A 70,645-nucleotide genomic window follows, 5' to 3' on the forward strand; every position below is an offset into this window, starting at 1 on the left:
ATATTCGACAAGCTCCAACACTTTTGGGCTTCAGAAGAGCCCTAAAAACATGGTTATGTGCTCAGGCTTTTAATGAATAATGGCAAAGATGACACAGACTGCCTTATGGCTAAAGCACGAGGTTTTTGTGGACGAATGGATCTGACTATTTGTTTTAACATTGTTTTGAAATTTTAATACAGTAGAGTATCACTTATCCAACATAAACAGGCCGGCAGAACGTTGGATAAGCAAATATGTTGGATAATAAGGAGAGATTAAGGAAAAGCCTATTAAACATTAAATTAGGTTATGATTTTACAAATTAAGCACCAAAACATCATGTTAGACAACAAATTTGACAGAACAAGTAGTTCAATAGGCAGTAATGCTATGTAGTAATTACTGTATTTACGAATTTAGCACCAAAATATCACGATGTATTGAAAACATTGACTACAAAAATGCGTGGGATAATCCAGAACGTTGGATAAGCGAGTGTTGGATAGGTGAGACTCTACTGTATTTGTATTTAACTAGCTGTGCCCGTCCATGCGTTGCTGTGGCGAAGTCTGGTGGTATGGGAAATTAAGTATTGAGGAATTGGTGGTAGTTAAGGTAAAGGGTAAAGGTTTTCTCCTGACATTAAGTCCATTCTAAATGGGTTATATAGCTGTGTGGAAGGGCCTTGAGTCTACACTACCATATAATCCAGTGCAAATTAGATAATCTGTGGAAGAGACCTAAGTGAGGCCTAAGTCTGCCTGTCCCTGGGCTGAGTTGGTTGCTAGAAGCCCAAGTGGGCAGAGATTAGCCCTCTAAACTGGCAGTAATTGGATAAAAACAATTATTCCTTTCCCTCTAGTTAGGACTTTATTTTTCTTTTCTTTTTGTTGTATCAACCTAGAGGCATGGATGATGGGTTGTGTTGTCAAATTTCGAGGTTGGGGGGCCTGTAGTTTTGTTGTTTTGTGGGTCGCCGTGATGCCATCACTCATCTATCTATATATATATAAAAGAGTGATGGCATCACGGCAGCGGACAAAACAACAAAAGTAAACACCCCACAACCTCGAAAATGGACAGCACAACCCCTCATCCATGCCTCTAGGTTGATACAACAAAAAGAAAAGAAAAATAAGTCCTAATTAGAGGGAGAGGAATAATTGTTTTTATCCAATTGCTGCCAGTTAGAAGGCTAAGCTCCGTTCACTTGGTCCCCTAGCAACGCACTCAGCCCAGGGGACCCTTTACCTTAACTACCACCAATTCCTCAATACTTTATTTCCCATACCACCAGACTTCGCCACAGCAACGCGTGGCCGGGCACACCTAGTTTATATACAGTATAAACTCGCTTATCCAACGTTCTGGATTATCCAACACATTTTTGTAGTCAATGTTTTCAATACATTGTGATATTTTGGTGCTAAATTTGTAAATACAGTAATTACTACATAACATTACTGCGTATTGAACTACTTTTTCTGTCAAATTTGTTGCATAACATGATGTTTTTGGTGCTTCATTTGTAAAATCATAACCTAATTTGATGTTTAATAGGCTTTTCCTTAATGCTTCCTTATTATCCAACATATCTGCTTATCCAACATTCTGCCGGCCCGTTTATGTTGGATAAGTGAGACTCTACTGTATATTGAAAACATTGACTACAAAAATTCATTGGATAATCCAGAACGTTGGATAAGCGAGTGTTGGATATGTGAGACTCTACTGTATTTGTATTTAACAGTTTTAATTGATTTTATGTACTGTGTAATTTTGGTATCGTGTAGGCATCGAATTACTGCCATTGTTGTAAGCCGCCCTGAGAAGGGCGGGATATAAATGTTGTTAATAAATAAGTAAATAAAATCAGTTATCTTCACATGATTACAGTAGAGTCTCACTTACCCAACACTCGCTTATCCAACGTTCTGGATTATCCAACACATTTTTGTAGTCAATGTTTTCAATACATTGTGATATTTTGGTGCTAAATTCGTAAATACAGTAATTACCACGTATCATTACTGCATATTGAACTACCTTTTTTGTCAAATTTGTTGTATAACATGATGTTTTTGGTGCTTCATTTGTAAAATCATAACCTAAATTGATGTTTAATAGGCTTTTCCTTAATCTCTCCTTATTATCCAACATATTCGCTTATCCAACATTCTGATGGCCCGTTTATGTTGGATAAGTGAGACTCTACTGTATATTGAAAACATTGACTACAAAAATGCATTGGATAATCCAGAACGTTGGATAAGCGAGTGTTGGATAAGTGAGACTCTACTGTATTTGTATTTAATAGTTTTAATTGATTTTATGTACTAATTTACGACCTGGAATGAGGAAGTGCCGTCAGAGTGGATGAAGCAGCTGCTCCCCCCTGTGGCCAGAATCGAACATCCCCTCAGAAGAAGGTTAAATTGCCTCTGCGTCTGTCTGTCTCAGTCTCTGTTCGATGTGTTTATGGGCATTGAACGTTTGCCCTATGTGTGTATAATGTGATCCGCCCTGAGTCCCCTTCGGGGTGAGAAAGAAGGGCGGAATAGAAATACTGCAAATAAATAAATAAATAAAATACTGTGTAATTTTGGTATCGTGTAGGCATCGAATTACTGCCATTGTTGTAAGCCACCCTGAGAAGGGCGGGATATAAATGTTGTTAATAAATAAGTAAATAAAATCAGTTATCTTCACATGATTATTTAAAACCAGGACAGTAACACAATAAAAACACAGTATAATAACACATCTTAAGAGTTGAAATAACTTATAATATCATAATAATCAGTATTCAAGCAGCATGGGATATGGGCAAACTTGGGCTAGGCCTCCAGGGGTTTTGGACTACAACTCCCAGCATGCCTAGCAGCCTCAGGCCCTTTCCTTTTCCCCCTCAGCCGCGTAAGCGGCTGAGGGGGAAAAGGAAAGGGCCTGAGGCTGCTAGGCATGCTGGGAGTTGTAGTCCAAACCCCCTGAAGGGAGAGAATGCGGTCCCAAGGTGTCCCAGGCCCGGCCTACCCACCTCCATGGAGACCCTCCATCCTTGCATGGCGCTGTATCCGAAGTGGAGCGGGCGCACCCCGGCGCCTTCCCCGGCCCCGTCCCCGGAGCTCTTGGCGGTGCTGGGCTGCGAGAGGTAGGCGCCCATGGCCCGGAGGAGCCGCTCAAGGAGCAGCGGCGATGGCGACGGCAACAACGAGGCTGAAGCTGAGGCGGGAGAGAGGCGGCAATGATGGAGGAGCAGAGAGACCGGGAGGCGGAAGCGGAAGCAGGCACCATAGAGCCCCGCCGGCAGGGACAGCGCGGCCCTCACTGCGCCGGGCGGAAGGAGAGGCCGCCTGGTTGCCCGGCAACGGCGCCCCGCAAAGCCCGCCTCCGCTCAGGGCCTAGACCTGGAAGAGTCATCCTCTGGGCTCACAAATTCATCGAAATCCTATGAATTGCCCCATGGGTGGCTGTGAGTTTTCCAGGCTGCCTGGCCATGTTCCGGAAGCATTCTCTCCTGACGTTTCGCCCACATCTGTGGCAGGCACCCTCAGAGGTGGTGAGGTGTGTTGGAAACTAGGCAAGTGGGGCTTATTTATAACCCTGTGGAATAAATAATTTATTGGGTTGTTGTATGTCTTTCGGGCTGTGTGGCCATGTTCCAGAAGCATTCTCTCCTGACGTTTCGCCCACATCTGTGGCAGGCACCCTCAGAGGTGGTGAGGTGTGTTGGAAACTAGGCAAGTGGGGCTTATTTATATCCCTGTGGAATAAATAATTTATTGGGTTGTTGTATGTCTTTCGGGCTGTGTGGCCATGTTCCAGAAGCATTCTCTCCTGACGTTTCGCCTACATCTGTGGCAGGCACCCTCAGAGGTTGTGAGGTGTGTTGGAAACTAGGCAAGTGGGGCTTATTTATATCCCTGTGGAATAAATAATTTATTGGGTTGTTGTATGTCTTTCGGGCTGTGTGGCCATGTTCCAGAAGCATTCTCTCCTGACGTTTCGCCTACATCTGTGGCAGGCACCCTCAGAGGTGGTGAGGTGTGTTGGAAACTAGGCAAGTGGGGCTTATTTATAACCCTGTGGAATAAATAATTTATTGGGTTGTTGTATGTCTTTCGGGCTGTGTGGCCATGTTCCAGAAGCATTCTCTCCTGACGTTTCGCCCACATCTGTGGCAGGCACCCTCAGAGGTGGTGAGGTGTGTTGGAAACTAGGCAAGTGGGGCTTATTTATATCCCTGTGGAATAAATAATTTATTGGGTTGTTGTATGTCTTTCGGGCTGTGTGGCCATGTTCCAGAAGCATTCTCTCCTGACGTTTCGCCCACATCTGTGGCAGGCACCCTCAGAGGTGGTGAGGTGTGTTGGAAACTAGGCAAGTGGGGCTTATTTATATCCCTGTGGAATAAATAATTTATTGGGTTGTTGTATGTCTTTCGGGCTGTGTGGCCATGTTCCAGAAGCATTCTCTCCTGACGTTTCGCCCACTTCTGTGGCAGGCATCCTCAGAGGTTGTGAGGTATATGGGTATAAATAAATAATTTATTTATTTACAGTAGAGTCTCACTTATCCAACATAAACGGGCCGGCAGAATGTTGGATAAGCGAATATCTTGGATAATAAGGAGGTATTAAGGAAAAGCCTATTAAACATCCAATTAGGTTATGATTTTACAAATGAAGCACCAAAACATCATGTTATACAACAAATTTGACAGAAAAAGTAGTTCAATACGCAGTAATGTTATGTTGTAATTGCTGTATTTACGACTTTAGCACCAAAATATCACGATATATTGAAAACATTGACTACAAAAATGGTCTTGGATTACCCAGAAGCTTGGATAAGTGAGACTCTACTGTATTTATTTACTACATTTATATCCCGCTCTTCCCACCCCTAAGGGGACTCAGAGCGGCTTATAAATCAAATGTACATACAATATATTATTAGCATAGCGAAATATAAGCATTAAATTACTATATTGTACTATATCATTATATGGTAATGTTATTAGTAATATTACATTTAATATATAATATATAATTAATATTATTATATTGTATTATTCGTATAATATTGTATTACGTTATAATATTATCAATATTATATGTATATACAATATATTAATATAATAATAATATCCAGGGTGGGAGAAAGAAAGAACTCTGTCTGTTGGAGTCAAGTGGGAATGTTGCAATTGATTAGCATTGAATGGCCTTGCCTCATCAAAGCCTGGCTGCCTCGGAGGTCGTGAAGCCTGTTGGAAAACTAGGCCAGTGGGGTTTATGTACCTGTGGAATGATGTCTAGGGTGGGAGAAAGAAAGAACTCCTGTCTATTAGAGGAAGGTTTGTCGTAAGTCTTTCGGGCTGTCTGGCCATGTTCTAGAAGTATTCTCTCCTGACGTTTCGCCCACATCTATGGCAGGCACCCAGACACCATCCTGCCCCCCAACCAAGGGAAGGTTTCCATGTGGGGACAATTTCATCCTAGATGTTTTGTTTTTCCTCCAGAATGGACATCCCATGGTTCCTTAATTTGCATGACCCCGCCTACTGCCTCTCCCTTAACCCTTTCCTACCCTTTCCTATGGCACACAGTTAACAGAGGAATTGATCAGCAACTGAACAAGAGGTTTGTGGAGAATTCGCCATGATTTACAGGAGTTGTACTTGACCTACTTCCAGAGAGCACTGGTCACCCAACCAACGATGGATCTGGAACAAACTTGCCACGGATAATGGGACTTGCAGTACCTTCACTGATACTGTGATGCCCACCAACAATGGGGCAGGACCAAACTTGGCACAGAGAAGCCCCATGACCAACTGAACATATTTATTTGTTTACAGTATTTATATTCCGCCCTTCTCACCCCGAAGGGGACTCAGGGCGGATTACAATGAACACATATATGGCAAACATTCAATGCCAACAGACAAACAACATATATTAGACAGACTCAGAGGCATTTTTAACATTTTTCCAGCTTCACAATTCCGGCCACAGGGGGAGCTGTTGCTTCACCGTCCAGTAGTGGCTGTACTTCCTCATTCCTTTCCTCGTGTTTTGCTGGCAGTTTTATGGTGTTGTAAATTAGCCTCCCGCATAAAGCGTCCCTAAATTTCCCTAATTGACAGGTGCAACTGTCTTTCGGGGCTGCATAGGTCAACAGCAAGCCGGGGCTATTAATGGTCGGAGGCTTAACCCGACCCGGGCTTCGAACTCATGACCTCTCGGTCAGTAGTGATTTATAGCAGCTGGTTACTAGCCAGCTGCGCCACAGCCCGGCCCATACCGCAGGGGTTTTGGGAGTTGTAGTTCACCTGCATCCAGAAAGCACTGAACCCAGCTGATGTCAGATCTGGACCATACTTGACGCACAGACCCAACAAAGATCCACCCAGAGGAAAAGGGTTCTTACCATACATCAAGGGAACCACTGACTGCAGAGGGAAGCTGAGGAAGAAATACAACCTACAAACTATCTAGAGACCACCAAGAAAATCCAACAGATGCTACGGTCAGCGAAGGACAAGAGGGATCCTCTCTCCTCTGCAGGAGTCTACCGGATCCCATGCAGCTGTGGACAAGTCTACAGAGGGACCACCAAACGCAGCGTTGCCCAAGCACGAGTCAAAGAACATGAAAGGCACGGCAGACTCACTCAACCAGAGAAATCAGCCAGAGCAGAGCACCTGATGAACCAACCTGGACACAGGATATTATTTGAGAACACAGAAATGCTTGACCACCCCAACAACTATCATGTCAGACTACACAGAGAAGCCAATGAAATCCACAAGCATGTGGACAATTTCAACAGAAAGGAGGAAACCAAGAAAAGGGACAAATTCTGGCTAACAGTATTAAAAAAGTCCAAAATCAGAACAGTTAAAAAGGAGCAGCACTCTGAAAACAGAAGAATTCCAGTCAGGAATCAATCAGGGGCAGCTAACAACTCTGATCAAAGGATTTCCCCAGGCCAGGATGTGAGGCTGGGAAGGCCATTTAATGCTAACAAAGGTGATTAATTACAATATTCACACTGGCCTCCAACAAACAAGAGTTCTTCCCCCCCCCCCCCCCCACTCAGGAACTTCCACAGATATATAAACCTTCCTTGCTTAGTTTCTCCATACCTCAAAACCTCTGAGGATGCCTGCCATAGATGTGAGTGAAACGTCAGGAGAGAATACTTCTGGAACATGGCCACACAGCCTGGGAAATACACAACAACCCCATATAAACCTCACTTACTTGGTTTCCAACAGACCCCTCAACCGCTGAGGATTCCTGCCACAGATGTGGGTGAAATGTTAGGAGATAATGCTTCTGGAACATGGCCATATAGCCTGGAAAATTCACAACAACCCATCTCTCTTTCACATACAGTGACAAAGTTCTTCCTGATGTTCAGGTGGAATCTCCTTTCCTGTTGTATGAAGCCATTGTTCCAATGTGTCTTAGTCTCCAGGGCAGCCGAAAACAAGCTTGCTCCCTCCTCCCTAGGACTTTCCCTCCTTCACATCTTGATCCCTGGCCCTCCTCATGTCTCCTCTCTCTCAGCCTTCTCTTCTGCAGGCTAAACATGCCCAGCTCTTTAAGCCGCTCCTCATAGGGCTTGTTCTCCAGACCCTGGATCCCTTGAGTCTCCCTCTTCCTCTGGACACATTCCAGCTTAGAGTCAACATCTTTCAATTGCGGTGCCCAGCATTGGACACAGTGTGATTCCAGGTAACGTGGTCTAACCAAGGCAGAAACTGCATTAAATGTTCAGCATCGATGGAGGCTCGAATGTTCTGTCTGTTGTCTGGGTGCTGCTGGGAACGTTGTGGATGGCATTTTAAAGGTGATTATGTGTTTTTAAATGCATTTTAATTGTATTTATTACGTTTTAATTGCATTTTAAGGAGCCCCGGTGGCGAAGTGCGTTAAAGCACTAAGCTGGAGACTGAAAGGTCTCAGGTTCAAACCCCAGCAGCGGCGGGAGCGCCCGCTGTTAGCCCCAGCTCCTGCCAACCTAGCAGTTCGAAAACATGCCAATGTGAGTAGATCAATAGGTACCGCTCCGGCGGGAAGGTAACGGCGCTCCATGCAGTCATGCCAGTGGCCACATGACCTTGGAGGTGTCTATGGACAATGCCGGCTCTTGGGCTTAGAAATGGAGATGAGCACCAACCCCCAGAGTCGGTCACGACTGGACTTAACATCAGGGGAAACCTTTACATTTACTTTTACCTTTAATTTGATGTTTAATAGGCTTTTCCTTAATCCCTCCTTATTATCCAAGATACTCACTTATCCAAGGTTCTGCCGGCCTGTTTAGCTTGGATAAATGAGACTCTAACCCCTAAACCGCCCCGTCAGGGGAAACCTTTACCTTTACCTTTAATTGCATTTTAAGCAGACACACAATATTTGTTCGTTTGTTTAATTTTTGTATTTGCTTTGTTTTAAATTCATCAAAGTGTGAGATTGTTACCATGTTTCCCCGAAAATAAGACAGTGTCTTATATTAATTTTTGATCCCAAAGATGCTCTAGGTCTTATTTTCAGGGGATGTCTTATTTTTTCCATGAAGAAGAATTCACATTTATTGTTGAACAAAAAAATGAACATTTATTATATACTGTACATTGGTTGTCATCACAAACCAGCATAACCAGACAAACTGTGAATCCTATTAAGAATTTCTTGTTATTACCATTATTTCCATGTACAACACTCTATGGTACATACATTTACTGATCCTGCATGCTCTGGTGTTCTGTTCGAAACTGTTCATGCTTGTGTTCATGCTTCCAAACAAAATCTTTGCTAGGTCTTACTTTCAGGGGAGGCCTTATATTTAGCAACTCAGCAAAACCTCTACTAGGTCTTATTTTCTGGGGATGTCTTATTTTAGGGGAAACAGGGTAGCCGCCTTGAGGTGGGAATATAATATAGTAAATAAATATTCATCATTATCATCATCATCATCTGGAGGAGCTCCCGATGGCGCAATGGGTTAAACCCTTGTGGCGGTAGGACTGCTGACTTGAAGATTGGTGTTGTAGTTCAGCATGTGATACCTGTGATAGTGTCTAATGTCAATGGGGATGCTGCGGTTTCTGGGCCTGGCTGTGAAGGTAATGGGAATGATGGTTTTCCTAACAGGCTCTGAGAGGCCTGAGGTTGCTCTCGATAAGAGTGTGGATGTTCAAGTCCAGATTCCTGAGAGTGGCCCTCAGCAGGCTTTCCCTGAGAATCAGTCTTCTGGGGATGATTTGTCAGGTGCAGAATGTAATGAGCTTGAAGATAGAAGGCAAGACTTTTATAAACAACTAGCTATGCCCGGCCACGCGTTGCTGTGGCGAAGTATAGAGGTATGGGAAATAAAGTATTGAGGAATTGGTGGTAGTTAAGGTAAACGGTTAGGGTTTTCCCCTGACATTAAGTCTGACTCCGGGTGGTTGGTGCTTATCTTGAGTCTACACTGCCATATAATCCAGTTGAAATCAGATAATCTGTATTTTATAGGCAGTGTGGAAGAGGCCTGATTGAAGTGGCCCTGGGCTGAGTGGGTTGCTAGGAGACCAAGTGGGTGGAGCTTAGCCTTCTAACTGGCAGCAATTGGATAAAAACAATTATTCCTCACCCTCTAATTAGGACTTTATTTTTCTTTTCTTTTTGTTGTATGAACGTAGAGGCATGGATGAGGGGTTGTGCTGCCAAGTTTAGTGTTACTGGGATGTGTAGTTTTGTTGTTTTGTCCTAGGCCGAAATTTCATTACCCTTTTATATATATAGAAGGGAGAGTTCACAGTCTGTCGAAAGTCAGCCCGTCTCTGGGGAAAAGGGGGAAAATAAACCTTTATCTGGTGGGAAAGTGAAACGGAATGTGTTCTTTTAATGTAATGGAACTCTCTGCCCCGGACTGTGGTGGAGGCTCCTTCTTTGGAGGCTTTTAAGTAGAGGCTGGATGGCCATCTGTCGGGGGTGCTTTGAATGCGATTTCCTGCTTCTTGGCAGGGGGTTGGACTGGGTGGCCCGCCAGGTCTCTTCCAAGTCTAGGATTCTATGATTCTAATTGCATGAGACGGGAAAGGCTTTATAAGAGAAAAGAGAATTATTTTTTGCTTCAGTCTGGTTATCGTTGAATCTTCATGACAGTCTTGCTTTCAAGTGAACTCTAGTTTCATGGTTCCTGTTCTGTGCATTGGGACCTTAAGCTGCCTTGTTCCTGTGGATTTTGCAACCTTCCTCCTTGTGTTTTATTCCTGTACCTGGACATTCATGGACTAACTGTTACCTTTTTGGACTATACTGTCTGCATCATTTTTATTGCTTGGCTTTCATATATTCTTCAATAAAGACCTTGCTAATTATACTCAACTGGTGTTGTGCCTAAGGCAAGCATGGGCAAACCTTTTTGCTTTGGGCCACATTGTAGGCTCAGCCAGGAGGGCCGGGCCAGGAGGGAGGGGGACCGGGCCCAGGTCATCCTCTCGTTGTCCTCCCAGCATAAGGACAGGGCTGCTCCCCCCCTCCCCCCAATCCTTGGACTGGACTCTTAGCTTTTTGCTGAGAGGAGTACGAGACAGTGTTGCCCCCCTAGGCTACCTAGGCACCCCAAAACCACACTGGAGCCCCAGAATATAAGCAAGTAAGTTGTTTATTGAAGGTTATGTGCAAGCAAAAGCAAAATAAAGTTCTGTGTCAGTAAAATAGGTTCAAATCCACAAGAGCAAGCTGTCAGGACCCAGGCTGCAGAACACCAATAACCATGCGCAGAGACCAGAATCTATCTAATATCTTTATTAAGGAAATATATAAAGTCAATAAAAACAAGTGTAGAATATAGTTCAGAAGTAGACCTTTCAGGAAAGGTCAAATATAGTCCAGGAAAACAATGTCCAATATGTGATATTAAAGTCCAAAGTTATAATCCACTTCACCGAAACACACACTATTTGGCAAGCATTAGTGTGGGGAACTGTCCATAGTCTTTGAGGCTTAAGGTAAATCCGAAGGAAACTGGAAAACAAGGCTTGAATCTGAGAAGCAAGGTCCGTGGTTTAAAACGCAAGGCAAGGCAAGACTTGAAACTTGGCAAGATCAAACTTGAAACAAGGCAAACATGAATCAAGAACTGAGTCCATAGAAGTCCATGGTACAAGGCTGGGCAGGAAACTTGATCCGGGATCTGGAAACTGGAGTACGAAGTCTACACACGATCTCACTCCTCAAGCCGACGAATTGACTCCGCAAGGATTTCTTTGTGGGCAAACACCTATATAGGATCTTGTTTTCCCGCCAAGGAACACTTTATCTGGGGAACAAGAAACGAAACCTATACTGTGTCCAGATGCATGACTCCTTAAAGTTTCCCAAGGGAAACAGACTTAATCAGCTAATTGTCTGGCAGCAATCCTGGCGCTCCGGCGAGTCGCCTCTCGAGCGCCTCTATCTTGATTATAATAATCCCGGCGAGAAAATGGGGGAGATTTCTGCTCAAGGCTTGTTTGGCTGACTTCTTGTGGGCAAACATCCTGCAGCTGCAAGGGCTCCAAATCTGGCAGGAACAGTGGGAAATCCAAGTTTTCCTCTTCATCTGCCACAATAGTACTAGGAACGGGACTACATGGCCCATGAGTCATCACACAAGGTACTTGAAGTTCATGATGCAAGAGTCTATAAAAACCAACTCAATGAGACAAGACTACAGTGCAAGATTAATTCCAAGGTAGTCCAAGGTATAACGTCAATGATGAAACACAAGGCAAAGGTCTCCACTGGAATAAGAACCAAATGGCAAAGTCACTGGAATATCCAACTGGATTCACAGGCCAAGGCAAGGCTGGAACTTGAAGCAGGATACACGGCTGCAGGAAAACACAGGAACACAGAGCAAAGATCCTTCTTTCTTGAATAAGCAATGTTACCACTTCTGGCTGTGGCAGAGAAAGCAAGGCATTTTAAGGGAAATCCAAGGTCTTTCTCTCATGAGAAAACTACTCATTAGAGTGCTTCAAAAACGAACGTCTGCTTCTCCAGAGTCATTCTCGTTCCCTCCTCCAATGAGTTATCGCTCCCTTCCTGTCAAACTCATTATCCTCCTCTAAACCAGGATGTCCATCTGGCACCTGGAGATCTGACCTTGACTGCTGGGAGGAATGTGGTTCACCACGCCTGCTTGCAACCATTCTCTCTTTGGTCCCAGAATCCACTGGAACACACACTGGCTGAATCTCAGGCTCTGGTTGCATCTCAGGCGCTGTCACAACCCAGGCTGCAGAGCACCAATAACCATACACAGAGACCAGAATCTATCTAATATCTTTATTGAGGAAATATATAAAGTTAATAAAAGCAAGTGTAGAAAATAGTTCAGAAGTAGACCTTTCAGGAAAGGTCAAAATTAGTCCAGGGAAACAATGTCCAATATGAAATATTAAGGTCCAAAGTTGTAATCCAGTAACCGAAACACTCACTTTGCCAAGCAAAGTGAGGGGAGATGACAAGGTCCTTTAGTCCATAAACTTAAGCAGGGCTAGGAAGTAAACTTGATTCTTGGAACACTAGGCTTAATTCAAGGCAACAAGAAACGAGGAGCAAGAACAGGATCCGTGGTAAATTCGTGGCGAGGTCCGGAAAGCAAGGCTGGGTCCGTGAAGCAAAACAGGGTCCTGGGAAGCTAAGCAAGGCTGGAAACGGGAGCGCGGGAGCAGCGTAGTCCACACACAACCTACTCCCGAAGCTGACGAATTGACTCCGCAAGATTCCTACGTGGGCAAAACACCTAAGTAGAGTCTCGTTTTCCTGCCAAAGGACAATTCTCTGGGGAACCAGAACCGAAAGCCATTCTCTGTGTCCAGATGCATGACTCCCTAAAGTTTCCCATGGGAAGCAGGCTTAATCAGCTGAATGCCTGGCAGCAATCCTAGCGCTTCTGCGAGACGCCTCCTGAGCGCCGTTCTGTTGTTTATAATAATCGCGGCGAGAAAATGGGGGAGATTTTGGCTCAAGGCTTGTTTGGCAGACTTCTGGAAGGGAGATCTCCTGCAGGTGCAAGGGCTCCAGATCTGCCTGAGAAAGCTCCAATTCTGGCTGAAACGGTGGGAAACCTAAGTTTTCCTCCTCATCTGTCACAACAATGTTAGGAACGGGACTACATGGCCCATGAGTCATCACACTAGGAACGGGACTACATGGCCCATGAGTCATCACAGGCGCAAACCCTGAGTCCTCTGGCAAAGCAGGTGCAGGGACAATTGCTGGCTGAGTAGGCCTGGGCTACAACAGACAGGCCCTGGCTGAGTGTGCTGCATGGAGCAAAATAAGTTCTGTGTCAGTAAAATAGGTTCAAATCCACAAGAGCAAGGTACTTGAAGTTCATGATGCAAGAGTCTATAAAAACCAACTCAATGAGACAAGACTACAGTGCAAGATTAATTCCAAGGTAGTCCAAGGTATAACGTCAATGATGAAACACAAGGCAAAGGTCTCCACTGGAATAAGAACCAAATGGCAAAGTCACTGGAATATCCAACTGGATTCACAGGCCAAGGCAAGGCTGGAACTTGAAGCAGGATACACGGCTGCAGGAATACACAGGAACACAGAGCAAAGATCCTTCTTTCTTGAATAAGCAATGTTACCACTTCTGGCTGTGGCAGAGAAAGCAAGGCATTTTAAGGGAAATCCAAGGTCTTTCTCTCATGAGAAAACTACTCATTAGAGTGCTTCAAAAACGAACGTCTGCTTCTCCAGAGTCATTCTCGTTCCCTCCTCCAATGAGTTATCGCTCCCTTCCTGTCAAACTCATTATCCTCCTCTAAACCAGGATGTCCATCTGGCACCTGGAGATCTGACCTTGACTGCTGGGAGGAATGTGGTTCACCACGCCTGCTTGCAACCATTCTCTCTTTGGTCCCAGAATCCACTGGAACACACACTGTGTGATGACTCATGGGCCATGTAGTCCCGTTCCTAGTACTATTGTGGCAGATGAAGAGGAAAACTTGGGTTTCCCACCGTTTCTGCCAGATTTGGAGCCCTTGCACCTGCAAGATGTTTGCCCACAAGAAGTCAGCCAAACAAGCCTTGAGCAGAAATCTCCCCCATTTTCTCGCCGGGATTATTATAATCAAGATAGAAGCGCTCGAGAGGCGACTCGCCGGAGCGCTAGGATAGCTGCCAGACAATTAGCTGATTAAGTCTGCTTCCCTTGGGAAACTTTAAGGAGTCATGCATCTGGACACAGTAGAGGTTTCGTTTCTTGTTCCCCAGAGAAAGTGTTCCTTGGCGGGAAAACAAGATCCTATATAGGTGTTTGCCCGCAAAGGAATCCTTGCGGAGTCAATTCGTCAGCTGGAGGAGTGAGATCGTGTGTAGACTTCGTACTCCAGTTCCCTGCTTCCCGGATCAAGTTTTCAGCCTTGCTTCGTCCCGCGTTTACCACGGACCTTGTTTTTGCTCTTGTTGCCTTGTCTCAAGCCTTGTTCTAGCCAAGTATCAAGTTTGCTTTCCAGCCTAATTGCCAAGTTTCTATGGACTAAAGGACCTTGTCTTCTCCCCACACTTTGCTTGGCAAAGTGTGTGTTTCGGTTATTGGATTATAACTTTGGACCTTAATATCACATATTGGACATTCTTTTCCTGGACTATATTTGACCTTTCCTGAAAGGTCTACTTCTGAACTATATTCTACACTTGTTTTTATTGACTTTATACATTTCCTTAATAAAGATATTAGATAGATTCTGGTCTCTGCGCATGGTTATTGGTGCTCTGCAGCCTGGGTCCTGACACACTGGCTGAATCTCAGGCTCTGGTGGAGAGTCATATACGGGTATTATATTCACTGGCAAATACTTGATTTGGGCCAATTTGGGCACTTCAGGGGTTGTGGACTTCAACTCCCACAATTCCTTACAGCCGCGCAGGCGCGCTCCTCAGCTGTGTCATTCCCCCTTCAGTGCCCCATTCCCTTTTCCCCATTGGCTCACTGTTGAGGACAGGCAAGCCGGCGTCCAATCCGGGGGCAGGCGGTGCGTATCCTGAGTGCTCATTGGTCAAGGACCGCTCCATCCCGCCCCCTCTGATCTGGCTGCGTGCAAGGAGAAGGAGGAGGCTCTTCGCACGGCTGCATCATCCCCTTCAATGCCCCGCCCTCCTTTTTCCCATTGGTTTATTGTTGAGGACAGGCAGGCTGCGATTCAGTCAGAGGGCAGGCGGCGAGTATCCCGAGCGATGATTGGTCAAGGACCGCTCCATCCCCGCCCCCTCTGGTCTGGATGCGTGCAAGGAGAAGGAGGCGGCTCTTCGCAAGCCTGCGTCATCGCCTTCAATGTCCCGCCCTCCTTTTCCCATTGGTTCGTGATAGAGGACAGGCAGGCCGCAATCCAATCGGAGGGCAGGAGACGCGTGTCCTGAGCGCTGATTGGTCAAGGCCCGCTCCATTCCGCCCCCTCTGGTCTGGCTGCATGTAAGGAGGAGGTGGCTCTTCGCACGGCTGCGTCATCCACTTCAATGCCCCGCCCTCCTTTTTCCATTGGTTTATTGTTGAGGACAGGCATGCAGCCCTCCAATCAGAGGGCAGTAAGATGCGTGTCCTGAGCGCTGATTGGTCAATGCCCGTTCCATCCCGCCCCCTCTGGTCTGGCTGCATGTAAGGAGGAGGCGGCTCTTCGCACGGCTGCGTCATCCCCTTCAATACCCCGCCCTCCTTTTTCCTATTGGTTCGTGGTTGAGGAAAGACAGGCCGCAATCCAATCGAAGGGCGGGAGGCGCGTATCCTGAACGCTCATTGGCCGAGGAGCGTATTGCTGTGCCTCTCTAGTCCGGCTGCGCGTGAGGAGAAGGAGGAGGCGGCTGCTGCTGCTGCTTGGCCCACGTTCCGGGCGCCGCTGCGGAACCAGAGCGTGGAGCGAGGCCGCCCTAATTCACCGAGCAAGGAGTGAGGCCGCCCTTAGGGGAGTGAGAGGAGCCGTTGGTGAGGTGACTACTCCAGCGCGGGCGGGGAGTCGAGGTAGGCCTCAGGACGTTGCTATGGCAACGGTAGCGGCGGGGCTCCTCCCCTTCCTTCCTGCGAGGGGGCGTGGCGTCGCGGGCGTATGACGTCACAGCCCGCCGCCGCCCTCTTTCCTTCCTCCTTCCTTCTGACCGTGCTCTCTCTCTCTCTCTCGGTCTCTCTCTCTGTGTTTGTGTCTCAGTCCCTTCCCGCTTTCCGTAATGTCTGACGGAGAGGCCAGAGGAGGCGGCGGAGGCGGAGGAGGCAGCGGGAACAGCAGCGGAGGCGGAGGCGGCACGAACTCGGGCGGCGCGGAGCCCAAGGCCGAGGCCCCTCCGGCCTGCGCCGCCGCCGCCTCCTCCTCCGCCTCGCCCCCGGCGCCCGCCAAGGCCAAGTCCGGCGAGGAGGAGCCCGAGGAGGAGGAGGAAGAAGAGGAGGAGGAGGAGGAGAGCGAGGACGAGTCCGAGATCCTGGAGGAGTCGCCCTGCGGCCGGTGGCAGAAGCGCCGCGAGGAGGTCAGCCCGGGGTTCATTCAGGGGGCAAGGCGGGGTCACGGGGGAGGGGGGAGTGTGGAAAGGGAGACCCTCCTGGGTTATGTCCGCCCTCGCTTAGGAGATAAATAAGAATGATAATGTGTTGTCGAAGGCTTTCCTGGCCGGGTTCACAGGGTGGTTGTATGTTTTCCAGGCTGTCTGGCCATGTTCCAGAAGCATTCTCTCCTGACGTTTCGCCTACATCTAGGGCAGGCATCCGCAGAGGTTGTGAGGCATGGAGAAACGAAGCAAGGAAGGTTTATATATCTGTGGAAGGTCCATGAAAATGGACAAAATCTGGCTACCAGTATTAAAAAAACTCATAAATCAGAACAGTAAATAAGAAGCAACACTCTGAAAACAGAGCAATTCCAGACATGGGAACTAAGGGCAGTTAACGTCTCTGAACAAAGGATGCCCCCAGGCAGGAAGAAGCCAGGAGATGAAGCTATTCAATGCTAATCAAGGTGATTAACTACAACAGTCACACTGGCCTCCAGCTGACAAGAGTTTTCTTCTCACACCCTGGACTTTCCACATATATATATAAACATTCCTTCCTTAGTTTCTCCATACCTCACAACCTCTGAAGATGCCTGCCATAGATGTGGGCGAAACGTCAGGAGAGAGAATACTTCTAGAACATGGCCATACAGCCCGGAAAACATACAACAACCCCAATAATAATAATTTATTTTTCTATCCCTCCACCATTGCCCCAAAGGGACTCGGGCCAGCTTACATTGGGGTCAAGCCCAAAACAAAACAATTACAACGAATATCAAAACAAAAACAATAATAACATCAATCAAATTAAATAAACAATTTAAACATTTTAAAAAATACAGTAAAACACATAAAATCAGAACAAATGAGTAATAATACAACATCAACCACTAGAGATACCATTATATATCATTATGTAATGGTATATCATTAGTCATATCTCTATTTTTATTTATTTACTTTGTGTCAAAAGTATTGCATCAACAAACAAGTCCAAAACCAAGCAAATAGAAAGGGGGCACAAGCAACTATGTTATGTTATTTTAATTATTTATTTATTTACATTTAATTATATACCGCCTTCCTCACTTAAGGGACCAAAAGCGGTTTACGAACACTATGTTCATTGTTCATATTACAGTATTATGTTGTAAACTGCTTTGGGCCCCCTAGGGTAGGAAGGCGGTATATAAATAAATGATGTAAATGAATAAATAAAAGTACAACATACTACATACAAACAATGAACACAGTGTTAAAAATGGTCAAACCCATAGCATTTAAGACATCCCAAGTAAAATCAGTTAAAATCACACAATCCGAAAGCGGATTTTAGACCAAAAGTGGACAGCAGCGACCGCCTTGTCTGTAATAATAATAATAATAATAATAATAATAATAACAACAAAAACAACGGTTCTGGCCCATTCTACCTGTCCGAATGTATCTCCCCCTATGAACCACCTCGGAGTTTAAGATCATCTGGGGAGGGCCTACTCTCGATCCCACCTCCTTCGCAAGTTGGATTAGTTAGTAGGAGAGACAGGCCTTCTCAGTGGTGGCCCCTCCCTCAGCTGTGGAACTCCCTCCCTAGCGATATTAGATCAGCCCCCCCTCCCTCCTAGCCTTTAGAAGGAGAATAAAAACCAGGCTTTGGGAGCAGGCCTTTGATAAATAGCGCAGTGCAATAATTTTACCTGGAAATCGTGCAATGGATTATGGAACAGCTTTAGGCCTTGTCTTTGGATGACGTGTCTTATGTTGAATGCATTTTAATTATGTTTATATGTCTGATCAATTTCTAATAATTTTACTTCATGTTAGTAAAGAAACAAGGATCAGAGAAGCTGAAGCATTTGTTTTTGTCAGAGCCAACTGGGATAGGGAAGATTCTGCCCTGCCATCTCATATAATCATAGAATAATAGAGGTGGACAAGACCATCTAGTCCAACTCCCTGCCATGGTGGAAAAGCACCATCAAAACACCGCAGACAGGTCGCATTCCAGCCTTTGTTTAAAAGTTTCCAAGGAAGGAGCTTCCATCAGACTCCGAGGCAGAGAGTTCCACTGCTGAATGCCTCTTCTTACAGCCAGGAAGTTCTGGCACAATATCTTTTCCTGTAATTTGAACCCACTGCTCTGAGTCCTTGTTTCCAGGGCAGCAGAAAGGAAGCCAGCTCCTTATGACATCCTTTCGCGTATTCACATATCTCCTCTCTTATCTTGTAGAGTTAATTAAGTTCAAACTACTGTACTAGTTTTACAGTTTGAACTTAGTTTGCAAAAACTAAAGTGAGTTGATGAGATGGAGGAAGGCTGTTAGGAATTGTAGGAGCTGAAGTCAAAAACACCCAGAGGGCCAAAGTTAGCCCATGCTTGGTTTAGACCCTGTGCTTAGGCAACGATGACATTTATAACCCAGGGACAAAACTCATGTTACATAGTGACGTTGAAAGACATGGCTGTCCCTGCTCCATCAGCCGCTCCTCCTCAGAGGGATTCCTGTCTTCTAGGCCTTTGCCTCTTCTCTGGATACCTTCCCCCTTAAGAGAGTCAATCTCCATTTTGAATTGTTCTGCCCAGAACTGGACACAGGGTTGTTATTACTCCAGGTGAGGAGGTCATAGTGGGACTGAGACTTCTGTCAGTCTCCTCTTGATGCAGAATGGCATTGGCCTCTTTAGCAGCTGCGTCACACTGTTGGTTCGTGTTCAGTTTGTAGCCGCCTAAGGCCCCTTCTACACTGCCAGAGAAAATCCAGATTATCTGCTATGAACTGGATTATATTGCCTTGTAGACTCAGATAATCCAGTTCAAAGCAGACAATGTGGATTATTTGCTTTGATAATCTGGATTATATGGCAGTGTAGAAGGGGCCTAAGTCTCCCGAACACTGTTTCCAAGCCAGGTGCCCCATTCTGCCCTGTGTCTGTGGGCCAGTGCCTGGAGACTGGCCCTTCCCCCCTGCTCCCAGTTGCCCCAGTGCTCTGCCTATTTCTCTTACTGGGACAGGAGCTGGACACACACACAGTCTCCCAATGTTGAGAGATTCCTCAGAAGAAGCTCTTGCCAGCCTTAGAAATGAGACCAGCACCCTGCCTGAATGGCAGGCATTCAGTTGATATTATTCGATATACTTTTTTTTTTAATCATAAGAAATCGGAGCCCCCGGTGGAGTAATGGGTTACAGCCTTGGGCTGCTGATCTGCAAGGTGCCAGGTTCGAATCCCACCCGGGGAGAGTGTGGATGAGCTCCCTCTATCAGCTCCAGATCCATGCATGGACATGAGAGAAGCCTCCCACAAGTATGGTAAAAACATGAAAACATCCGGGCGTCCCCTGGGCAACATCCTTGCAGACAGCCAATTCTCTCCAGAAGCGACTTGCAATTTCTCAAGTCGCCCCTGACACGGAAAAAAAAAACATAAGAAATACACATAATTAAGTTGAGCTATAGCACTATAGAAAGAAGCATATGATGTTGAAACTACACAGCTACGTAAGTAACTCCTGCACCCAACTAGAAAATTAAATTAGAAACAAACACACCCACAATATCCTCTGCTACGTACATCCACAAACTATGCTAGCAAACAAACCGCCAGACCCAGAGGCAGCCCTACAAAAAGTCCTGTGACGCTGGAGAGCAGCCTTCTGACGTCAAACCCTGAGCTCCCTGTTTGTCCGGTAATTCAGCCAAACTCCTAATCGCAAAGATCTCTGTGCAAGCTTTTCTCCTAAAACATGGAATAGTTTTGTGCTGCTGATATGTCAGAGGAAGGAGCATAATCCAGAAATGGGAAGGCAGGATTCCAAAGTGGAGCTTAACATTCATGCAGTTGTCAGGTGATGGTCAGAAGGCCGAGAGTGCCTGTGGTTTGGGGGGGGGGGGCAGTAGCTGTCCCACTGCTGGACTAGGGCTCTTGGAGCAGGGGGGCCTTGGGGGCGCTTGAGGTCCCACACAGCATTGCAGCCTTCCCTTTGGGATGAAATGGACCAGTTTGGGGTGTCACTCTTGTGGCCTCGGAAAGGCTTGCTTCCCATTCCAGAGCATGGCTGCCTCCTCTCTCCTGCTTCAGGCAGCCTTCGAAAGCAGGCTCTGTTCTCGGGGAGCAGAGCTCATTAGCCACCCAATCAGTCAGGCTTTATAGCTTTCCCACTTTGGGTCTGGGGTGGAAGAAAGTGGGTGTGCACATTCCCGTGTGTGTCTGCACAAGGAATCCTTTCTTTGTCCAGCCAGGGGAAGATAGAAGAGAAGAAGCTCTTTCAGGGAGTTTGTGGTTTCCTTGGACGTTTTCCTAGGAAGCTGCTGTCGGGTGGCCTTTGTGGCATGGGATGGGAGAAGGGGCGCAGCAGTGGTCCCTCCCCAGGCCGCTCTTGGGGCTTGATCACTTTTTGGGGTCCTGTGGGGGGGGGGGGGCAGCTGGTGGAAAAAGATCTCTTGCTTGGAAAAGAGATTCTACCCAAACTTTAGCAAGAACTTTCTGATGGTAAGGGATGTTCCAGGTGAAATATATTTCTGCCTAGGAGTCCGGTGGAATATCCTTCTCTGGTGGTTTTTAAGCCAAGGCTGGATGGGCATCTGTCAGGAAGGACTGGATTCTGTCTTCCTGCCAATCAAAATTAGAGTTGAACCAAATGGCTTTTGTGATCTCTTCCAATAGCCGGGCTGTGGCGCAGCTGGCTAGTAAACCAGTTGCAATAAATCACTACTGACCGAGAGGTCATGAGTTCAAAGCCCGGGTCAGGTTAAGCCTCCGACCATTAAAAAAAAAATAGCCCCGGGTTGCTGTTGACCTATGCAGCCCCGAAAGACAGTTGCATCTGTCAAGTAGGGAAAATTTAGGTACGCTTTATGCGGGAGGCTAATTTAACTAATTTACAACACGATAAAACTGCCAGCAAAACACGAGGAAAAGAATGAGGAAGAACAGCCACCAGTGGACGGTGAAGCAACAGCTCCCCCTGTGGCTGGAATCGTGAAGCTGGAAAGATGTTAAAAATGCCTCTGTGTCTGTCTAAACTGAATGTTGTTTGTCTGTTGGCATTGAATGTTTGCCATATATGTGTTCATTGTAATCCGCCCTGAGTCCCCTTTGGGGTGAGAAGGGCGGAATATAAATACTGTAAATAAATAAATAAATAAATTCTATGAGTGGGGCAGGGATGCAGCCCGGTTCCGGAGAGCCTTGCTTTCTTCCGCAGACCTGCAGCTAGATCAGAGGAGACATCCAGTAGGGCCCTGTGTTCTGTGCGGGAGGCTTGGAGCATCGTAGCATCGTCCTGCCTCCTCAACCAAGCAGTGCCTGACACATGTGTCCTATCCTGGGAGAAGCCCTTTCTTGTTGCTGGTGGCGCCTGGGTTGGCCTTGGGGGCTTCAGGGACCCTCCTCTGCTCTCCTCTTCTGTGGGCAGGAAACCTCTCTCTCCGTGAAGTAGCAGAGACTGAGTCCGGGCAAGCCACCATTGCCAAGCGCTACCCACGTGTGTCTGGAGGTCTGGCCTGCCTTTTGCGTCAGTTGCTTCCTGGGCCGTTGTTCTGTGCCCTGGCCAGCTTCTGCTTTGCAGGCCCCAATCCAGTTCATAGCCTCACCTCTCTGGAACAATACTTGAGTCTCGTCCACAGAAGGGGGTCTTGCATCGGAGTGGTGGGATGTGCTTCCCTCTGTCCATCAGTTTGGTCAGTGTCAAAGGGTCATGGCAGCTGGAGACCCAAGTAAGCAGCAGGGTGCCCATTTGTGTCGCAAATGTCCAGCTGATGCCCTGGGAAAAGGGTGCAGGAAGGGAAGGCTGCTTCTTTCCAACAAATCTAGGCTTGGGTCTCTTGAGGAGAAGTGAACAGGAATCAGAGTTATAGAAAGTTGAAAGAGGTCCTCAGGGGCCAGACAGGAAGGCACAATTTAAGCTCGACATACAGACAGCCATACAGGCCTTGGGAGTCCAGTGGGGGGTGTTATGTTGTCCATCCCCAAGGACAGTTGTATTGTGTCTCCCAGCAGCCCTAGCAAGTAATTGCAGTTGGTCGGATTGGCCTTGGATTAATCCTTTGATGTTGCTTTGGAAGGGTGGCAGAATATAAACAAAGGCAGGCAGTTTTGTTGGGTCTGGTTTCTTGAACCTTTTCTTGGACCGTCAGCAGATCCCAGGGGGTTGTTTGCTTTCTCCTGCTCTTTTGCTTTTGGCTGTGCTGGCTCTCTTGCTGCCTTTCGCTTCTTGCCCTCATCCCTCCCCACCAATGATGGTCCAGTGCCCTTGTCCCCCATCTCCTCCAGGAGATAGATAGAGCCTCTGGGGCCTCTGGCAGGGCCTGGCCAGGTAGACCGGCAGCCTCAAAACAAATGACGTGGCCTGAATGACTCACAGTGAATGGAGCCATTCGAGGAAGTGGCAGGCATCCAGGAGAGGGAGAGGCACCGGGAGGAATGCAGCCCTGATGAAAGGCCACTGCCTCATCTGCCCCCGAGGCCCAAGGTTGCCCACTTGGCATGGCCTGGAAAGGGAAGCAGGGCACAAGGCCCACTCGGGAGGGAGGGAGGGCAGGGAGGGGGGAGGCAGTCCCTTCTAGGGCTTGGATGGGAACGGGGAACACATCCGGCACAGAAGCCCAGGGGGTGGAGGAGGGCCTCCGGGGGCCCTAAGCCAGCAGCAGCCTCATTGCTCTCAGTCAGTGTGGCAGGGAGCTGCTCTTCCTTCTCAAGGAACCCGGGTCTTTGGCAGCATTTGCAGGAGGAGGTGGGAGGCTTGCAAAGGGTGGGGAGGGTTTGGCTGAATAATAATAATAATTATTATTATTATTATTATTATTTATTTATTTTATTTACAGTATTTATATTCCGCCCTTCTCACCCCGAAGGGGACTCAGGGCGGATTACAATGAACACATATATGGCAAACATTCAATGCCAACAGACAAACAACATACATTAGACAGACTCAGAGGCATTTTTTAACATTTTTCCAGCTTCACGATTCCGGCCACAGGGGGAGCTGTTGCTTCACCGTCCAGAAGTGGCTGTACTTCCTCATTCCTTTCCTCGTGTTTTGCTGGCAGTTTTATGGTGTTGTAAATTAGCCTCCCGCATAAAGCGTCCCTAAATTCCCCTAATTGACAGGTGCAACTGTCTTTCGGGGCTGCATAGGTCAACAGCAAGCCGGGGCTATTTATGGTCGGAGGCTTAACCCGACCCGGGCTTCGAACTCATGACCTCTCGGTCAGTAGTGATTTATAGCAGCTGGTTACTAGCCAGCTGCGCCACAGCTGGCTAGTATTTCTATCCTGCCACCATCTCCCCGAAGGGACTTGGGGCGGCTAACATGGGGGCGCAGCCCAAAACAGAACAAAGTATAACAGTTTAAAACACATGTCAAAAACGAAAAACAAAGATACAGCAATCAAATAAAATGATTGATTAAAACATTACATACAATAAAACAAATAACAACCAAGCAAGTGAATTAATAATACAAACATCGACCACTATGGGAAAAAGGGGGTCGGGCCTAAGAAGATACATGACTTCAAGGCCTTTTAATAAAGTGCATGGACAGTGTCAAAGAGTCAGCTGAAATAATGTGGAATAGGGTAAATAGGAAGGGAAACAACGAGCTAGGAGGCAAAGTGTCAGAGATAAGTTCTATCATGTTGGTGGCTGTTCAAATGCACACTGAAGGAGCCATGTCTTCAGCTGCTTGATGAAATGAATGGCTCCCTGCCGTCCTTTGTGAGGACCAGCTCTGACCTCCCAGTGTGAAGGAAGGAGTCCAACGTGGATGAGGCCCAGGCTGCCTTCTCCTGAGTGGAACATCCTCTCAGTAACTTAAGCCTGGCTCTCATGTCCCCTTCTGTCAAGCTTCTCCTAGTTAAACATCCCCAGCTCCCTAATCTACTTTTCAGAGGGATTCATAATTTCCTACCTTTGGCCCTTCTCTGGATGATTTAAAGCTTGTTCATGTCCCTGTTGCTTTGCCCAGAACTGGACATGAGATTATTGATTCTATGACCTCGGCTTTTCGGCTTAGAAATGGAGATGAGCACCAAACCCCAGAGTCGGACACAACTAGTCATAATGGTGCATTAGGCTGAAAATGCAATCAGTTTTTTGGAAGCACTTTCATCCAGATCATGTGTTGCAAAGAGTGGCTATCCTGCCATGTTTCACCCCTCTACAAGGATGAGTTTCCAAAACCAGAACATGCTTTTAAGACCTCAAGGGGTAAAGTCCTACCGTGTTTCCCCAAAAATAAGACAGTGACTTATATTAATTTTTGCTCCCAAAGATGCTCTAGGTCTTATTTTCAGGGAATGTCTTATTTTTCCATGAAGAAGAATTCACATTTATTGTTGAACAAAAAAAATGAACATTTATTATATACTGTACAGTAGTTATCACAAACCAGCATAACCAGACAAACTGTGAGTCCTATCAAGAATTTCTTGTTACTACCATTATTTCCATGTACAACTGGTACGTACATTTACCAATTCTGCATTTTCTGGTTTCTGTTTGGCAGGTGCCGGGCATGCTTCCAAACAAAAACGTTGCTAGGTCTTACTTTTGGGGGAGGCCTTATATTTAGCAATTCAGCAAAACTTCTACTAGGTCTTATTTTTCGGGGATGTCTTATTTTAGGGGAAACAGGATAGGGTCACAAAAATGTGATTTTCCTACATGCCTACATGATTGTGCTCGGGATTATCAAATGTATCTAGTACTGCACTTTTTTCTCTACAATCCTATATGTCTACTCAAAAATCAGTCCCAAGATGTTCAACTGCTGGATGGCCATCGCGATTTCCTGCTTCTTGGCCGGGGGTTGGACTGGATGGCCCATGGGGTCTCTTCCAACTCTACTATTCTATGATTCTATTCCAGGCTGGACCTCTGACTTCCCTCCGCTCTCTGCCAGAGCCTTGTTAGGACCACTTTCCTTCCAAGGGACTGAACCCCAGTCATCTCTGGAGGGACCCTCCTCCCCCGCCGCAGCTTACAAACATCTTGTGCACCCCATTCCCCCATCCAGTTTCCCCAGTTAGCCCCACCGGAGAGTCCTGAGGTGCCCCAGCACTGAGGAAGCCTTCTGATCTTCTTTCTGAGCCCAATAATGACATAAATACAGTGCCTGCCTGTCTGTCTGTCCATCCAACCAGGACATAAGGCCAGCCTGGGCAGAGCCACTCCAGCTCCATTTACCTTCACTCAAAAGGACAGGTGTGTTTAGCAGCTGGATGGGGAGATGTTTGGAAAGTTAGTGGAGATATTATTCGGGCAGTGAGAGATGTGGCCCAGAGTCAGGTATGTTTGTTTAAGTAATATTTGTGGCTGTGATGAGTTTGGACCCAATGGATCATACCGTTTGTGTTCTGTATACCCTGTGTTTCTGAGAGCACTACATAAGGAGCATATTTTGAGCTTAAGTTTGTGCGTCGGAATTGCAGGTGAGGGGTGCAGGTGGGGCCCAGTGTGGAGGCTGGGTGAAGGAGGGCATAGAGACGGTCCCCACTGGTTAGTGGCCCCGTGGGGGACCAGAGGAAGCCCACAGAAGCAAATAGAAATCCAAAAATAAAACAAGAAAATTGCAAAGAAAACAAATTCTAATAATACATAACACCCAAACTACAATGCCTTATGAAAATAAATCTAAAACAAGCACATTGGCTTAACACAAACCTACACTAACAACAACAAAAACTATTCTGTGAACATCACACTCATTGTCTGTTAATTTGTACCCTTCGTTTTCTACTCCCTTTAGATAATACAGTAGAGTCTCACTTATCCAACACTTGCTTATGCAACGTTCTGGATTATCCAACACATTTTTGTAGTCAATGTTTTCAATGCATTGTGATATTTTGGTGCTAAATTTGTAAATACAGTAATTACAACATAGCATTACTGCGTATTGAACTACTTTTTCTGTCAAATTTGTTGTATAGCATGATGTTTTGGTGCTTAATTTGTAAAATCATAACCTATTTTGATGTTCAATAGGCTTTTTCTTAATCACTCCTTATTATCCAACATATTCGCTTATCCAACATTCTGCCAGCCCGTTTATGTTGGATAAGTGAGACTCTACTGTACCAGTAAACCTCTGCTTTTAATAATGTTCCTCTATCTAGGTTTGTTATTTTTTTCATAAGGATTGAATTTTGGCTTGCCTTTAATGTTGTGCAAAAAGAGTAAATAAGTCCCGGTCTTTCTTGAAGATCATTAAAGATTTCTCCTTGATCAGGAGTGGGAAGGAGAGGGTGCTGATCCAAATGGGCCTCTGGGTAGGATTTCTTAACAAGGAGCTAGTTTTGCAGGTAGGCTGGTCATTGTCATGAGCCAATTGGTTTCACTTTAGCAATGCTTGAGCCCTTTTCCGTTTTGTGCTCCCCAAACCTGGTGAGCTGTGAGTTGCCAGCTTGTTAAGAAGCCTTTGAATTGCACCATTTTCAGCCTTTTGTTGACCAGACTCTTCAGGCTCCATGGTTGAAATGCAAGAATTGGTTCTGTTTCTCCCTACAGTGTTATTTATTTGTAACTCTTTGAAATGTTTTGGTATCGGTGCAGTTGATGAACAATTTAGTACCCTACACCTACAAAGCCCTAAACGGTTTGGGACCCACCTACCTTAGAGACCGCATCTCCCTCTATGAACCCACACGTTCTCTTCGCTCGTCGGGGGAGGCCCTTCTCTCGCTCCCACCACCCTCGCAGTCACGGTTGGTGGGGACGAGAGAGAGGGCCTTCTCCGTCGTGGCCCCCCGGCTTTGGAACTCTCTACCTAGAGAGATCAGGCAGGCCCCTACCCTCCTCTCCTTCCGGAAGAGCTTAAAAACCTGGCTGTTTCAAAAGGCCTTCGATGTTTAGTTGTTGCTGGATTGATCTATCTGTCCATTCCATAATAGTCCCATTGTTGTTGTCTTGCCATTTTATACCGCACTTTATTGTCCAACTGTGAAATTTCCTTTTCCCATTTCGTATCACTCTGCATTTCGCCTGGGACCTACGAATTAGTCTCCTGTTTTTAACACTGTATCCTGCTTGTTGATTTTAATGATTGTTTTTATTGATGCTGATGTTTTTTACTGGGGTAATTGTTTTATTGCTTTGTTACTGTTTTGTTTGTTTTATTGGGCCTGGCCCCATGTAAGCCGCCCCGAGTCCCTTCGGGGAGATGGGGCGGGGTATAAAAATAAAGTTATTATTATGTTATTATTATTACCCTAAAGCCGTTGAAATATAATGGAGATCCAAGCACCCATTGAGCCTTTGGCTTCCTGAACAATGTGGTTCTGATCTCGCCATCTTCCCTCAGTGAAGGCTGTGCTGGCTGATGGGGGTTGCAGTCCAGTTGCCGGTGTCTTGCTGAGTTGGCTTCCCCCCTTTCCTTTGTGTTTTCCTGGACTGCTTTTGAGTGGAATTGGATAGCAATACATGGCTGGGCTGTAGCGCAGGCTGGAAAGCAAGCCAGCTGCAACAAATCACTCTGACCAAGAGGTCATGAGTTCGAGGCCAGCCCGTGCCTGCGTCTTGTCTCTGTCTCTGTTCTATGTTATGGCATTGAATGTTTGCCTTTATGTGTGCAATGTGATCCGCCCTGAGTCCCCTTCGGGGTGAAAGGGGAGCAATATAAATGCTGTAAATAAATAAATAAATAAATGGTCCACTGTCTGACCCTCGCTCCCCTCTTGGCCCCTGGCCGGCCTCATGGACCTGGCTGGGTGGAGGGGGATGTAGTAGCGGAACGTAGGAGCCGGGCCTTCACGTCTGCCTGACTCCCTCTGGCCTTGTCCCATCCAGGTGAATCAGCGCAATGTTCCGGGCATCGACAGCGCCTACCTGGCCATGGACACGGAGGAAGGCGTGGAAGTGGTTTGGAACGAGGTCCAGTTCTCGGAACGCAAGAACTTCAAGCTGCAGGAGGTGGGCAGCCCTCAGGTGGCAGGTGGGGGCTGGGAGGGGGGTGGCCCTGCAGAGGCCCATTGGGGTGGCTGGTGGGTGTCCTTGGGAAGGGGTTTCAGGGAGGGGAGAGGCCCTGAGGCCGTGATGCAGCCCTCTTCCTCTGGCTTGGGCTCATTCTCCTCCCTCTCGCTTCCCCACAGGAGAAGGTCAAAGCTGTCTTTGACAACCTGATCCAGCTGGAACACCTGAACATCGTTAAGTTCCACAAGTACTGGGCTGATGTGAAGGAGAACAAGGCCAGGGTAAGTGCCCCCGCCCCACCCCGCCACTTTCCCCTCCCCACTGCATGGGAGGCCAGGCAGCAGCATCACCTCCTCCTCCTTCCTCCTCCTCTCTGCTGCCAGGTGATTTTCATCACAGAGTACATGTCTTCCGGGAGCCTGAAGCAGTTCCTGAAGAAGACCAAGAAGAACCACAAGACCATGAATGAGAAGGCAAGTCCCCCTCCCCTCCATCTCTCCCCACAGACCTCTCTTCTGGGGGGCCTTGGAGCTGACACACCCCCACATAATAATAATAATAATAATAATAATACGTTTATATCCTGCCTCCATATCCCCTGAAGGGGACTCGGGGCGGCTTACAGCAAAATCAAATACAAAGCAATGATAAAATATGAAACATCAAAGAACAATAACAAAACCAATAACAAAATATACACAATAACCGGGAAAATAAAAACACAACACGGTATTAAAACATCGAGTTAAAAACAATGAGGTTGCAATAGTGGATAAGTAAGGTGCACATTATGAATAACAAATTCGTAAATAGATAAAGTGCAATAGATTCATTTAAGGTCACTTTAGGTAGTGAGGGGCCCTGAATGCATATCAAGTAATCAGGAGAAGAGCGACCAGTACAAAAGGTCGAGGAGCATAATTGTAATTATGATGGGGATGGGCGATCTTAACCAAAGGCCTGGGTGAAAAGCCAGGTTTTCAGGCTCTTCCGAAACGCTATCAAGGTGTGGGCTTGCCTGATCTCCCCAGGCAGTGAGTTCCAGAGCTGGGGGGCCACTACAGAGAAGGCCCTCTCTCTCACACACATACACACACACACGCACACACCGAGGAGGAGCAGTAGGCTCCTGATCCCACAAGGGAAGCTCCCCACAGTGAAAGGAGGCTGTGTCCCAATGGAGGAAGTACTTACAGTCTTTGTGGGGGTGTCTCTTGGGTTGTGTTGCAGGCCTGGAAGCGCTGGTGTACGCAGATCCTTTCTGCCCTCAGGTGGGTGGCCTTGTTTCTGTATCAGGGAGGGGCTGTGGAAGATGGAGGGGTGGCACCCAGAGGAGCCCAATCAGAGAATATTGCCCAGAAGACCTTTTGTGGAATTGGGGGGGGGGTCCTTTTGTGGACCTTGTTTGCGCCCAGGGCCACTGGGTAGACTGGTCTCTGGAGGTGAGGATGGATGGACAGGGAGCTTTCTCTTCACTGAGGGTCTGTCATGGCTGCTGCACTTTGACTCCTTGGCTGGGCATGGCAGTGGCATCTCCCCCCCGCCCCCCCATGTAACTCCTTGCCCATTTTCCCTTGTTGCCTTTTCAGTTACCTCCACTCCTGCGATCCTCCCATCATCCACGGCAACTTGACATGTGATACCATCTTCATCCAGCACAATGGGCTGATCAAGATTGGTTCAGGTAAGATGGATCTGTGTGAAGCTGGCCAGTGATCAGGAGAGGCCCTGAGCCCGCAGGGTCCCTCTGGCCAGTCCCATCTTCTTTGCCCCTCTTGCAAGGAAGGAAGGAAGGTGGAAAAGTGGGCCCGGGGCTTGGAATGACTCCTCCTGCCCCCACTCCCTCTGGAGCAGATGCTGCTGACCTATGGAAACCTCCTGGCGGGCTTCACGCTTTGGGTCCGGCTGTTGGCCTTTGCGGAGGGGCCGGGCTCCCGCTTGCCCTGGGGTCTCTGGGTGGGAGAGAGGGTTTCCCTTCCAAAGCGTTTCAGGGAGAGGAGGCTTCCCATTGCGTGCCCCCACCCCCACCCCCTTGCAGTGCGTCTGTGTGGCCAGGGGAGGCCTGCTGTGAGCCCTGGCAGAGGCGGTTGCTTGTTGCTCTTGGCTGCGCCGTCCTTGCACGGCTGCCTTTCCTACTCTGCATTTTTTGTGGGGTGGGGGCTGTGCTTATGGCCGTCACACAAGGGCTTCCTGCAGGGGAGCCCCAGAGACCGGGGACTGGGAGGCTCTACAAGGCTGGTTTTGGGGGAGCAGAAGTCCAGGGGAAGGACTGGAACCGTGAAGGGGTCCCTCAGCCCCCTTCTCCCAGGCGGGGAGCTCCAAAAACAGGTGCCAAGCTGGCCTCTCTTTCAAGGCATCGGGTGGTGGAGGGTCATCTGCCATCCCGGGAAGTCTGTTCTCAACAAGGAATTCCTTTTCTTCTCATTCCCAACCCGTTGTTTTGTCTCAGACTGGCCGGCGCTTGGCCTTCCCTCCTGTTCTTCTGTGCCGTTTCCACTAAAGAGGCCCTCCCTTTTGGCAGCCTAGCAGAGGCCTAGCATCTCGGAGCTCGAGGGTGACTTGACTTGTTTGTGTTCACAGCTTACTTCTCTCTCTTTAGAGAATGTGTTATAATTTGCTTTAGAGGCATAGGACGGGCAGGGATTTGGGCTGAGAGCAGTGAGCCCCTGGGCAGCCTCCTAAGTCCCATCAGCCCCAGGTTGTGGTCGCGGTGGAGGATGATACGATCTGTAGTTGCTGGGAGGCCACAGTCCCCTCAACGGATGGGTGCCCCATGGATCTGGGGAGGAAGCAGGGAGGGAGCGCTTGCAGGGCCAGGAGCCCCTTTTGCAGCCGCATCAGGGAGGACGGGAAGTCTTCCCTGGACGGAAGGACACTGCTTTTGTGGCCAGTTTCAGAGGAGTTCCCAGAGAGCCAGAGCAGTGGATGGCCAGCCCCACAACCTGCTGGGAGACACAGAGGCCCAGATCCAGGGCATCCGATGCAGAGCTCAGGCCATCATAGAAGCCTAGAGTTGGAAGAGACCCACCTAGCCTAGGCCCCTTAATAGCCAAAGCCCTCTTAACAGATTTATTTTATTCCCAACATTTGTATCCTGCCCTTCTCACCCGAAGGGACTCAGGGCGGCTTACAACAACGGCAACAATTCGATGCCCACATAAAAACAATATCAAACCATACATAAAATCAATTAAGACTATTAAATACAATATAAAATTACAATATATAAGTTTAAAACATTTGATCAGATGGCCATCCAGCCTCTGCTTTAAGATGTCCAGAAAGGAAGGCTCCATCCGACTCCAAGGCAGAGAGTTCCACTGTTGAACAGCTCTTTTCATAATCGGAGAATTCTTCTTAAGGTCCAGGTGGAACCTCTTTCCCTGTTATTTGAACCCATTGCTCCATTGAGTCCCAGTCTCCAGGGCAGCAGGAAACACCGAGATCTCCTTTCCAACACTGAAACCTGGTCCACATGTGCCCTTCTCTCGGCCTTTTCTTCTCTGAGCCAAACATCTCTGGGAAGAGTTTCTGGATTTTGCCCCTCCTGCTCCTTGGTCTCCCTCTCTGAGGTCCATTGGGGCAGGTGGGCAGGCAAGGTGGGGGGTGGGCTGCGTGTTCCCTGGAAGCCAACGCAGGGGGTGGGCTGGATAGCCTTTGTGGCCTCTTCTGGCTCTGGGTCCCTTGCGCACAGACTCACAGCCTCAGCCTGCTCTCCCTTCTCTTCTTCCCAAGAGGCTTCTGCAGGTCAGCAGCACAAGGCGGGCGCATGAGGGGAGGGGGCACCAGGGCCTCTGGGGGGCAGGACCCACCTGGGCAGCAGTGGGCTCAGTCCCCAGAGAAACGGGGCCTCAGTAAATTTGCCAGGAGTGGCCAGTGACCCGAGGGTGGCCCTTCCCTGGAGAGCAAAGGCCCCGTCCCATTGCCCTGCCCAGCTTGCTCTTCCACTTATGGGGTGCCTCTCTCTCTCTCTCTCTCTCTCTCTCTCTCTCTCTCTCTCTCTCTCTCTCTCTCTTTCTCTCTTTTTCTGCCTCCCTCTCTCTTGCCGACAGTCTTCCACAGGATTTTTGCTAATGGTGAGCCTGTGCCTCTGTTCTGTGGTGTGACTTTCAGATTGAATACATGTGTGATAGCTACACACATATATATATACATGTACAAGAGGCGGGTAGGAGGTGTTCCCCTCTTGCTTGTGAGGCAGGTGAGCCTGGCCTCTTCCCCCTCCCCATCTTAGTCAGTTGAGAGGTGAGCAGTGGGGGGGGGGGTCTGCCTTGGTTCTGCTGCTGCATGGAGCCTCCCGCATGCGGCCCCAGCGGCTGCTCTTGGTTGTTGTTGCTGCTGCCGCCGTGGCCTCCGTCCTCTGCCCTTTCCCTTGGCCTGGGCTGCGCTTGCTTCTTGCTTGTGGCTGCTGTGGAGGATCCCGTGTGGTGTCAGTGTGTTGGGCCTTCAGGGGAAGGGGCCGGGCCTTGGCTCCTCCTGCTGCTGCTACTGCTGCTGCTTTGGCTGTGTGCTTGGTGTTGCCCCCCTTGCGCCAAGGAGCAATGGATGTCTGGCTGGATCGGAAGGCAGGAGCCTCACTCCTAGGCCGACGCTGCTGCTGCCTCTCCTCCCACGGCTGGTAGGACAATTGGGCTGAGGGCCTTCTGCTTGGACAGCTTTGAGGAGATGCCCAGCTCTGCCCACGGGGCCTGGGTGCTGGGACCGGGGCCCCAAGCTGGCGGGAGTGCTGGCCTGCCTCCCCGCCCTCCACTGTTTGGTCTTGGGAACTAAAGCGTGCCTTCGCTTTGGCCAGGCAGGAGGGCTCTGGGGCCCCTGGCCAAGGCGCTCAGATGGACGCCGGACCGGACCGGGGCCCAGCAGAGAGGCAGCGGCAGCGAAGGAGAGGCGGAAGAAGGTAACCGCAGGTGGAGGAGCAGCTTTGGCGGAAAGGGCTGCATGCAAGGACCGGGCGCGGGGCTTGTTCCCTGCTGCCAGGGCTAGGCTTTGGGGTGGCACCTGAGGGGCCCTTTCAGCTGCTAGGGATGGATGGATGGATGGATGGGGTCTGGGGCTGCCCCCCCTTCGCTCCCTAGGGACAGAGCGGGACGCGGAAGAAGCCCAGGAAGAGCAGAGGCTGAGCAGGAGGGAGAAGAAGTGGGAAGGAGCCCAGAGGAGGGATGCGCAAAGGAGCAAAGTCAGGAGAAGAGTGGACAGGAGCCATGCTTGACTGTCCAGAAGCCCAGGGGGAATCTCCTCAACACTGCAGGTCTTGCGAAGAATCAGAATGGAAGAAGTCATAGGAAATCTAGTTTACCTTTTTGGAAGGAGAAGTATTTGCAGCTGGAGGGGAATTTCTCCCTGAAGGATGTTGCATGTGCTGTGACTGGCACACAGAAGCATGCGGAGGCTCATGCGTGCTGCCTCGATTTCATATTGGAAACCCCATGGAGAGAGTAGAGGGCAGCTCAGTCCAAGGAAACCGAGAGAGAGCTCTGCTTTTGCCGGAAGAGGAGGAGGAAGAAATGGGATCCCCTCAGAGCAGAAGACTGCAGGTCCATCTCCGCACATCGCACATCCCAGTGCACTCGGAGCCAACCAGACGGCCTCCTAGCAGAGATGGCCCCACAAGAGAAGCACGGCTGAAGGGCCAGTTCAGGGCTGGAAAGCGCTTGGCTGTCCTGGGCTCGCACAGCGTGGTCTCCACCACTTCCAGGAAAGCCATGGCAGATGGATTCTCCAAGGGACCCCCAGGCAGCCATGGATCCCCCTGGGGCCATGCTTGGGACCAGCCCCATTGTGACAAAAGGCTCTTGAAACAGAAGCAGAGCCTGAAGTTTTCTCTCTCTTTATTCTGATGGCACTCCATTTACCAAGGAAGGAAGAAAGGAGGGAGCTTGTGTGAACAGGAAGGCTCTGTTTGGGCTCTGGCTGGTTTTGCTGTGGGAGAGAAGCAGGGCGAATGGGTCAGCATGTTGCCTTCTGGGCCGTGGCTCCTCTTCCTCCTCCTCTGGTCCAGTCTCCGCTAGCCACCCACCTGGGAGAAGAGGCCGAGAGAAGAGCACATTAGAGCCACCTCTAAATATTGGAAAGGATGTCACATGGGTGAAGGGGCCCAACTTGTTTTCTGCTGCTCCAGAGACTGGGACACAATGAATCCATGGAGGAAAAGAGATCCCTCTTAAGCAAGAAGGCATTCCTGGTCATATAAACCGCCTGGCAGTGGAGTGTGCTAGGAGTATGCTGCCAACCTGGGAGTCCGGTGGAGCCTCCTGCCTTTTGTGGGGTCTTGAGCAGAGACCGTCCGGCCACCTGTTAGGAGGGCTTGGGTGGTGCCTTCCTGCCTGGCCGAAGGGACCGGGATTGGTCTCCTCCCGCTCTGTGGTCCTAACAGGCAGCCCTCGTGGTCCCATCTCTCCCCAATGGTTCTTTGGTGTTTTCTGGTGGAGGGGCAGGGGGGTTCTGGATCCTCCAACTGCCTCCCTTTGGGGCCTTTGGGGATTAGGGGCAGAATGGCCCCTGGGTGTTCCTGAGGTCTTGGTGCATGCCCACCCTGCCCTGCCCTGCTGGTGACCAGAATTGCCCCATTCATTCCCTGGCGTCGGCCCAGGGGGCTTGGGTGGTCTCCCTCTCTGGCAGAAGGTGGGGCGGGGAGGATTTATTTATTTATTAGACTTGTATACCGCTACTTCCAGTTTGGCTCGGAGCGGTTTACAGAAATAGATTAAAACAATACACTTAGCTTCAAAATAACAATAATAAAAACAATAATAAAAACAGACCTGCCCCTTGGGGCCTCCCTCCCCTGCTGACTGCCTGCTCCTTGGGCCTGGCTGTTCCTGCCTGGCGTGGTCTGCGTGTGGTGTGTTCAGGAGAGCTTGCCGCATTCCCGTTTTTGTGGGGGGCTTAGAGAGGGGCCCGTAGGCAGACCCCTGCTGCATTAATGGGGAGGAGGGGGAATGCCATGGCTGAGAGAGGCTGGGCAAGAGAGCATCCTCCCCTGCTTTGCCTGCCCCGTCTTCAGTGCCCTTCGAGGCATGTGCCCGGTGATGCGCTTGCCATGTGCCCGGTGATGCGCTTGCCATGTGCTCCGCCTGCCTTTGCTCTCCCTGGAAGGGCTGGAAGGTCTCCTGCGCTTCCTTCTCTCCCACTTCCCTCCATTGCCTGGTTCTTCCCCTCTCTGCCCTTGTGTTAGGCCTGGGCTTTTGGGGCTGCGTGGGGGTCTGCAGGGGTTGTGCCCCCCCCCCAGCCCCTCGGCCTCGTCTCCCTTTCCTTTTGGGCGGAGGAAGAGGGGCAGGACGGTGGCCCCTGACCTGTCTCCACTTCCCCCTTCTTCTCCGCAGTGGCTCCAGACACCATCAACAACCACGTGAAGACCTGTCGCGAGGAGCAGAAGAACCTGCACTTCTTTGCCCCGGAGTACGGAGGTAGGGGCAGCTCTGGGGCCTGCAAAGCGGGGAAAGGGGGGAGGGGGCTTCCTGTGTTGAGACACCCCCTCCCCCTTGGCTCCCTCCTGGCTCTCCCACCCTGACCGTGGCCTCTCTTCTCCGCAGAGGTTGCGCATGTCACCACCGCGGTGGACATCTACTCCTTTGGGATGTGTGCGCTGGAGGTGAGGCAGGGCAGGGAGACCCCACTCTTCTCCCCATTTCCTTTCCTTGGTTGGAGGGAGGGGGGCATCCGCGTGAAGAAGAAGCGGGAGAAAGAGACTCCTGGTGTTTTTGGGGGGACCCCAATGGGGAAGTGGGGCCAGGCTGTGGGAGGCGTCCAGGGAGGGCCACCCTGCTGACCCCTATCTCTCTCTCCCCCCCCCCCCCCCGTGCAGATGGCGGTGCTGGAGATCCAGGGCAACGGGGAGTCCTCCTACGTGCCCCAGGAGGCCATCCACAGCGCCATCCAACTCCTGGAGGACCCCCTGCAGCGGGTAAGGAGCACGGGCCTGGCTTGCCTCAGTTTCCCTTGCCCCAGTTGCACCTCCAAGAGCCAAGAGTGTTTTGGGGGTGAAGGTTAAGGTCATGCCCAGAGAAAGCTGTGGCTGCAGAACACACACAACCCCCCCCCCCCCCCCGTTAAAGCAGTAAAGGGTCGGGCAGGCACCCAAGGGCCATTTGGCTCCCACCCATCGGAGACCCCTCTCCTTAGAGAGTCTCTCAAGGCAGAAGATGTGGGTCTAGAGAGGGCCCCCTGCCCACCATTCCCCTCACTCTCCCCCCTCCAGGAGTTCATCCAGAAGTGCCTGGAACCCCAGCCCAGCCGGAGGCCCACGGCCCGGGAGCTGCTCTTCCACCAGGCCCTCTTCGAAGTGCCCTCCCTCAAGCTCCTGGCCGCCCACTGCATCGTGGGGCATCAGCGTGAGTGGGGAAAGGGGGGCTGCACTCGGGGGGGGGGGGACTCGTAAGAGTCATAATAATAATGATGATAATAATAGTCTTACATCCCGCCACCATCTCCCCGAATGGACTCTGGGCAGCTTACAAAAGCACCACAAGGTGCAGCATACAGTAAACAACAGGGCATAACTATAAAACAATATTTTATTTATTATTATTTATTTTATATGCCACTCTTTTCCCCAGGAAGAATGAATGAATATATATATATATATATACACACACACACACACTCACTCACTCACTCACTAGCTGTGTCCGGCCACACGTTGCTGTGGCTTATGGGAATCCTTTGTTGGCCAGGTGGAATAGCAGTAAATAGCCTTGCAGCCTCAAAGCCTGGCTGTTTTCTGGAGTAGCTGGAGGTTTTTGCTGTATGAACGTAGAGGCATAGATGAGGGGTTGTGCTGCCAAGTTTAGTGTTTCTGGGATGTGTAGTTTTGTTGTTTTGTCCTAGGCCGAAATTTCATTACCCTTATATATAGTAGAATCTCACTTAACCAACATAAACGGGCCAGCAGAACATTGGATAAGTGAATACGTTGGATAATGAGAGATTAAGAAAAAGCCTATTAAACATCAAAATAGGTTATGATTTTACAAATTAAGCACCAAAACGTCATGTTATACAACGAATTTGACAGAAAAAGTAGTTCATTACACATTAATGCTATGTAGTGATTCCTGTATTTACGAATTTAGCACCAAAATATCACAATGCATTGAAAACATTGACTACAAAAATGCGTTGGATAATCCAGAACCTTGGATAAGCGAGTGTTGGATAAGTGAGACTCTACTGTGTGTGTGTGTATATATCTATATATAGAGAGAGAGAGAGAGAGAGAGAAATTATTAATTAAAAATTATAATAACCAACAATCAACACATATAACATAAAATGGCACAGTTTAAAAATGCAGACCATCCAAGGATAACTAGCTGCCAATCAATTCATAACTAAAGTGCCAAAGTGCCAATCTCAAAAGCCAGCTTAAACATCCATGTTTGTAAGCTGCTTTTGAAGGATTGAAGTGTGAGGGTTAATCTAATCTCCTTTGGGAAGGTCTTCCAGAGCCGGGGGGGCTGGGGACCACCGAGAAGGCCCCTCGTTCATCCCCACCAACCACGCTTGAGATGGTGATGGGACCAAGAGAAGGGCTCCCCTGCCGATCTTAGAACCCTGGGCTGGTTCATAGAAATGGGAGTGGGAGGCGCTTGGGGACCCCTCTCCAGCCCCCCTCCCCCGTTGGTCACTTGAAACTCTGTCCATTGTCTCTCCCTAGTTCCAGCCACACATCAAGGTCATCATAGCTTCTTGGCAATTAACTCTTTCCATGCTATGGTACAACTGAACAGAACTGAACTGATGCAATCGTTATGCACAAACACTTGTGTCTGGATACTCCCTAGTTCCAGCCACACATCAAGGTCATCATAGCTTCTTGGCAATTAACTCTTTCCATGCTATGGTACAACTGAACAGAACTGAACTGATGCAATCGTTATGCACAAACACTTGTGTCTGGATACTCCCTAGTTCCAGCCACACATCAAGGTCATCATAGCTTCTTGGCAATTAACTCTTTCCACACTATGGTACAACTGAACAGAACTGAACTGATGCAATCGTTATGCACAAACACTTGTGTCTGGATACTCCCTAGTTCCAGCCACACATCAAGGTCATCATAGCTTCTTGGCAATTAACTCTTTCCATGCTATGGTACAACTGAACAGAACTGAACTGATGCAATCGTTATGCACAAACACTTGTGTCTGGATACTCCCTAGTTCCAGCCACACATCAAGGTCATCATAGCTTCTTGGCAATTAACTCTTTCCACACTATGGTACAACTGAACAGAACTGAACTGATGCAATCGTTATGCACAAACACTTGTGCCTGGATACTCCCTAGTTCCAGCCACACATCAAGGTCATCATAGCTTCTTGGCAATTAACTCTTTCCATGCTATGGTACAACTGAACAGAACTGAACTGATGCAATCGTTATGCACAAACACTTGTGTCTGGATACTCCCTAGTTCCAGCCACACATCAAGGTCATCATAGCTTCTTGGCAATTAACTCTTTCCATGCTATGGTACAACTGAACAGAACTGAACTGATGCAATCGTTATGCACAAACACTTGTGTCTGGATACTCCCTAGTTCCAGCCACACATCAAGGTCATCATAGCTTCTTGGCAATTAACTCTTTCCATGCTATGGTACAACTGAACAGAACTGAACTGATGCAATCGTTATGCACAAACACTTGTGTCTGGATACTCCCTAGTTCCAGCCACACATCAAGGTCATCATAGCTTCTTGGCAATTAACTCTTTCCACACTATGGTACAACTGAACAGAACTGAACTGATGCAATCGTTATGCACAAACACTTGTGTCTGGATACTCCCTAGTTCCAGCCACACATCAAGGTCATCATAGCTTCTTGGCAATTAACTCTTTCCATGCTATGGTACAACTGAACAGAACTGAACTGATGCAATCGTTATGCACAAACACTTGTGTCTGGATACTCCCTAGTTCCAGCCACACATCAAGGTCATCATAGCTTCTTGGCAATTAACTCTTTCCATGCTATGGTACAACTGAACAGAACTGAACTGATGCAATCGTTATGCACAAACACTTGTGCCTGGATACTCCCTAGTTCCAGCCACACATCAAGGTCATCATAGCTTCTTGGCAATTAACTCTTTCCATGCTATGGTACAACTGAACAGAACTGAACTGATGCAATCATTATGCACACACACTTGTGCCTGGATACTCCCTAGTTCCAGCCACACATCAAGGTCATCATAGCTTCTTGGCAATTAACTCTTTCCATGCTATGGTACAACTGAACAGAACTGAACTGATGCAATCATTATGCACACACACTTGTGCCTGGATACTCCCTAGTTCCAGCCACACATCAAGTTCATCATAGCTTCTTGGCAATTAACTCTTTCCATGCTATGGTACAACTGAACAGAACTGAACTGATGCAATCATTATGCACACACACTTGTGCCTGGATACTCCCTAGTTCCAGCCACACATCAAGGTCATCATAGCTTCTTGGCAATTAACTCTTTCCATGCTATGGTACAACTGAACAGAACTGAACTGATGCAATCGTTATGCACAAACACTTGTGTCTAGATACTCCCTAGTTCCAGCCACACATCAAGGTCATCATAGCTTCTTGGCAATTAACTCTTTCCATGCTATGGTACAGCTGAACAGAACTGAACTGATGCAATCATTATGCACAAACACTTGTGCCTGGATACTCCCTAGTTCCAGCCACACATCAAGGACATCATAGCTTCTTGGCAATTAACTCTTTCCACACTATGGTACATTCTGGATGATGCAATCAGCTGCAATACAAGCATGGCACAAATTGCATTTAAACACTATCAATACACAAATCCCACATTAACGTGTGGCTCCCTTTGGCCGTTCCATTCCCCAAGTGGCCCTCCACCTCCCAAGAGGGGCCCCTCCCTCTCTCCCTCCCAGGCCCCCCCCAGTCTTCCCAGTCTGGGCTGGACCCCCAACGTGAGCCCCTGCCTCCCCTTCTCCTGGCAGACATGATCCCGGAGAACGCGCTGGAGGAGAGGACCAAGAACCTGGACATGAGCGCCGTCCTGGCCGAGATCCACCACGCTGACCGCGAGGGTGTCCGCATGATGTGAGGCCGTGGGGTGGACCAGGGGGGCGACGGGGGTTGGCAGCCCCTTGTCTTGAAAGGGGTGCCTTTGGGGAGGGGGATGTTTGTTCCCTGCTGAGCTGGCCCTTGCCTTCCTCCTTCCTCTCTTCCCAGTTTCTCCCAGTCCCCGGCCCTGGAGCTGGACAAGTTCCTGGAGGACGTGAGGTAAGAGGGAGGGTCCAGGACCCCTTTGGCCCCCTTTCCCCCTCTTCCGTGGGGCACCAACCCTGACTCTCCTCCTCTTCCCCCCCCCCCCCCCCCCAATTCCAGGAACGGCATCTACCCCCTGACAGCCTTTGGCCTCCCGCGACCTCAGCAGCCGCAGCAGGAAGAGGTCAAGTCCCCCATTGCCCCGCCCTCCGTCAAGACCCCGACGCCCGAGCCGGCCGAAGTGGAGACACGCAAAGTGAGCGGACCCTCTGCATCCCACCCCCCAAATCTGCCGGTCTGAGGGCAGACCCTTGGCGAGCCCCTCCTGCTGCTCCTCCTCTCGTCTTTCTTTGTTTTCAGTGTTCTTGTGTATAGTGTTACATAGAATTACACAAGCACTCAAAACATTTTCCATTGGTAACACATGCTCGATTCTGACCACAAGAGGAGCTGCCGCTTCACTGTCCACTTGTGACACCAAGTCCTTGGTGGAGTACTTCCTCATTCTTTCACACAGTGCTGGAAGGTTTTATGGTGTCGTAAATGTCAAGATGAGAGCCAGGGGGTCAGGGTGCTCGTGGTGGTGGGTTTCTTCAAACACCATCGATCATCAGCTCTGGATCAGCACCCTGACGAATTGATGAACTTCTGCCCTCTCCAATTCCTCCAATGTCAGACTCAAAGACATCTGTAGGTTCAAACACTTATTTAATATTTACACAGATATTTACAAACAGCAAAGTCCATCGCTAGAAGCCGGCATTCTTCGGCTCGGCTCTTCTCTCACACAGTTCAACAGAGATAAGAAAACACATTCCTTAGTCCGAAGGAAGTCCTGACCTCCAAGGCCAGAAATCATGTCTCATAGGTCACAGCAGGCTGTCAGTCAAACTGACCTGCTGTTAACTGTTTCACTGTTGAAACACACACTTGCAAAACAGCAGAAACACTGACTTACATTTCATATACATAGTCTCATTTATCCAACACTCGCTTATCCAACATTCTGGATTATCCAATCCATTTTTGTAGTCAATGTTTTCAATATATCATGATATTTTAGTGCTAAATTCGTAAATACAGTAATTACTACATAGCATTACTGTGTACTGAACTACTTTTTCTGCCAAATTCGTTGTATAACATTATGTTTTGGTGCTAAATTTGTAAATACAGTAATTACTACATAGCATTACTGTGTACTGAACTACTTTTTCTGCCAAATTTGTTGTATAACATGATGTTTTGGTGCTTAGTTTGTAAAATCATAACCTAATTTAATGTTTAATAGGCTTTTCCTTAATCTCTCCTTATTATCCAACATATTCGCTTATCCAACATTCTGCCGGCCCGTTTATGTTGGATAAGTGAGACTCTACTGTACAACCAAAATCCAACAGTAAATTAGTTAAATTTGTCTCCCCGCATAAAGCGGTACCTCGAATTTTCTATTCAACAGATACAACTGTCTTTTGGGCTGCATAGGTCAACAGCGAGCTAGACTATTAAATGATTGGGAGCTCACTCCGACCCGGGCTGGATTCGAACTCATGACCTCTCAGTCAGTAAGGATTTATTGCAGCTGGCTAGTGGCTACTAACCAGCTGTGCCACAGCCGGGTCCAAGGATAGGCTTGCCAAATCAGGAAGTCATGGGAGGCGAAATGGAAAGGTTTAATGTATCGAGTAAAGGGGAAAGATAACGATAAGGAGATAAACAAGATGCTGATGCTTCTTCTCGATCTCATTTTGGTTCTCTTTCCCATCAGGTGGTCCTAATGCAGTGCAACATTGAGCCGGTGGAGGAGGGCGTCAAGCACCACGTATGTCTCTATGGACTGGGTCTGGGGGCTTGGGTTCTGGGGGGGGGGGTCTGTTGACTCCAGATGGGGCCAGGAGATTGAGACCCTCAAGACCCCCGCTTCCCTCTCTCCCCTCCCGCAGTTGACGCTGCTGCTGAAACTGGAAGACAAACTGAACCGGCACCTGAGCTGCGACCTGCTTCCCAGTGAGTGCCCCCCTCCCCCTCCCCTCCCCTCCCCCCAAACATTTGGGGCCAGGCACTCATGGCTTCCCCCCCCCCTCCCCACCCTGTGTCCTCCAGGTGACAACATCCAGGAGCTTGCAGCCGAACTGGTCCAGCTGGGATTCATCAGCGAGGTGGGTTCCCTCCTGCCGCTTCCTCTCCTGCCCCACTCCTGGGGGTCCCAGGCCTGCCTCCCCCCAATGAGCCATAGGACCCCAGAGTTGGCAGGCACAGAGCCCTGCAGACATCAACACAGCCTGTGGCAGTTCCTCTCCCTGAGAAAGAAGGGGGTAGTCATAGAATCAATGGCCAAGACACACACTGGTAGATTCCAATAGGTTTTATTGTACAGGATACCAGAACCTTCTCTGTCGCCCATTTATATAGGGGCTCTCACATACCTGAGGGTAATGGAGGTTTTATGGCTGGCATCTGTTCTTTGTCAGCGCTTGCTCTGTGTCCGGAGATGTCAAAGATTGGAGATCATGACATCACGTCCCCTCCAAAGACAGTCCTCCCCCCTTGTATGGAGGTTTGTGTGGGGTTTGAGCATGAAGCCTCTTGATGAGTGTGGGTGCATTTAATAATAATAATAATAATAATAATAATAATAATAATAATAATAATTTTATTCTTATACCCCGCCCCATCTCCCCGAAGGGACTTGGGGCGGCTTACATGGGGCCATGCCCGGAACGACAACACAAAATCAAGTAAAAACAATAAACAAATCACCGAACAATAAACTTCAACATGATTAAAAACAGTCATAAAAAGTCAATATACAAAATAATGTTAAAATCACGATTTGGGTCAAAAAAATCCGGGCCAAGGTGCAGAAAAAATGTCAAGTCATCAGGGAGGGATAGATTACACAGTAGATGTAATACTTAAAGTGCTGAGTGAATCCTGAGAAAGCAATCCTGACGGTCTACTGCTTAGCGGGCAAGTAACATGACCCCACAGGGATCAGTCATCAAAGGCCTTCTGGAAGAGCCAAGTTTTCAGGCTCTTCCTGAAAGAAAGTAGGGTGGAAGAAGAGAACCTCACAATTTGTACAGAATGCCAGAGTCTTCTCTGTCGCCCATTTATATAGGGGCTCTCACATACCAGAGGGTAATTGAGGTTTTATGGCTGGCATCTGTTCTTTGTCAGCACTTGCTCTGTGTCCGGAGATGTCAAAGATCGGAGATCGTGACACCAGTTCAACCTCCTCCTGCTAGGCAGCATACTCTCAAAAGTCCTCCCGACAGACGGCCATCTGGCCACTGCTTAGAAATTTCCAGACGAAGAGACCCCCAAAGACTCTCATTCAGGCAGGGATTTCTCTCTCCAAGGGCCCTGCCAGGCAGTGCTTCCTAATGGGAAGAGTCCATTCCTGCAGTTGGAACCCATTGCAGGAAATGAGCCTTGTCCCTGCCCTAGTCCGAACTACGGACAAAGCATGAGGTTTCTTTAGGATGAATGGGTCTGATTTTATGTTTGAAATTTATATATTGTAATTTATATTGTATCTTAAGAGTTTTTAACTGTTTACGCATTGTTTGATATTGATTTTGTGCGGGTATCGAATTGCTGCCAATATTGTAAGCCGCCCTGAGTCCCTTCGGGTGAGAAGGGCGCAATATATATATATATATATATATATATATATATATATATATATATATATATATTTACATCATTTATATTCCGCCCTTCTTTCTCACCCCGAAGGGGACTCAGGGCGGATCACATTACACATATTAGGCAAACATTCAATGCCTTTTTAACACAGGACAAAGACAAACAAACATAGCTCCGAGCGGGCCTCGAACTTATGACCTCCTGGTCAGTGACTCATTGCTCTCCCGTCTGCGCCACAGCCCCGGGCTGTGAGAAGTAAATAATAATAGTCCTTCCTCAGAGGCCGTCTTGGCTCCCAGCCTTCCGGGCCCTTCCCTGGGCCGCTTCCCTCTTGTCCATCTCCTCCTCGACTTGCTTTGCCCAGAACTGGACACAGGGTTATTCCACGGGAGCCCTGGCCAGAGAAGAATCCAGCGGGTTGTCGAAGGCTTTCATGGCCGGGATCACAGGGTTGTTGTATGTCTTTCGGGCTGTCTGGCCATGTTCCAGAAGCATTCTCTCCTGACATTTCATACCTCACAACCTCTGAGGATGCCTGCCATAGATGTGGGCGAAACGTCAGGAGAGAAAACTTCTGGAACATGGCCACACAGCCCGAAAGACACACAACAACCCTGTGATCCTGGCCATGAAAGCCTTCGACAACACAATAACAAATCAGCCAACAATAAAACATCAACATGGATAAAAACAGTCATAAAAGGGTAAGAAAGCACATTCCTTAGTCCGAAGGAAGTTCCGACCTCCAAGGCTGGAAGTCATGCCTCATGGGTCACAGCAGGCTGTCAGTCAAACTGGCCTGCTGTTAATTGTTTCATTGCTGAAACACACACTTGCAAAACAGCAGAAACACTTGATTTACATTTCATATACACACAACCAAAAATCCAACACCTTTGACATGAAAACAGCATAAAAAGCCCAATACGATGCAAGGCAGGTCTGGAACATGGCCACACAGCCCGAAAGACATACAACAACCCCAGAATCCAGCGGGTCTGTGATTTTGCTCTCCAGACAAGACACTGGGCTCCTTGATGCAGCCTGGAATGGCCTTGGCCTTTGTTGCTGCTGCATCACAGTCTTGGTTCCTGCTCCCTGTTTCAGGGCCTGCGCCCCCGCCCTGTTTTGCCCTGACCCCCCTGACCCCTTCCTCTTCTGCAGGCGGACCAGGGCCGGCTGAGCTGTTTACTTGAAGACGCCTTCAGCAAGTTCCTTTTCTCGCGGAACGGGGGCATGGCGGCCGTCACGGTTTCCACCTAAACCCGCCCCCCCCTCGGCGCCACCGCCGCCGCTGCTGCTGCCGCCGCCCCACGCAGAGAGCCCACCGAGACCCGGCCCCGCCTCCTTTGCCGCCGCCGCCGCCACAGCCGCATTGCTACCCGCATGCTGCCGCTGGCCGCCCTGCAGACAATCGGTGCCACAGTCGAGGGGCCATGGGGGGGGGCAGGGGGCAAGGCTGGCGAGGGAGGGGCCGCGTGCCTTGTGTCAGTATTATTACTCTTTCCCCCGTGGCCCCCAGCCCCCCCCCCCTCGGAAAAAAAAACCCGCATGGAGTTTTCTTTTGCTTGAATTGTACAGAGTTTTTTGCACAGCACAGAGAGGTCTGTCTTGTTATTTAAGGGGGAGGGGAGGGGGGAGGGAGGGGGAGATGCCCCCACCCCCGAAGCCCCCCCTCCCTCCCACCCCATCCCAACCCATGACCATCAGTCATGGCCCCCCTTCCCTCTCCCCCCAAAGGGCCCCCCGGCAGGCAGGAAGGAGGCAGGAAAGGTGGTGGTTTAGTGGTGGTGGTGGTGGTGGTGGGTGGGGCAGGGGGCCCTTCTCTTCATGAGGCCAAGGGTCAGAGGTTGTGGGGGGGGGCAGTGGGAGGCGGAGCTGGTTAATGGAAACGGGGGCCTCCCTCCCTCCTCCCCTTGACCCGCGTGTTGTTTCTGTTCCTATTTTTAATAAACAGTTTTGTAAGTACTCGGCTGCTGTGGCACCTTTTGTTGTGGTATTCTCTGAGCGGTTAGACTCAATTTTGGACTGCAGAGTCTCAATAAAAGTTCAAAAAGGATTTATTCAGGTAAAAAGAACTCCATTGTGGATAGAAAGGCTTGGGAGCTGTCTAGTCTACTCTAGACTGGTTTCTAGGGAAAAATAAGAAAGGAAAAATAACAAACATCTAAATCAGGGCTCCCCAAACTTTTAAAGCAGAGGGTCAGTCCACAATACTTCAGACTGTTGAGAAGCCGAATTATTATTTGAAAAAAAATACAAACAAATTCCTATGCACACTGCATATGTCTTATTTGTAGTGCAACAACAACAACAACGAAAGAACAATACAATATTTAAAAATGAAAACAATTTTAACCAACATAAACCTATCAGGATTTCAATAGGAAGTGTGGGCTTGCTACTGGCCAATGAAATAGTCAAGTTAATTATTATTGTTGTTGTTGTGTGCCTTCAAGTCATTTCAGACTTTGGGCGAGCCTAAGTCTAAAATTAATTATTTATTTGTTTACTACCTTTATTTACTACATTTATATCCCACCCTTCTCACCCCGAGGAGGACTCAGAGCAGCTGTATATACATACAATATATTATATTATCAGCATAGCACAATATTAGCATTATATATTAATATATTGAACTATACCACTATACTGTAATATTATATGTAATATATAACATATAATTAATATTATTATATGGTATTATTATTAGTATTATATTGTATAACATTATAATATTATTATCAATATTATATGTACATACAATATATTATATTATTAGCATAGCACAATATTAGCATTATATATTAATATATTGAACTATACCACTATACTGTAATATTATATGTAATATATAACATATAATTAATATTATTATATGGTATTATTAGTATTATATTGTATAACATTATAATATTATTATCAATATTATATGTACATACAATATATTATATTATTAGCATAGCACAATATTAGCATTATATATTAATATATTGAACTATACCACTATACTGTAATATTATATGTAATATATAACATATAATTAATATTATTATATGGTATTATTATTAGTGTTATATTATATTACATTATAATATTATCAATATTATATGTACATACAATATATTATATTATTAGCATAGCACAATATTAGCATTATATATTAATATATTGAACTATACCACCATACTGTAATATTATATGTAATATATAACATATAATTAATATTATTATATGGTATTATTATTAGTGTTATATTATATTACATTATAATATTATTATCAATATTATATGTACATACAATATATTATATTATTAGCATAGCACAATATTAGCATTATATATTAATATATTGAACTATACCACTATACTGTAATATTATATGTAATATATAACATATAATTAATATTATTATATGGTATTATTATTAATATTATATTGTATAACATAATATTTTTATCAATATTATATGTATATACAATATATTATATTATTAAAACTGATATAAAAATATTATATTATAAAACTGAGGGCGGGGGCCAGGTAAATGACCTTGGCCCCCGGGCCTTAGTTTGGGGACCCCTGATCTAAATAGTTACATCTTGCCAGGAGGGATGGCGAGATGCTTCTTGTTAGTTTGAAGAACAAAGGGAGAAGAGAGAACCAAAATGGTCCCAACCTCATGGTCCAGTTTATTGGGGCCATAAAAGACATTCTGACCAATGAGAAGTTAGTGTTAAAAGATATTCACATTTCCACTAACTTCAAAGTAAGGGATGTGACGTAAGCAGAATAGAGTGAAACACAGTAAAGCCTGTCTAGGCATGCTTTGGAAACAGGGAAAGGATTCCCTCAATCTTAACTCTATCATCTGTCTGACTACATCTAGACTTGAGTCCTCCAGGGTGATTCCCAACACCTTTTTCTCTCCCTCTGTCCACCTTTCTCGGACCTCCACACCTGGATCTTCCAGTGTGAGTCTGATCATGGTTAGGCCCCTGTCCGTGCAAGCCCAGCCCCAGCTGACCATTCGAGGGAGCTCAGCACTTTACAACAGCCCTGGCCCTATTGCCTGCTTTTGGCACAAGCCCATGCCCAGCCCGCTCTCAATTCTGATCTTGCCCACCTTAGCCCTGGTTCTGGTTCTGGAGGTTTGTTCTGATTCATTTTAATGTTTGTTTTTATACTCTGTTGTTTTTAATTGCTCCAATGGAGCCCCCGATGGCGCAGTGGACTAAAGCCTCATGACTTGAAGGTTGGGTTGCTGACCTAAAGGCTGCCAGGTTCGAATCCCACCCGGGGAGAGCGTGGATGAGCTCCCTCTGTCAGCTCCAGCTCCATGCAGGGACATGAGAGAAGCCTCCCACAAGGACGGTAAAAACATCAAAACACCTGGGCAACGTCCTTGCAGATGGCCAATTCTCTCACACCAGAAGCGACTCAGGTTGCTCCCAACACGGAAAAAATAATTGCTTCAATCAGATTGGTATAGGTTTATGTTTCTAAATACAGTAGAGTCTCACTTATCCAAGCCTCACTTGTCCAAGCTTCTGGATTATCCAAGCCATTTTTGTAGTCAATGTTTTCAATATATCGTGATATTTTGTTGCGAAATTCGTAAATACAGTAATTACAACATAACATTACTGCGTATTGAACTACTTTTTCTGTCAAATTTGTTGTTTAACATGTTTTGGTGCTTAATTTGTGAAATCATAACCTAATTTGATGTTTAATAGTCTTTTCCTTAATCCCTCCTTATTATCCAACATATTCGCTTATCCAAGCTTCTGCCAGCCCATTTGCTTGGATAAGTGAGACTCTACTGTAACAACAACAACAATAATGCTTTATTTTTCTATCCTGCCTCCATCTCCCTGCACGGATTTGGGGCGGCTAACACAGGGCCAAGCCCAAAGAACAAATAATAAATGAAATAAAATGCATGTAAACAACATCTTCAAGCAGATAAGAATACATTAAAACCACAGTAAAGCAATATAATACAATAGAAAAACAGTAAAATAACAAAATGATAAAATGTGTTTGTAAATTTTGTTGTGCTGGGCTTGGTCCCGCAGCTAAGCCGCCCCAAGTCCCTTCGGGGAGATGGTGCAGGATATAAAAATAGTTGTTATTACCGTATTATTACCTGCCCTCCCTACATAGACGCCTATGGGGTGTGGAGTCCTGGCCTCACCCTACTCCCCCCCCCCCAACCGCCATCTCCCCTGCTGAGCCCCCCCAAAAGAAGCCCCCAAGGCACATGTATGTATAAACAAGATTTAATCCAAGAGAATAAATACAAGGAGGATTTCCGGAATGTCTTGAGGGGGGGAGATCCTGTCTGCCAGGCCTTCACTGGAAGGAGAAGCTGGAGCTGGGCAGCCCCCCGCACCACTGGCCCACGAACCTCAGGACGTCCTGGCAGGGGGGGCTGTGCGACATCTGCAAGGGAGTGAAGGGAGATTTATTTATTTACAGTATTTATATCCCGCCCTTCTTTCTCACCCCGAAGGGGACTCAGGGCGGATTACAATGAACACATATCTGGCAAACATTCAATGCCAACAGACAAACAACATTCAGTTTTAGACAGACACAGAGGCATTTTTAACATCTTTCCAGCTTCACGATTCCGGCCACTGGGGGAGCTGTTGCTTCACTGTCCATTGGTGGCTGTACTTCCTCATTCTTTTCCTTGTGTTTTGCTGGCAGTTTTATGGTGTTGTAGATTAGTTAAATTAACCTCCCGCATAAAGCGTACCTAAATTTTCCCTACTTGACAGATGCAACTGTCTTTCGGGGCTGCATAGGTCAACAGCAAGCCGGGGCTTTTTTTTTTTTTAATGGTCGGAGGCTTAACCCGACCCGGGCTTCGAACTCATGACCTCTCGGTCAGTAGTGATTTATAGCAGCTAGTTACTAGCCAGCTGCGCCACAGCCCGGCCTGGAGATGATGACTCTTAAGCTGGGATGCGTCCAGAGAATGTGTCCAAAGGATCAAGGGTCTGGAGAACAAGCCCTATGAGGAGCGGCTTAAAGAGCTGAGCATGTTTAGCTTGCAGAAGAGAAAGGCTGAGAGAAAGGAGACAGGATGAGGGCCAGGGATCAAGATGTGAGAGAGGGGAAGCCAGAGGAGGGAGGGAGCTTGCTTTCTGCTGCCCTGGAGACTAGGACGCAATGGAACAGCAGCTTCAAGCTACAGGAAAGGAAGGAGATTCCACTTGGACATGAGGAAGAACGTCCTCCCTGTGTGAGAGAGCTGTTCAGCAGTGGAACTCTCTGCCCCAGAGGGAGTGTGGCTCCTTTGGAGGCTTTGAAGCAGAGGCTGGATGGCCATCTGTCAGGGGGGCTTTGAATGAGGTTTTCCAGCTTCTTGGCAGAATCGGGTTGGACTGGGTGGCCCACCAGGTCTCTTCCAACTCTAGGATTCCAGGGAGGGAGGGACGGCACTGGAGCATGCCCTGGGGGTCACACTCTGGTCATGGGACCCAGGCCCAGCCTCCCCCTTCCCCCAGGACCCCCGCTCCTGCCTCACCTTGACGGCCATCAGGAACTTGTTCCAGCTCTCCTTGTTGGCCTCCTTCCCGGGGCTTTTGAAGACCACCTTGTTCCTCAGCACTGGGTAGCCTGGCGCCAAGGGGAGGAGGGAGGGGTGGAGAAGAGAAGACGGGACAGCGGTCCCTGGGGGGAGGTCAGCAAGACCCCCGCCTCCCCATGGGATCCCCCCTTAAAGAACCCGCCAAGACATGCTTCCAAACCCATCTCCAGCACTGTTGGTTCTGACAGCCCTGAAGCCTCCTCCGAAGGGCCAGGTGGAGGTCATTGGGACCCCCCCCCATGGGGCACCCCCTTGTGTCCCCCTTACCGGTGACCAGGCAGGGCAGGGAGCGCACGCCGGTGGAGGGGGCCAGCAGGGAGGCCTCGTAGGTGCCGCGCTCGTCCTGCGGCAGCACCTGCTCCAGACGCTGGTCCATCGAGACGGTCAGCACCCAGTCGCGCACCTCCTCCCGATGCTCCTCCTGAGGGGAGAGGGCAGGTATTGTTGGGAATCCCCCTGGACTACTCAAGTCCAAATGTAGTCAGATAGATGATAGAGTTGGATTGAGGGAATCCTTTCCCCGTTTACAAAGCATGCCTAGATAGGATTCACCATTGTTTCCTGCTTCCCGTCCTATTTAGGTCAACCCACCCTTTGATGTTCCTAGAAATGTGATCTCTCCCAGGGCTTTGACGTAACTTCCCCAATTTGGCCTTTGGAATGTTTATGGCCCTAGACAAGAAGCGACCCACGAGGCTTGGTCGCCATTCCAGCTTCCTGCTTTGTTCTATTAGTCAAGATGTAGCTATCTATACCTTTGTTATTTTAATCCGTCTATGTGTATTAGAACAGGATAGATTAGCTAGTTAGCTCCAAACCCCTTCTATCCATCAATGGATTTCTTTTTACCTCAATAAATGCTTTTAAACTTTAAAGCTAACTTTGCCTTCCTGATGACACAGAGGCCTTCCAAACTTACGTAAGTCTCACCGCTGCAATTTTTACTCTGCTATTTTAATGGGAATTTACCTCATAAAGAGGGTGATTGGAGCTTAACGGCTCATCCATTCCCAACAGGTATGTGGGGAAAGGGAGGGGGATATGCATGGAGGGCGATGTGCCCCTCTGCCTGGCCTCCCCTCCCTCCCTCCCAGAAAGGACCACCACTCACGGAGACGTGCTGCTTGGCCGGGAGGGGCACCTCGAAAGGGATGTCCGTGTTCTGGAAGTCGGCGTGGTCCAAGGCGTCCAGGGAGCCCTCCTCAATGGCCTGGGCAAGGAGCGGAGGAGGCAGGCAGGCAGTCAGCGCAGACCCCAATGGCCACGCCCCCCCCCCCCCGGCACTTCAAGAGGGACAGGGAGGCTCACGTCTGTCAGGTCCAGGAAGCGGTTCAGGAAGATGAAGGCCATGTTCTCCCAACCGACAGCCTGAGGAAGAAGAGGAACAGGTTGGGTGGGGGGGGGGTTCTTCTGTGAGGACAAAGAGCTTCCCTCCCCTCTCCACACACGAACACACCCTTCCCAACCCAGGGAGCCTGGAGCTGAGAAGGCAGGAACCCCCTCTAAATGGCCGATAAGATGCCTCCACAACCACCCCCAGGACCCTCAAATACACACACACACACCCTGCATCCCCAGCTTGTTTCATTCAGATGGCACAATACGGTACAACCCCCTCCAGTACCAAAATAATAGTGAAACGAAAGGAAAGTGGGAACTGTAACTTTTTGGTCGCCTGATTTTCAGTGTTCAGCTGCAGGCCCTGGCAGATGCCGGTGCTTTGGACCTGCACGCTACACACATATTCTCCTTGGAAAGAGTGTGTGTGTGGCATGCAGTCCCAAGGCGCTGCTGCTTGCCAGGACCTGCAGCTGTCTGCCTGTAACTCGGCACTCAGCTGCAGGCCCTGGCAGGTGCCGGTGCTTTGGGCCTGCACACCAGACACATGCCTTTCTGGGCCTGCACGGTTGCGGAGCAAAGCCACTGGCAAACGCCATGGAGGGCAAGCCCCAGCAAGCTGCTAGCAAATGCAGCATGTCCCAGCCCTGTGCCAGGGATCCAATTATGGGTCCGCTGCTAGCTCCGATGAAGAGATCTCAGCGGTGGCGCAAGCATGGTTGTCTTCAGTCCCAACCAGAGAGCACTTTGACTGTGAAGGGGGATTTGGGTTTATGCAGGCTGACCAAGGAAATGTTGAAGGCTCTGAATTGTCAGAGAGGTTGCAGGCTAGAAGTGAAGCAGAAGTTTGTGATAGACTAGTATTGAAGCAGAAGTCAGTGGTAAGGGTGACCTTTCACAGAATTTAGAACATCAACAAATCCGAGGTGGCTCTGGCAGCGAGTCAGAGGAGTCTTCCTTAGATAGAGGCACAAGGTTAAGGTTAAGAGTTCATCATCCCAGATGTTCTCTTAGAATAGCTAGTAAACGTGTGGGAACTCAAGGACAAAGGAATGCTTTCTTGGCCTGTAAGCATGGTTAAATAAGGGAGAAACAGGGAAAGATTTCAGACAAAGCAACGTTGATTTTGGAAGTTAAGCTCCTGCCTTGTCTATGCTCATAGAAAAGGATTGTATTCTGGAGTTCATACTGCCTTGTTTTCAGGACTGATTTGATATATTAGAGGCTTTGAACTATATTCTACAGATTACCTTTGCATTTGGATTATTCAGACTTTGCTATCTTTTATTAATCAACTTTAAAAACCAAGTCTGCTGTGGTGGAGTGTCATGGGACCGATTCCAAGAGCTGAGTCTGCAAGCTCTTGAATCGGAGCCATAACAATACGCACTCCTCGATAGCTCCTACGGACACCTGGCAGCAAAGCATGGGAAATTCTGGAGTGAGAATTAAAACAATTTTAATGAGTAGTTTGTGTTGTAGTGATTGTCATATGATACATGGGGTGGGGTTTGGGTGATGATATTTACGTGTGGTGTGACGTTGTAGCAAAGGTAATAAAAATGATTGTATGTAAACATTATGTCATTCTCGACTTTTCCAAGTCGTGTGTTCTTCAATAAAGATTGGTTTTGATAGCAGCTACCTTTGGTCTGTGTTCATGCTGATCGTTTGAAGTAAGCGTGACAGTGGAGTGTGTGTTAAGAGGAAGGTGAACCAGCACTGAGGTGCAACAGAAGGTGAGACAAACCCCAATAAAAAGCATGTGCTGGGGAGCGTGGGCAGCCAGTCCATCGCCGCCAATGGGACAAAAATATTCATATTTTCAGATGCGGAACAAAAAGGCTCATTCGGAAAGGCGCCCATTTGAAACAAACAGAAACAGATAGCGATTCTCTACAAATGCACAAGATGACTGCTCACCTTGGCCGCCATCCCTGCTTCGTAGAAGGCTTTGTCCACCGGGATGATGTCCGTATGTCGCAGGAGGGAGACGGAGAGCTTGGCCGCCATGGTGTCCTGGGGAGACAGGGGTGCCATTCCCATGTGGCCTCTGCTTCTCGGCCCCCAGCCCCCTAAGCCCCCTTTGCCTGCCCTTGGCCCAGGCAAGGGTCCCTTTTCACCTCTCTACAACAACAACTTTATTCTTACACCACACCTCCATCTCCCCGAATCGACTCGGGGCGGCTTACATGGGGCCAAGCTCAAATAGCTTACAGACAGCGTAAACCAGGGGTCCTCAAACTTTTAAAGCAGAGGGCCGGTCAACAATCCTTCAGACTTTTGAGGGGCCGAATTATCATTTGAAAAAAAATACAAACAAATTCCTATGCATACTGCATATGTCTTATTTGTAGTGCAACAACAACAACAACAACGAAAGAAAAATACAATATTTAAAAATAAAAACAATTTTAACCAACACAAACAGATCAGGATTTCAATGGGAAGTGTGGACCTGCTTCTGGCCAACGAGATAGTCAAATTAATTAGGATTGTTGTTGTTGTGTGCCTTCAAGTCATTTCAGATTTTGGTCGAGTCGAAGTCAAAAATTTATATATTTATTGTTTATTTATTTACTACATTTATATCCTGCCCTTCTCACCCCAAAGAGGACTCAGCGGCTTACAATTTATATGTACATACAATATATTATATTGTTAGCATAGAACAATATTAGCATTATATATTACTATATTGAACTAAACACTATATTGTAATATTATTAGTAATATTACATGTAATATATAATATATAATTAATATTATTATATGGACTGGTCCATGAGGTCACGAAGAGTCGAAAACGACTGAACGAGTGAGACGACGATGATGGCATTATTATTAGTTTTATATTGTATTACATTATAATATAACCATCAATATTATATGTGTATACAATATTATATTATAAAACTGAGGGCGGGGGCCAGGTAAATGATCTTGGAGGGCCGCATCCGGCCCACGGGCCTTAGTTTGGGGACCCCTGGCGTAAACGATACAACTTTTAGCCTGTCACCAAAAGTAATTTTATGGAGCAACACTAAAATAAATTCTTCTCTATTTGAACCCTGAAGTACTACAATCCTTGCAAACATTGCCCCTCAACTCAGTTGTATATTAAGCAGGTGTAGGATACTCTTCTCACACACCAAAGGACAGGTGGGAAATGGAAATACTGTCTTGTAATACATTTAAAACTCTCAGAGTTTGATCTAGACCAGTGATGGCCAACCTATGACACGCGTGTCAGCACTAACACGCCTAGCCATTTTTGCTGACACGCTGCCGCATGCAGATTGATTGGATGACTAATGTCTTTTGTGGCCAAATTTGGTGTGATTTGGTCCAGTGGTTTTGTTGTTTACTCCATGGGAAATATGCACATTACATTTATACATATATATATATATATATATATATATATATATATATATATATACACACACACACACACTAGCTGTGCCCGGCCACGCGTTGCTGTGGCGAAGTCTGGTGGTATAGGAAATAAAGTACTGAGGAATTGGTGGTAGTTAAGGTCAAGGGTAAACATTTTCCCCTGACGTTAAGTCCAGTCGTGTCTTACTCTGGAGGTTGGTGCTCATCTCCATTTCTAAGCCGAAGAGCCGGCGTTGTCCGTAGACTCCTCCAAGGTCATGTGGGATGACTACATGGAGCGGCGTTACCTTCCCACCGGAGCAGTACCTATTGATGCACTCACATTTACATGTTTTTGAACTTCTGGGTTGGCAGAAGCTGGGGCTAACAGTGGGGGCTCTCTCCGCTCCCCCAATTCAAACCTGTGGCCTTTCGGTCCAGAAGTTCAGCAGCTCAGCGCTTTAACACGCTGCGCCATCAGGGGATATTATTTCCTAAAGGTTGCGAATATACAATATTTCTGATTGGTTTTTTTTGTTTGTTGGAGGCAAGTATGAATGCTGCAATTAGGAAAAATGATTAGGATGTAATGGCCTTGCAGCTTTAAAGCCTGGCTGTTTCCTCCCTGAGTGAATTTTTTGTTGGGAGGTGTTAGCTGGCCCTGATTGTTTCCTGTCTGGAATTCCCTTGTTTTCAGAGTGGTGTTGTTTGCGATATTTTATGTGCTTCTACTGTCTGTGGCCCTGAGAAAACAGGATTTTCCAGACTTTGATGATGGGAATACTTTGTTGGGAGGTGTTAGCTGGCCCTGATTGTTTCCTGTCTGGAATACCCTTGTTTTCAGAGTGATGTTGTTTGCGATATTTTATATGCTTCTACTGTCTGTGGCCCTGAGAAAACAGTTTTTGCCAGACTTTGATGATGGGAATACTTTGTTGGGAGGTGTTAGCTGGCCCTGATTGTTTCCTGTGTGGAATTCCCCTGTTTATTTACTGTCCTGGTTTTAGAGATTATATTGTTCTGCATTATTCTATCCCAGTAATTATTTCATATTAAAGAAGAATCTCACTTATCCAACATTCGCTTAAACAATGTTCTGGATTATCCAACGCAGTCTGCCTTTTCATAATCAATGCTTTTGTAGTCAGTGTTTTAAATTCATTGTGATATTTTAGTGGTAAATTTGTAAATACAGTACAGTAGAGTCTCACTTATCCAACATAAACGGGCCGGCAGAACGTTGGATAAGCGAATATGTTGGATAATGAGGAATTAAGGATAACCCTATTAAACATCAAATTAAGTTATGATTTTACAAATTAAGCACCAAAACATCATGTTAGACAACAAATTTGTCAGAAAAAGTAGTTCAGTACACAGTAATGCTATATAGTAATTACTGTATTTATGAATTTAGCACCAAAATATCACGATATATTGAAAGCATTGACTACAGAAATGTGTTGGATAATCCAGAACGTTGGATAAGCGAGTGTTGGATAAGTGAGACTCTACTGTAAATACTACATAGCATTACTGCGCATGGAACTACTTTTTCTGTCAAATTTGTTGTATAATATGATGTTTTGGTGCTTAATTTGTATAACGATTACCTGATTTGATGTTTAATTGGCTTTTCCTGAATCCCTTCTTATTATCCAACATATTCACTTATCCTGCCGGCCTGTTTACGTTGGATAAGTGAGACTCTACTGTATATTTCTAATCTTATATTATCTGCTCAGAACTGGATTATATGAGGCCCCTTCTTCACAGCTGTATAAAATGCACACTGAAGTGGATTATATGGCAGTGTGGAGTCAAGATAATCCAGTGCAAAGCAGATAATATAAGATTATAAATGGGTTATATAGCTGTGTGGAAGGGCCTTGAGTCTACACTGCCATATAATCCAGTGCAAATTAGATAATCTGTGGAAGAAGCCTAAGTGAGGCCTAAATCTGCCTGTCCCCTAAGTGAAACCTGGCTGTCCCTTGGTTGCTAGGCAACCAAGTGGGCAGAGATTAGCCCTCTAAACTGGCAGCAATTGGATAAAAAAAATTATTGCTCTCCCTCTAATTAGGACTTTATTTTTCTTTTCTTTTTGTTGTATCAACCTTGAGGCGTGGATGATGGGTTGTGTTGTCAAATTTTGAGGTTGGGGGGTCTGTACTTTTGTTGTTTTGTGAATTGCCGTGATGCCATCACTCTTTTATATATATATATATATATATATATATATATATATATATATATATATACACACATACTATTATTCTATTATAATTGTAGTATATTATTATTATATTATTACTATTATATTATTCATTATTCATGACTACATTGAAACTACAATAGAGAGAAATCAGTGTGGAAACTGCAAGAGGTACCATAGATTGTTGTACATGGAAATAAAGGTAGTAAATAGTTTTTGATTTATTAAATACAGTTATATATTACAATTATATATTTTTGTTAATTAAACTATATATATTGTGAAATTATGGTTTTTTTCTCAAAGTGACACACCACCCAAGTCATGCTAGGTTTTTGGGTGAATTTTGACACACCAAGCGCAAAAGGGCCTGGGCTGTGGTGCAGGCTGGTGAGCAGCCGGCTGCAGCCAGCTGCAACAAATCACTCTGACCAAGAGGTCATGAGTTCGAGGCCTGCTCGGAGCCTGCGTTTGTCTCTGTCTTTGTTGTATGTTAAGGCATTGCATGTTTGCCTTATATGTGTAATGTGATCCACCCTGAGTCCCTTCGGGGTGAGAAGGGCAGAATATAAATACTGTAAATAAATAATAAATAAATAAGGTTGCCCATCATTGATCTAGACCAGGGGTCCTCAAACTTTTTAAGCCGAGGGCCGGTCCACAATCCTTCTGACTGTTGAGGGGCCGGATTATTATATGAAAAAAAATACAAACAAATTCCGATGCACACTGCATATCTTATTTGTAGTGCAAAAACAACAACAACAACAATGAAAGAACAATACAATATTTAAAAATAAAAACAATTTTAACCAACATACATTTATCAGGATTTCAATGGGAAGTGTGGTCCTGCTTCTGGCCAATGAGATAGTCAAATTAATTAGGGTTGTTGTTGTTGTTGTTGTTGTTGTTGTTGTTGTGTGCCTTCAAGTCATTTCAGACTTTGGGTGAGCCTAAGTCTAAAATTTATTTATTATGTATTTACTGCCTTTATTTACTACATTTGTATCACACCCTTCTCACCCCAAAGGGGACTCAGAGTGGCTTACAAATTATATGTACATACAATATATTATATTATTAGCATAGCACAATATTAGCATTATATATTACTATATTGAACTATGCCACTATACTGTAATATTATTCGTAATATTATATGTAATTAGAATATATAATTAATATTATTATATGGTATTATTATTAGTGTTATATTGTATTACATTATAATATTATCAATATTATATGTATATACAATATTTTATATTATAAAAGTGAGGGCGGGGGCCAGGTAAATGACCTCGGAGGGCCGCATCCGGCCCCCGGGCCTTAGTTTGGGGACCCCTGATCTAGACTATGGTTTCTCATACTTTTTCGACTCATGACCCCTTCCATCTGATAAACTTTTATGGGACCCAGGTATATAGGTATAAAAAAGAAGTATAAAAATCAAATGTTGACTGACAATAAATTAGCAATTTTCAAAACTTGCAAAACCTTCGATTTCCCCTTTTTATGACATACAGCAGAAGCAGTTTTTGCAGAGTCCATTCCACACTCTTTCTACCCTCTTTCCTCTCCCCTCCTCACCAGCTGCTTGATGCTCTGTGCTGCGGAGCGGGTGGCGCAGTAGTGGGCCACAAGCAGCATGCGCTCAAACTCCTCGTGCGCAGGAGAGTTGGCCTCGCTGGACTTGACCAGGTTTTCACACTGAGAGAGAGAGAGAGAGAGAGAGAGATGGGGCAGAGAGGAAAACAACTCAGCTGAGATGGAGAGAGGAGCGTGAGGTCTCCGGGGCCACAGAAACACAGGCCTCTTGGGTGACCCCTTCCCTAATCCCCTCCCCTAATCTCAAAGCAACAATGAGTCCAAAAAACAGTGGAAAACAACACAAGGCAATGCTCCAGAGAAACGTGCAAAATTCTACGCTGAGGCCACAAACAAGTACAATAGAAGGGACACTTGTCCCTGGAGATATATGAAAAAAAGATCTTGGTATTCTTGTTGAACATGAGCCAGCCCCATGATGCTGTCAGGAAGAAGGCAAAGGATGTCTCAGCATGTCTCAAAACATGTCTCAAAGAAGACCCCGGACAACTCCCTGCTGCTGTGAGGGCGCTGAGCAAAAGTGTCACGAAAATATAATCTACGGATTTGATAAACGTGGATATGATAGGTATGGGTATGAATGAAAATAATGAATGAATAAGACCTTAGTATTTTGAAGAAACAGTTCTAAAAGATTAAGGCCCGCAATGACTAACTGCACTCATGAGGACACAATTCTAAAAGATTAAGGCCTGAAACGACTAACTACACTAAAGACACAATTCTAAAAGATTAAGGCCTGAAACGACTAACTACACTAAAGACACAATTCTAAAAGATTAAGGCCTGAAACGACTAACTACACTAAAGACACAATTCTAAAAGATTAAGGCCTGAAACGACTAACTACACTAAAGACACAATTCTAAAAGATTAAGGCCTGAAACGACTAACTACACTAAAGACACAATTCTAAAAGATTAAGGCCTGAAACGACTAACTACACTAAAGACACAATTCTAAAAGATTAAGGCCTGAAACGACTAACTACACTAAAGACACAATTCTAAAAGATTAAGGCCTGAAACGACTAACTACACTAAAGACACAATTCTAAAAGATTAAGGCCTGAAACGACTAACTACACTAAAGACACAATTCTAAAAGATTAAGGCCTGAAACGACTAACTACACTAAAGACACAATTCTAAAAGATTAAGGCCTGAAACGACTAACTACACTAAAGACACAATTCTAAAAGATTAAGGCCTGAAACGACTAACTACACTAAAGACACAATTCTAAAAGATTAAGGCCTGAAACGACTAACTACACTAAAGACACAATTCTAAAAGATTAAGGCCTGAAACGACTAACTACACTAAAGACACAATTCTAAAAGATTAAGGCCTGAAACGACTAACTACACTAAAGACACAATTCTAAAAGATTAAGGCCTGAAACGACTAACTACACTAAAGACACAATTCTAAAAGATTAAGGCCTGAAACGACTAACTACACTAAAGACACAATTCTAAAAGATTAAGGCCTGAAACGACTAACTACACTAAAGACACAATTCTAAAAGATTAAGGCCTGAAACGACTAACTACACTAAAGACACAATTCTAAAAGATTAAGGCCTGAAACGACTAACTACACTAAAGACACAATTCTAAAAGATTAAGGCCTGAAACGACTAACTACACTAAAGACACAATTCTAAAAGATTAAGGCCTGAAACGACTAACTACACTAAAGACACAATTCTAAAAGATTAAGGCCTGAAACGACTAACTACACTAAAGACACAATTCTAAAAGATTAAGGCCTGAAACGACTAACTACACTAAAGACACAATTCTAAAAGATTAAGGCCTGAAACGACTAACTACACTAAAGACACAATTCTAAAAGATTAAGGCCTGAAACGACTAACTACGCTAAAGACACAATTCTAAAAGATTAAGGCCTGAAACGACTAACTACGCTAAAGACACAATTCTAAAAGATTAAGGCCTGAAACGACTAACTACACTAAAACACAATTCTAAAAGATTAAGGCCTGAAACGACTAACTACACTAAAGACACAATTCTAAAAGATTAAGGCCTGAAACAACTAACTACACTAAAGACACAATTCTAAAAGATTAAGGCCTGAAACGACTAACTACACTAAAGACACAATTCTAAAAGATTAAGGCCTGAAACGACTAACTACACTAAAGACACAATTCTAAAAGATTAAGGCCTGAAACGACTAACTACACTAAAGACACAATTCTAAAAGATTAAGGCCTGAAACGACTAACTACACTAAAGACACAATTCTAAAAGATTAAGGCCTGAAACGACTAACTACACTAAAGACACAATTCTAAAAGATTAAGGCCTGAAACGACTAACTACACTAAAGACACAATTCTAAAAGATTAAGGCCTGAAACGACTAACTACACTAAAGACACAATTCTAAAAGATTAAGGCCTGAAACGACTAACTACACTAAAACACAATTCTAAAAGATTAAGGCCTGAAACGACTAACTACACTAAAGACACAATTCTAAAAGATTAAGGCCTGAAACAACTAACTACACTAAAGACACAATTCTAAAAGATTAAGGCCTGCTATGACTAACTATACTCATGAGCTGTAATTAAAAGTTGCTGAACTGTGATAAAAACTGTAACAGTGATAAGAGAAATGTTTACATCTGTCATCGTTTGCTGACTGGATGAACTTTTGGGGGGAAACAATGCATTTACGTTAATCGGAGACAAGGGCTCTTTCAAGTTAAGGAAATGTTTACAATGTTTAGGTTGGCCTTTGGTGAGACAGTCACTGGATGACCAGCCTCAGTTGACATTATAACTCTATCCTGAATTTTATTAGGTCCCTTTTATTCTGGTGTTTTAACTGATGATGTTATTTTTATATTGCTGCTGCAGTCCCCCCACCAATGAAGTCGACTGAACTGCACTTGGTGGTTGATTGATATTATTACTGTTGTATTAACTCTTGTTTTATTGTCTTACTCTGTTTTATTTTTATTGTATATTGTTCAATGTATTTATGATGTTGCTTTTGTAAATTGTGCTTGTCGGGCCTGGCCCCATGTGAGTTGCCCCGAGTCCCCGTGGGGAGATGGTGGTGGGGTATAAATAAAGATTATTATTATTATTATTATTATTATTATTATTATTATTATTATTATTATTATTATTACAAGGTTTCCTTATGTTAAGAAGGAAGTCAACACAAGGCTCCTTGAGAATCAACAGCAGTTACGTAAACATCTGCCGGGAAACTGAGATGGAATCAACATGTTCCAGGATGGAATATGTCTATCATTAATTTACAGCTTTTTGGGACAACATCAGTGAAATATTGCGGTATAAGAGACCTTATTACAATCCAAAAATTGTGGCTGACCAGAAGAGTCTGGTCCACCCGCCATGCTCTATAGAGAGTGTCAGATTTGCAAGGAAGCAGCCTGGTCACTTTGTCTCCTTTTCTCAATGGGAGGGGGAGGGAGGGGGCGGGTGTGGCCTCACCAGGCCGAAGAGGAGGTCGCGCAGGTCGGCCCAGCGGTGGTAGGCCTCTGCGCTGTTCATGCCGCTCGCGTTGGCCATCTCCACAAAGAGCCGCTTGTAGATGTTGAAGTTCTGGAGGGAAAGGCCGGGAATGAGGAGGGCCTTGGGTGGTGCTCCGTGCCCCCCTCCCCAGCCCGGACCCCTCCCTGCACCCCTGCCCTGCTCACCTGCCCGTTGGCGGGGGCTCCGTGCTGGACGTAGAGGCCCAGGGCCTTCTCCCAGCTGCCCTCCCGGATCAGGTGCGTGGCGTACAGGGCCACGTACTTGTGCAGCACCTTGTAGTTCTGTGGCGGCGGAAAAGGAAGGGTCAGGACTGGTGCGAGGAGACGGCGGCCTTCCCAGTCTCAAGGGGCCAATGGGGATGACGCTGATGCCTCCGTCTCCACAGCCGCCTCCTCTTGAATTTTGGTTGTGTGTATATGACATGTAAATCAAGTGTTTCTGCTGTTTTGCAAGAGTGTGTTTCAGCAATAAAACAGTTAACAGCAGGCCAGTTTGACTGACAGCCTGCTGTGACCTATGAGACATGATTTCCGGCCTTCGGACTAAGGAATGTGCCTTCTTATCTCTCTCTGTTGAACTGTGTCTGAGAAGAGCCGAGCCGAAGAATGCCGGCTTTGAGCGATGGACTTTGCGGCAATTGTAAATATCTCTGTAAATATTAAATAGATGTTTGAACTTCAGACTGCAGATGTCTTTGAGTCTGACTTTGGAGGACTTTGGAGGGGCCGGGCTGTGGCGCAGCCGGCTAGTAACCAGCTGCTAGAAATCACTACTGACCGAGAGGTCATGAGTTCGAAGCCCGGGTCGGGTTAAGCCTCCAACCATTAATAGCCCCGGCTTGCTGTTGACCTATGCAGCCCTGAAAGACAGTTGCACCTGTCAATTAGGGAAATTTAGGGACGCTTTATGCGGGGAGGCTAATTTAACTAATTTACAACACCATAAAACTGCCAGCAAAACACGAGGAAGGGAATGAGGAAGTACAGCCACTTCTGGACGGTGAAGCAATAGCTCCCCCTGTGGCTGGAATTGTGAAGCTGGAAAAATGTTAAAAATGCCTCTGAGTCTGTATAAGGTATGTTGTTTGTCTGTTGGCATTGAATGTTTGCCATATATGTGTTCATTGTAATCCGCCCTGAGTCCCCTTCGGGGTGAGAAAGAAGGGCGGAATATAAATACTGTAAATAAATAAATAAATTGGTGAGGGCAGAAATTCACCAATTCATCAGGGTCCTGGTCGGGAGCATGATTGATCGATGGTGGTTGAAGAAACCCACCCATCACGCACCCCGACCCCTGGCACTGCGTCATGACACCTCCCACCCCCACAACACACCTGCTTGGCAGCCGTCTCCAGGCACTTCTCCCACTGCTCCCGCTCCACATACATGTCCAGGGCGGCTACCACGTCCACGCCCACCAGCTGCCAGGAAAGGAGGCTGTGGTTACGGCGGGTTATTTGGAGAACCCGCCTAGCACATGACCAACGCCCTTCTGCATCCCTCCAGTCACGCACACACCCTCCCCGCAGATGGTCATCCAACCAGACTCCTCTTCCCACCGCACTGTCTCCCCAGAGCCGCCACTCACCGAGTCCACTTTGCCCTGGTTCTTGAGGTACTCCTTGTAGTGCTGGTCCACGTACTCCTCATACCTGCAAAGGAACGACAGAGGGATGATGGAGGGATGCAATGATGGATGGAAGGAGGGTCTGGGACAAGAGAGGAGACCCTAAAGGCGGTGGAAGGGGAGAGAAGGAAGGTGGGATCCCAATGCCACATTAATATGATGTGCAGATTAGATAAATGTGGAATTAATATGTGTGGGGATGAAGGAATTGTACAAAAGTTGTTTGGATGGGGCCTAATTTGGCTGAAGACACAATTCTAAGATTAAGGCCTGCAATGACTGCTTGCTGAACTGTAATTAAAAGTTGCCGAACTGTGAGAAGAACTGTGACAATGTTTACATCTGTTAATATCTGCCAACATTTGCTGACTTGTTGAACTTTTGGGGGAAACAACATGTTTACATTAATCAGAGACAATGGCTCTTTTAAGTTAAGGAAATGTTTACAGGGTTGTTGTATGTTTTTCGGGCTGTGTGGCCATGTTCCAGAAGTATTCTCTCCTGAAGTTTTGCCCACATCTATGGCAGGCATCCTCAGAGGTTGTGAGGTATGGAGAAATTAAGTAAGGAAAGGAAAGAATATATATCTGTGGAGAGTCCAGGATGTGGCAAGAGTCCTTTGTCACTGGGAAGCCAGCATTAATGTTTCAGTTAATCACCCTAATTAGTATTGGAAAGGTTTTTGTCTCTTGACTGGGGGCATCCTTTGTTCAGTTATTAGCTGTCCTCTGTCCTCAGAGTGTTGGTTCCCATCTACTGTTCTGATTTTTGAATTTTTTAATACTGGTAGCCAGATTTTGTTCATTTTCATGGTTTCTTCCTTTCTGTTGAAGTTGTCCACATGCTTGTGGATTTCAATGGCTTCTCTGTTTACAAATGTTTACAAATGTTTATGTTAAGGAGGAAGTCAATACAAGCCTTGTGTTTGCTTGCAACAATCAAACAGAGTCAACATCTGTCAGGAAACTGAGATGGAATCAACATGTTCCAGGATGGAAGTTGTCTGTCAGTAATTTACAACTTTGGGACAGTATCAGCAAAATATTTCTATATAAGAGACCTTCTAACATTCCAGAAATGGTGACAGACAGCGAGCTGTTGACCAGGTGGGGGGTGGTCTGTGTCACCTGGGCTCCAGCTCCCTGGCCACCCGCTTGGCCTTGTTCCACTCCTCGCCCTCCATGAAGGCGTCAATGGCCTCCTTGATCAGGTCCAGGTTCAGGTAGAGCTCTGCCGCCTGCGGAAGGGAAGGGGAGGGAGGGGAGGGGAGGGAGGGGTCACTGCCATACCACGGAGGAGGTGGGCTTGTCCGGCCTGGCTGGTGCCAGGAAGAACTGCGCCCCCTCCCGCTGCCCACCCCCCCACTCACCACGTTGAACTTGCCCAGGCCCACCAGCAGGGGCCCCACCGTCCGCACCACCTCCGTGCTGCGCGGCTGCCCCAGGAACTTGATGGCCAGCTCTGCCGCCTGTCGGGAAAGAGGGGGGCTCAGAGGTCGTGGCCCCTTCGCAGACCCCTCCCTCCCACCTGGAGACCCCGCCCACCTTCATCCAGCACTTCTCCGCCAGGGCGCTGTTGCTGGGGTCCCGCACTTTCAGGTAGCAGTCCACGGCACGCACGTACTCCCCGGCCTGCTCCCACTCGCGAGCCTGCTCCACCAGCCCCTCCAGGCCCCTGCAGGACACCAGGCCCACAAGGGTCAGCCCTCCACGATGGGGCACAGGGGTCGGGGGAGAGAGCCCCCAAAGGACACCCGCTTGGCAGCCCCAGCCATGGGGAAGAGGTGAGCGGAGCCCTTTCCCCCTCCCTGCCAGAGGAGATTGTCCCAACCTGTCACCCCCACTCCCCCCTCACTCACCTGGGCCCCTTCTTGGCCACTTCCTGCTCGTACTCCTCCTGCAGGGCCTCCAGGTCTCCGGGCAGGTACTCCTTGCAGACCCTGAGGGCGTCCATCCACATGCCGGCCTCCTGGAAGAGGGAGGAGAGGAGGGACGGGGGGGGGGGGGCTGCATCACCTCAGAAGGCTCTTGCTGCCCCTCCCCTCCTGTCACGGAAATACGATGGGCAGTTTTGATAAATGCAGATTTGATCGGTGTGGGCATGAATGAACTGAACTTGTGCTGGTACGGCTGTACCAGAAGCTCCAACTTTATTTTCTTTCTGCTAATGTTTGCAGTCATAGGGCAGGCCGCCTGTCCATCATCATTAAGTTTGGTTCTGCCCCTTGTTCAGGGCTCTGGGAGGGAAGGAGCCATTTTTACGTCAGTCTCACTTAAGGAAGCTCAGCTATAGAACGTAGACCAGCTCGTCCCGAAGAAAAGCTTCATATCTCAAGAACATCCGGGGATATAGAACATCCGAGGAATCAGAAACAGAAATTCCAGGGGAAAGGTCCCAAAGGTTCTGGCTAAGAGCTCACAGCCTCTCAGCCTCACAGCTCCTGAGGGAAACAGCCCTAAAGTTTCCAAAGAAACCTCGGAGAGGGAACAGCACCACAGATCCATGCAACCCCAGCTGAAACATCTGCAAGCCTTGGTTGGTAGGTCCACTCAATACCCAGACGCATTTGGAATCGGTAGTGGGTCCCACATCAGCTAGGCCCATATAATAGACAGCCTAGGAGAGGTTATAAGGGGTTTTTAGAGAAAGCACAATTATCCAAAGCCAATTGCCTGTCCCCTGGGGACAAGACTGAAAAGGCCAACAGTTTATTAAGGAAACCTTGAAGTGTTATTTGACTCCTTGAAGATTTATTATTTGTTCTATAATAAAGACTTTGTTATCTCATTAAAGACTCAAAGGACTATCCTTTTCAGGAAAATCCTCAAGAACCTCTCTTTAAGGCGCCCTGGCTTAAAGTATACGTCCTATACAAAGACAATAGCTACAGGCCCAGCGTGTGACAGAACAGAACTGAAGTAATGAATGAATGGGAACTAATCATTTTGAAAACACCATTCAAAAATATTAAGGCCTGCAATGACTAACAGCCTGCTTGCTGAACTGTATTTAAAAGTTGCTGATAAGAACTGTGACAAATAATTACATGTTGACATTGCTGACTTTTGGGGGGAAACAATGTGTTTATATTAAATATTTGTAAGTAGGATTGTGGAATCCAATTTAGTTATATAGAATCTGCATGTCTGTATGCCAAATGTCGTTCTTTGTCTAAAAGCTCTGAGATACCCTCTCACAATAAAAAGAATCCTTGTTTGAAAAGGCAGTCTCACCCCAGTTCTAAGGGCCACCGCTTCCCCTCTCCTCCTCCTGTGCCCAAGCCCCTTAAGCCCCCCCAAAGGAGAGGAAGGCAATGGGGGGGGGGTCCCACCTTGTAGTGCTTGACGGCCAGGTCCAGGCGCTGGGCGCGCAGGAGGAGGGCCTCGGCCTTCTGGAACTCCTTCTGCTTGAAGGCCGCGTCCGCCTGGCCCACCAGCACAATCACCACGCTCTCCGGGTCGTGGGCCTCCGCCACGCGCTGTGCGGCCCCCCAGTTCTGGGCATGAGCGTACCTTCGGGGTGAAGGAAGGGAGGGGGGCAACGTGGTTAAGAGGAAGGGGAGGGAGGGAAGGGGAGGGGCCTGGTACAGTGGAACGGACCCCCCTCCCCCAGACTCACATCAGGACCGCCTCCTTGGGCTTCCCTGCCTTCACAAACTCCACTTCGGCTTCTTCAAACTTGCCCTGAGTTCAAGGGAAGGGAAAGGAAGGTGAGGTAAGGTACATCTGTTGGAAAAATGTCATCCTGCACTGCTTGAGTCTCTATGGTTAGATAGGAAGCCTAGAAAAGAGTTAGGGACACCTTCCCCAGTTCCATGCATGCTTTGATTAGGATTTACTATTGTTTCCTCCCTCATGTCCTGTTAAGGTCAACCCCACCCTTTGATGCTTTAGAAATGTGATCTCTCCTAGGGCTTTGATGTAACTTCCCCCAATTTGGCTTTTGGAATGTTTATGGCCCTAGAGAAGAAGCGACCCACAAGGCTTGGTCGCCATTCCATCTTCCTGCTTTGTTCCAGAGAGAGGACACACTCTGTCCGCTCCTATTTTACAAGATGTAGCTATCTAGATCTTTGTTATTTTGATCTGTCTAAGTGTATTAGAACAGGATAGATTAGCTAGTTAGCTCCAAACCTTTTCTATCCATGAATGGATTTCTTTTTACCTCAATAAATGCTTTTAAACTTTAAAGCTAACTTTGCGGTCCTTTGCCTTCCTGAAGACACAGAGGCTTTCCTAAACTCACACCGCGTAAGTCTCACTGCTGCATTTTACTCTGCTATTTTAATGGGAATTTACCTCATAAAGGGGGTGATTAGAGCTTCGCGGCTCGTCAATTCCCAACAACATCAACACCCCATCTCCAAAAAGGAAGAGGGCAGCCCCATTGGGAGCAGCTACCAGTTGCCCCTCCCCCCCCAACTCGCAAACACGCACCTCATCTTCTAAGAAGGAGGCATATTTGAAGTGGATCTCGGGGAGCCTCTGCTTCAGGGAAAGCCTGGCCAGCTCAAAGGCAAAGTCAAACATGCTGCAGGAGGAGAAGCAAAGGAAGAGGGACAGTGGTTGGGGAGACCCTTCCGTCCAGCCACATGGGGGAGGTCTGTGTGATGTGGTGGAAGGGGAGACCCATCTCTCCCACCCAGTGGATGATGAGGATGATGCGGGGTCCTGCACAGACCCTCCGCCACCTCCCTCACCCCCATGACGTACCTGTTGTCAGCTGCGTGGTCAATGGCCATCTCCAGGAGCCCAAATTTGCTGAGCAGCTTCACAGAGGCCTCCCCGCCAAGGCTCTTTGCCCACAGAAAGGCCACGTGTTTGTGTGAATTGGCTCCTCCATGAGCCTTGGCCACCTGTCCCAAAAAGAAAAGAACAGAGGGAGATTTATTTATTTATTTACATCACTTTTACCCCGCCTTACTCCCCAAGGGGATTCAAGGAGGCTTACAATAAATATCTACACAAACACAAGATAGTCTATGCACAAAGAAAATATGCCCAAATAGCATATAGTATTATTACAGTTCCCCGTACAAAGCTCAATTTGGCAGTACCAGACAAAATGAAAAGGAGCAACAGCTCTAACACAAAAGTTATCCAAGTCTGATATTTGGTTCCAATGTATATAGGCTTCAGGGATAAATAGTCAATGAAAATATCTTCCAAACAAAGTAAACAGACGGTTGGTCGTGTTGCTGTATCCTGGAATGAAGTAAATAATGATGGAGCACCGCTCTCTAGAAAGTCTTCGCAAGTTGCTCCTTTTCATTTTGTCTGGTACTGCCAAACTGAGCTTTGTACGGGGAACTTTAATAATACCATATGCTATTTGGACATATGTTCTTTGTACATAGACCATCTTCTGTTTGCGTAGATACTTTACAAGTATTCTGGGATTTTGTATAGCAGGTTTATAATAAATAGGCAAAAATTCAACGCCTAAAAACAATGTACAAAACAACCATTCATATAAGACAACGTACAAAACGACAATTCATATAAAAACAGATACCATACAAAATAAAATCACATTATATAAAATTTTAAGCATGTCAAAATTAGAATCTATTCATCCAGAATCCTCAATAAGTCTTCGTACAGGTCATGTAAATTGGGGGGGGGGGGGGGGATCCAGAGAGTTATTCCCATGACCCAGCCCAGCAAAGGCCCTAACGTTGTCTCAAGGGGCAGGTATTTATTCAATGTATTTATATACCGCTTTTCTCACCCCGAGGGGCGGGGACAGGGACTCGAAGCTGTTTACAACATAATAATGGCAAAATTCATTGCCTGACATACATATAAAACCAAATCATAAAATCTAAACAAGAAGCACATAACTATACATTAAAATCGATAAAATGATTAAACGTAAGATAAAGCACTTATTTAGACAGAAGGACATAGAATCAAAACCACCTAATATAAACATTAAAATCACATGATCCTAAATCGTAGACTGGGGCCATTCCAATTGTCAA

At 47.0% G+C, this 70,645-nt stretch overlaps 3 protein-coding genes across 8 annotated transcripts in view; 1 reads left to right on the top strand and 2 right to left on the bottom strand.

The window, feature by feature from the left end:
- The window catches only part of ppm1g (protein phosphatase, Mg2+/Mn2+ dependent 1G), a 30,390-nt gene extending 27,118 nt beyond the window's left edge, over positions 1-3,272 (bottom strand). Inside the window, exon 1 of the mRNA XM_062966703.1 lies at positions 3,020-3,272. Within this exon, the coding sequence (XP_062822773.1) occupies positions 3,020-3,145 (126 nt within the window). The 5' untranslated portion in view covers positions 3,146-3,272. The remainder of the gene's footprint in view (positions 1-3,019) is intronic.
- A 12,517-nt stretch (positions 3,273-15,789) lies between these two features.
- On the top strand, positions 15,790-46,310 carry nrbp1 (nuclear receptor binding protein 1). 4 transcript variants are annotated; one of them, XM_062966687.1, is made up of 19 exons: positions 15,790-16,005; positions 16,190-16,502; positions 28,320-28,442; positions 28,622-28,723; positions 28,826-28,915; positions 29,673-29,713; positions 30,032-30,126; positions 33,235-33,336; positions 35,762-35,845; positions 35,972-36,030; positions 36,244-36,342; positions 36,637-36,769; positions 40,421-40,523; positions 40,656-40,706; positions 40,812-40,947; positions 42,460-42,513; positions 42,635-42,698; positions 42,795-42,850; positions 45,507-46,310. In XM_062966687.1, exons 2-19 carry the CDS (start codon positions 16,209-16,211, stop codon positions 45,603-45,605), a joined length of 1,785 nt encoding a protein of 594 aa, XP_062822757.1. In that variant the 5' UTR covers positions 15,790-16,005; positions 16,190-16,208; the 3' UTR covers positions 45,606-46,310. The 4 variants fall into 4 exon arrangements, with proteins under 4 accessions (XP_062822757.1, XP_062822759.1, XP_062822760.1 ...); XM_062966689.1 differs by lacking the exon at positions 33,235-33,336 and adding an exon at positions 32,495-32,518 and having other exon boundaries at positions 15,792-16,005; XM_062966690.1 differs by lacking the exon at positions 33,235-33,336 and having other exon boundaries at positions 15,793-16,005.
- Positions 46,311-49,614: 3,304 nt separating this feature from the next.
- ift172 (intraflagellar transport 172) overlaps positions 49,615-70,645 on the bottom strand; it is a 76,094-nt gene continuing 55,063 nt past the window's right edge. For 2 of the 3 annotated variants that reach the window (XM_062966693.1, XM_062966691.1), the window contains 19 exons: positions 69,375-69,517; positions 69,099-69,192; positions 68,281-68,345; positions 67,994-68,174; positions 66,521-66,630; positions 66,207-66,336; positions 66,032-66,130; positions 65,790-65,899; positions 64,624-64,687; positions 64,370-64,456; positions 63,198-63,314; positions 62,992-63,102; positions 59,474-59,593; positions 54,211-54,306; positions 52,258-52,317; positions 52,061-52,159; positions 51,217-51,370; positions 50,887-51,032; positions 49,615-49,793 (listed from right to left, as the gene is read on the bottom strand). In XM_062966693.1, the coding sequence (XP_062822763.1) occupies positions 49,704-49,793; positions 50,887-51,032; positions 51,217-51,370; positions 52,061-52,159; positions 52,258-52,317; positions 54,211-54,306; positions 59,474-59,593; positions 62,992-63,102; positions 63,198-63,314; positions 64,370-64,456; positions 64,624-64,687; positions 65,790-65,899; positions 66,032-66,130; positions 66,207-66,336; positions 66,521-66,630; positions 67,994-68,174; positions 68,281-68,345; positions 69,099-69,192; positions 69,375-69,517 (2,076 nt within the window). In that variant the 3' untranslated portion in view covers positions 49,615-49,703. The remainder of the gene's footprint in view (positions 49,794-50,886; positions 51,033-51,216; positions 51,371-52,060; positions 52,160-52,257; positions 52,318-54,210; positions 54,307-59,473; positions 59,594-62,991; positions 63,103-63,197; positions 63,315-64,369; positions 64,457-64,623; positions 64,688-65,789; positions 65,900-66,031; positions 66,131-66,206; positions 66,337-66,520; positions 66,631-67,993; positions 68,175-68,280; positions 68,346-69,098; positions 69,193-69,374; positions 69,518-70,645) is intronic. The other variant, XM_062966692.1, reaches the window with a different exon arrangement.

The sequence above is a fragment of the Anolis carolinensis genome, unplaced genomic scaffold, assembly GCF_035594765.1.
Source record: "Anolis carolinensis isolate JA03-04 unplaced genomic scaffold, rAnoCar3.1.pri scaffold_27, whole genome shotgun sequence".
Classification (NCBI taxonomy): domain Eukaryota; kingdom Metazoa; phylum Chordata; class Lepidosauria; order Squamata; family Dactyloidae; genus Anolis; species Anolis carolinensis.

Coding starts and splice junctions, on each gene's coding strand:
- nrbp1 (XM_062966687.1), top strand. CDS start 16,209: ATGTCTGACGGAGAGGCCAGAGGAGGCGGCGGAGGCGGAGGAGGCAGC. Junction 28,443..28,621: donor AGAACTTCAAGCTGCAGGAG/GTGGGCAGCCCT, acceptor GCTTCCCCACAG/GAGAAGGTCAAAGCTGTCTT. Junction 42,851..45,506: donor AGCTGGGATTCATCAGCGAG/GTGGGTTCCCTC, acceptor CCTCTTCTGCAG/GCGGACCAGGGCCGGCTGAG.